The sequence below is a fragment of the Aphelocoma coerulescens genome, chromosome 29 (genome assembly GCF_041296385.1).
Source record: "Aphelocoma coerulescens isolate FSJ_1873_10779 chromosome 29, UR_Acoe_1.0, whole genome shotgun sequence".
Lineage (NCBI taxonomy): Eukaryota > Metazoa > Chordata > Aves > Passeriformes > Corvidae > Aphelocoma > Aphelocoma coerulescens.
Window position 1 is genome coordinate 688,431 of NC_091042.1, and position 71,890 is coordinate 760,320.

A 71,890-nucleotide genomic window follows, 5' to 3' on the forward strand; every position below is an offset into this window, starting at 1 on the left:
CTGTTGCAGATGGAAGCTGCTGGTGCCATTGTCAGCTTGAAGCCCTCTTTTGATGCAAGCAGATGTTGCCAGGTGTGTTCAGCAGCTGTTGCTCAATGCTTATGCCAAGCTATTGTGTTCCTCATGGAACCAAGGAGCCATTGTGACACTGCAGGGGCTGATGGCATCAAGGAGGCAATTGTGACAGTACAGAACCTCCTAGAAACAAGGCTCCATTGTGACACCGTGGGGAATCATGGAATCAAGGAGCCCATTGTGACACGGCTGCATGGAACCAATGGTCCATGGTTACACTGCGGATTCAAGAAGAGCACGGTGACACCACGCAACATCATGGAACCGTACGTCCATTGTGACACAGCAAGGCCGCATGGAAACAAGGGGACCATTGTGGCAAAGCAGGGCCTAATGGAAGCCTGGAGAGCATTGTGACATTGTGGGGAATCATGGAAACATGGAGAGCATTGTGACACTAAGGAAACTCCTGGAACCAAGATGACCACTGGCACATAATGGAACCTCATGGAAGCAAGCATCCATGATGACTTTGGAGGGCCTCAGGGACCACAGGACCCATTGTGACACAGCAGGACCTGGTGGAACCAAGGAGCCTTTGTGATACTCCAGATCCACATGGAAGCCAGGGTGCACTGAGACACAGTGGGGCCTTGTTGGAACCAAAGACACCTCTGCAAAAAGCAGGCTAGCTCATAGAAGCAAGGAGTCCATTGTTACAACGTAAAAGCTATGCAACCAAGGGACCATTGTGACACTGCGGGGCCTCATGGAACCAATTGTCCATGATGACAGTGCGGATCAAAGGAGACCATGGTGACACTGCGGAACCTGATGGAACCAAGGAGCCATTGTGACACAGTGGGGCCTCATGGAATCAAGGAGACCATTGTGACCCAGGTGTTGCATGGGAAGGCAAGGAGCCATTGTGACACTTTGGGCTTCTTCCCTTGAGCTCTGCAGCTGGCTGTCCCAGCCCAGCGCACCATGTGCCACCTGCTCTCCTCAGGGCTCTGCCTGCACACAGCCCCAGGAGAAGTTTTCCTGTTTGCAAGGAAAGAATGGAAAAGCCGGAGCAGGTTTCCTAAACAACAAACCCCACTCAGGAGCCACATGCTCAGTACAGGCTGCCTGGAACGATGTCCCCTTTCTACAAGGGTCAGTGTGAGCAGGAATGATCTCTGGGAGCAGAATTCTCGGAGTCTTTCCACTGAATTCTCTGTCCCTGTGTCTTGGGGTGACTTTATCATGTGTATCCCCCTATTGCTGCTCTATGCCCAGAAGTGAACTTTGTGCATTTCTGTGCCTTTCAACTGAGCCTGAGAGGGGGGAGAGGAAAAAAAACCGGACAAACTTCTCAGAGCGTTTGTTCAAGGACACACATACACACTCCTCTGCATCCTGCTTGCAGCAAGAGCAGAGGAAGCAACTTTGTTTCTTTTTAGCCAGTTTTCAGCTCCTTTTCTCTGGAGGGAGATGGAGAGTTGAACTTTGTTTTCCTGGGACTTCGGGGGTTTTTTTTCCCTTCTTCTCTTCTTGACTCTTTCAACATCAGAGCACATTGGGAGAATTTTCTCCCGAGGTGGGGGCCCTGAATGTGGGCCCATGAGCCAGCTGCAAGGAGGAGGAGAGAGACTGCACCTACGGAAGTGTTGGGGTTCCTCCCCCCTGCCATGAGGTCATGGGAGAGGGGACCCTGGGGTAGAGGCATGGCCTGGGCACGGGGTCTCCCTGCTCCCTGCTCACATGTGCCCTAATCCTGTTCAGCACTGCTTATTTTGTGTTGCCCTGTGCGAGGAGGGCCCTGGTTGTGCTGTGATTGCTCAGTTCTTTGGCAGTGCCCCGCCCATGTGGCTGGAGAAGAAAGAGCTCTGCAACTTCTCTCAAGAATCGCTCCCTGTTTCTTTGCACGGGCCTCGCTGTCTATGGATGTTTCAGGAGACCCCACCGAAACACAGAAGGACTCTCAAATTATCCCAGCTTTCTCTGCACAGCGAGAGCTTTTAATATTTAGCATTGTTATCCTTTTCCTGTGTGTTTGTTAGAAAAATAGGTTTTATCTCTTTCACTTTCTTCCCAGGAAAGTTCTTTTTTCCAAAAACCTGGTGGGGGAGGGCTGGGTGTAACCTGCCTTCTATAAGAGGATATTTTCCTCCACATTTGTCCAAACCGGCACAGCCTGTCCTTTCCTGGGTCTCTGTTGCAGATGGAAGCTGCTGGTGCCATTGTCAGCTTGAAGCCCTCTTTTGATGCAAGCAGATGTTGCCAGGTGTGTTCAGCAGCTGTTGCTCAATGCTTATGCCAAGCTATTGTGTTCCTCATGGAACCAAGGAGCCATTGTGACACTGCAGGGGCTGATGGCATCAAGGAGACAATTGTGAGAGTACAGAACCTCCTAGAAACAAGGCTCCATTGTGACACCGTGGGGAATCATGGAATCAAGGAGCCCATTGTGACACGGCTGCATGGAACCAATGGTCCATGGTTACACGGCGGATTCAAGAAGAGCACGGTGACACCACGCAACATCACGGAACCATAGGTCCATTGTGACACAGCGGGGCCTCATGGAAACAAGGGGACCATTGTGGCAAAGCAGGGCCTAATGGAAGCATGGAGAGCATTGTGACACTAAGGAAACTCCTGGAACCAAGATGACCACTGGCACATAATGGAACCTCATGGAAGCAAGCATCCATGATGACTTTGGAGGGCCTCAGGGACCACAGGACCCATTGTGACACAGCAGGACCTGGTGGAACCAAGGAGCCTTTGTGATACTCCACATCCACATGGAAGCCAGGGTGCACTGAGACACAGCGGGGCCTTGTTGGAACCAAAGACACCTCTGCAAAAAGCAGGCTAGCTCATAGAAGCAAGGAGTCCTTTGTTACAACATCAAACCTATGGAAGCAAGGGACCATTGTGACACTGCGGGGCCTCATGGAACCAATTGTCCATGATGACAGTGCGGATCAAAAGAGACCATGGTGACACTGCGGAACCTGATGGAACCAAGGAGCCATTGTGACACAGTGGGGCCTCATGGAATCAAAGAGACCATTGTGACCCAGGTGTTGCATGTGAAGGCAAGGAGCCATTGTGACACTTTGGGCTTCTTCCCTTGAGCTCTGCAGCTGGCTGTCCCAGCCCAGCGCACCATGTGCCACCTGCTCTCCTCAGGGCTCTGCCTGCACACAGCCCCAGGAGAAGTTTTCCTGTTTGCAAGGAAAGAATGGAAAAGCCGGAGCAGGTTTCCTAAACAACAAACCCCACTCAGGAGCCACATGCTCAGTACAGGCTGCCGGGAACGATGTCCCCTTTCTACAAGGGTCAGTGTGAGCAGGAATGAATGATCTCTGGGAGCAGAATTCTCGGAGTCTTTCCACTGAATTCTCTCTCCCTGTGTCTTGGGGTGACTTTATCATGTGTATCCCCCTATTGCTGCTCTATGCCCAGAAGTGAACTTTGTGCATTTCTGTGCCTTTCAACTGAGCCTGAGAGGGGGGAGAGGAAAAAAAAGCCAGACAAACTTCTCAGAGCGTTTGTTCAAGGACACACATACACACTCCTCTGCATCCTGCTTGCAGCAAGAGCAGAGGAAGCAACTTTGTTTCTTTTTAGCCAGTTTTCAGCTCCTTTTCTCTGGGGGGAGATGGAGAGTTGAACTTTGTTTTCCTGGGACTTCGGGGTTTTTTTTTCCCTTCTTCTCTTCTTGACTCTTTCAACATCAGAGCACATTGGGAGAATTTTCTCCCGAGGTGGGGGCCCTGAATGTGGGCCCATGAGCCAGCTGCAAGGAGGAGGAGAGAGACTACACCTACGGAAGTGTTGGGGTTCCTCCCCCCTGCCATGAGGTCATGGGAGAGGGGACCCTGGGGTAGAGGCATGGCCTGGGCACGGGGTCTCCCTGCTCCCTGCTCACATGTGCCCTAATCCTGTTCAGCACTGCTTATTTTGTGTTGCCCTGTGCCAGGAGGGCCCTGGTTGTGCCGTGATTGCTCAGTTCTTTGGCAGTGCCCCGCCCATGTGGCTGGAGAAGAAAGAGCTCTGAAACTTCTCTCAAGAATCGCTCCCTGTTTCTTTGCACGGGCCTCGCTGTCTATGGATGTTTCAGGAGACCCCACCGAAACACGGAAGGACTCTCAAATTATCCCAGCTTTCTCTGCACAGCGAGAGGTTTTAATATTTAGCATTGTTATCCTTTTCCTGTGTGTTTGTTAAAAAAGTAGTTTTTATCTCTTTCACTTTCTTCCCAGGAAAGTTCTTTTTTCCAAAAACCTGGTGGGGGAGGGCTGGGTGTAACCTGCCTTCTATCAGAGGATATTTTCCTCCACATTTGTCCAAACCGGCACAGCCTGTCCTTTCCCTGGGTGTCTGTTGCAGATGGAAGCTGCTGGTGCCATTGTCAGCTTGAAGCCCTCTTTTGATGCAAGCAGATGTTGCCAGGTGTGTTCAGCAGCTGTTGCTCAATGCTTATGCCAAGCTATTGTGTTCCTCATGGAACCAAGGAGCCATTGTGACACTGCAGGGGCTGATGGCATCAAGGAGGCAATTGTGACAGTACAGAACCTCCTAGAAACAAGGCTCCATTGTGACACCGTGGGGAATCATGGAATCAAGGAGCCCATTGTGACACGGCTGCATGGAACCAATGGTCCATGGTTACACGGCGGATTCAAGAAGAGCACGGTGACACCACGCAACATCATGGAACCGTACGTCCATTGTGACACAGCAAGGCCGCATGGAAACAAGGGGACCATTGTGGCAAAGCAGGGCCTAATGGAAGCCTGGAGAGCATTGTGACATTGTGGGGAATCATGGAAACATGGAGAGCATTGTGACACTAAGGAAACTCCTGGAACCAAGATGACCACTGGCACATAATGGAACCTCATGGAAGCAAGCATCCATGATGACTTTGGAGGGCCTCAGGGACCACAGGACCCATTGTGACACAGCAGGACCTGGTGGAACCAAGGAGCCTTTGTGATACTCCAGATCCACATGGAAGCCAGGGTGCACTGAGACACAGTGGGGCCTTGTTGGAACCAAAGACACCTCTGCAAAAAGCAGGCTAGCTCATAGAAGCAAGGAGTCCATTGTTACAACGTAAAAGCTATGCAACCAAGGGACCATTGTGACACTGCGGGGCCTCATGGAACCAATTGTCCATGATGACAGTGCGGATCAAAGGAGACCATGGTGACACTGCGGAACCTGATGGAACCAAGGAGCCATTGTGACACAGTGGGGCCTCATGGAATCAAGGAGACCATTGTGACCCAGGTGTTGCATGGGAAGGCAAGGAGCCATTGTGACACTTTGGGCTTCTTCCCTTGAGCTCTGCAGCTGGCTGTCCCAGCCCAGCGCACCATGTGCCACCTGCTCTCCTCAGGGCTCTGCCTGCACACAGCCCCAGGAGAAGTTTTCCTGTTTGCAAGGAAAGAATGGAAAAGCCGGAGCAGGTTTCCTAAACAACAAACCCCACTCAGGAGCCACATGCTCAGTACAGGCTGCCTGGAACGATGTCCCCTTTCTACAAGGGTCAGTGTGAGCAGGAATGATCTCTGGGAGCAGAATTCTCGGAGTCTTTCCACTGAATTCTCTCTCCCTGTGTCTTGGGGTGACTTTATCATGTGTATCCCCTATTGCTGCTCTATGCCCAGAAGTGAACTTTGTGCATTTCTGTGCCTTTCAACTGAGCCTGAGAGGGGGGAGAGGAAAAAAAAGCCAGACAAACTTCTCAGAGCGTTTGTTCAAGGACACACATACACACTCCTCTGCATCCTGCTTGCAGCAAGAGCAGAGGGAAGCAACTTTGTTTCTTTTTAGCCAGTTTTCAGCTCCTTTTCTCTGGGGGGAGATGGAGAGTTGAACTTTGTTTTCCTGGGACTTCGGGGGTTTTTTTTCCCTTCTTCTCTTCTTGACTCTTTCAACATCAGAGCACATTGGGAGAATTTTCTCCCGAGGTGGGGGCCCTGAATGTGGGCCCATGAGCCAGCTGCAAGGAGGAGGAGAGAGACTACACCTACGGAAGTGTTGGGGTTCCTCCCCCCTGCCATGAGGTCATGGGAGAGGGGACCCTGGGGTAGAGGCATGGCCTGGGCACGGGGTCTCCCTGCTCCCTGCTCACATGTGCCCTAATCCTGTTCAGCACTGCTTATTTTGTGTTGCCCTGTGCCAGGAGGGCCCTGGTTGTGCCGTGATTGCTCAGTTCTTTGGCAGTGCCCCGCCCATGTGGCTGGAGAAGAAAGAGCTCTGCAACTTCTCTCAAGAATCGCTCCCTGTTTCTTTGCACGGGCCTCGCTGTCTATGGATGTTTCAGGAGACCCCACCGAAACACAGAAGGACTCTCAAATTATCCCAGCTTTCTCTGCACAGCGAGAGGTTTTAATATTTAGCATTGTTATCCTTTTCCTGTGTGTTTGTTAAAAAAATAGGTTTTATCTCTTTCACTTTCTTCCCAGGAAAGTTCTTTTTTCCAAAAACCTGGTGGGGGAGGGCTGGGTGTAACCTGCCTTCTATCAGAGGATATTTTCCTCCACATTTGTCCAAACCGGCACAGCCTGTCCTTTCCTGGGTCTCTGTTGCAGATGGAAGCTGCTGGTGCCATTGTCAGCTTGAAGCCCTCTTTTGATGCAAGCAGATGTTGCCAGGTGTGTTCAGCAGCTGTTGCTCAATGCTTATGCCAAGCTCTTGTGTTCCTCATGGAACCAAGGAGCCATTGTGACACTGCAGGGGCTGATGGCATCAAGGAGGCAATTGTGACAGTACAGAACCTCCTAGAAACAAGGCTCCATTGTGACACCGTGGGGAATCATGGAATCAAGGAGCCCATTGTGACACGGCTGCATGGAACCAATGGTCCATGGTTACACGGCGGATTCAAGAAGAGCACGGTGACACCACGCAACATCACGGAACCATAGGTCCATTGTGACACAGCGGGGCCTCATGGAAACAAGGGGACCATTGTGGCAAAGCAGGGCCTAATGGAAGCATGGAGAGCATTGTGACACTAAGGAAACTCCTGGAACCAAGATGACCACTGGCACATAATGGAACCTCATGGAAGCAAGCCTCCACGATGGTTTTGGAGGGCCTCAGGGACCACAGGACCCATTGTGACACAGCAGGACCTGGTGGAACCAAGGAGCCTTTGTGATACTCCAGATCCACATGGAAGCCAGGGTGCACTGAGACACAGTGGGGCCTTGTGGGAAACAAAGACACCTCTGCAAAAAGCAGGCTAGCTCATAGAAGCAAGGAGTCCTTTGTTACAACATCAAACCTATGGAAGCAAGGGACCATTGTGACACTGCGGGGCCTCATGGAACCAATTGTCCATGATGACAGTGCGGATCAAAGGAGACCATGGTGACACTGCGGAACCTGATGGAACCAAGGAGCCATTGTGACACAGTGGGGCCTCATGGAATCAAGGAGACCATTGTGACCCAGGTGTTGCATGGGAAGGCAAGGAGCCATTGTGACACTTTGGGCTTCTTCCCTTGAGCTCTGCAGCTGGCTGTCCCAGCCCAGCGCACCATGTGCCACCTGCTCTCCTCAGGGCTCTGCCTGCACACAGCCCCAGGAGAAGTTTTCCTGTTTGCAAGGAAAGAATGGAAAAGCCGGAGCAGGTTTCCTAAACAACAAACCCTACTCAGGAGCCACATGCTCAGTACAGGCTGCCTGGAACGATGTCCCCTTTCTACAAGGGTCAGTGTGAGCAGGAATGATCTCTGGGAGCAGAATTCTCGGAGTCTTTCCACTGAATTCTCTGTCCCTGTGTCTTGGGGTGACTTTATCATGTGTATCCCCCTATTGCTGCTCTATGCCCAGAAGTGAACTTTGTGCATTTCTGTGCCTTTCAACTGAGCCTGAGAGGGGGGAGAGGAAAAAAAACCGGACAAACTTCTCAGAGCGTTTGTTCAAGGACACACATACACACTCCTCTGCATCCTGCTTGCAGCAAGAGCAGAGGAAGCAACTTTGTTTCTTTTTAGCCAGTTTTCAGCTCCTTTTCTCTGGAGGGAGATGGAGAGTTGAACTTTGTTTTCCTGGGACTTCGGGGGTTTTTTTTCCCTTCTTCTCTTCTTGACTCTTTCAACATCAGAGCACATTGGGAGAATTTTCTCCCGAGGTGGGAGCCCTGAATGTGGGCCCATGAGCCAGCTGCAAGGAGGAGGAGAGAGACTGCACCTATGGAAGTGTTGGGGTTCCTCCCCCCTGCCATGAGGTCATGGGAGAGGGGACCCTGGGGTAGAGGCATGGCCTGGGCACGGGGTCTCCCTGCTCCCTGCTCACATGTGCCCTAATCCTGTTCAGCACTGCTTATTTTGTGTTGCCCTGTGCCAGGAGGGCCCTGGTTGTGCCGTGATTGCTCAGTTCTTTGGCAGTGCCCCGCCCATGTGGCTGGAGAAGAAAGAGCTCTGCAACTTCTCTCAAGAATCGCTCCCTGTTTCTTTGCACGGGCCTCGCTGTCTATGGATGTTTCAGGAGACCCCACCGAAACACAGAAGGACTCTCAAATTATCCCAGCTTTCTCTGCACAGCGAGAGGTTTTAATATTTAGCATTGTTATCCTTTTCCTGTGTGTTTGTTAGAAAAATAGGTTTTATCTCTTTCACTTTCTTCCCAGGAAAGTTCTTTTTTCCAAAAACCTGGTGGGGGAGGGCTGGGTGTAACCTGCCTTCTATAAGAGGATATTTTCCTCCACATTTGTCCAAACCGGCACAGCCTGTCCTTTCCTGGGTCTCTGTTGCAGATGGAAGCTGCTGGTGCCATTGTCAGCTTGAAGCCCTCTTTTGATGCAAGCAGATGTTGCCAGGTGTGTTCAGCAGCTGTTGCTCAATGCTTATGCCAAGCTATTGTGTTCCTCATGGAACCAAGGAGCCATTGTGACACTGCAGGGGCTGATGGCATCAAGGAGGCAATTGTGACAGTACAGAACCTCCTAGAAACAAGGCTCCATTGTGACACCGTGGGGAATCATGGAATCAAGGAGCCCATTGTGACACGGCTGCATGGAACCAATGGTCCATGGTTACACGGCGGATTCAAGAAGAGCACGGTGACACCACGCAACATCACGGAACCGTACGTCCATTGTGACACAGCAAGGCCGCATGGAAACAAGGGGACCATTGTGGCAAAGCAGGGCCTAATGGAAGCCTGGAGAGCATTGTGACACTAAGGAAACTCCTGGAACCAAGATGACCACTGGCACATAATGGAACCTCATGGAAGCAAGCCTCCACGATGGTTTTGGAGGGCCTCAGGGACCACAGGACCCATTGTGACACAGCAGGACCTGGTGGAACCAAGGAGCCTTTGTGATACTCCACATCCACATGGAAGCCAGGGTGCACTGAGACACAACGGGGCCTTGTTGGAACCAAAGACACCTCTGCAAAAAGCAGGCTAGCTCATAGAAGCAAGGAGTCCTTTGTTACAACATCAAACCTATGGAAGCAAGGGACCATTGTGACACTGCGGGGCCTCATGGAACCAATTGTCCATGATGACAATGCGGATCAAAAGAGACCATGGTGACACTGCGGAACCTGATGGAACCAAGGAGCCATTGTGACACAGTGGGGCCTCATGGAATCAAGGAGACCATTGTGACCCAGGTGTTGCATGGGAAGGCAAGGAGCCATTGTGACACTTTGGGCTTCTTCCCTTGAGCTCTGCAGCTGGCTGTCCCAGCCCAGCGCACCATGTGCCACCTGCTCTCCTCAGGGCTCTGCCTGCACACAGCCCCAGGAGAAGTTTTCCTGTTTGCAAGGAAAGAATGGAAAAGCCGGAGCAGGTTTCCTAAACAACAAACCCCACTCAGGAGCCACATGCTCAGTACAGGCTGCCGGGAACGATGTCCCCTTTCTACAAGGGTCAGTGTGAGCAGGAATGAATGATCTCTGGGAGCAGAATTCTCGGAGTCTTTCCACTGAATTCTCTGTCCCTGTGTCTTGGGGTGACTTTATCATGTGTATCCCCCTATTGCTGCTCTATGCCCAGAAGTGAACTTTGTGCATTTCTGTGCCTTTCAACTGAGCCTGAGAGGGGGGAGAGGAAAAAAAAGCCAGACAAACTTCTCAGAGCGTTTGTTCAAGGACACACATACACACTCCTCTGCATCCTGCTTGCAGCAAGAGCAGAGGAAGCAACTTTGTTTCTTTTTAGCCAGTTTTCAGCTCCTTTTCTCTGGAGGGAGATGGAGAGTTGAACTTTGTTTTCCTGGGACTTCGGGGGTTTTTTTTCCCTTCTTCTCTTCTTGACTCTTTCAACATCAGAGCACATTGGGAGAATTTTCTCCCGAGGTGGGGGCCCTGAATGTGGGCCCATGAGCCAGCTGCAAGGAGGAGGAGAGAGACTGCACCTACGGAAGTGTTGGGGTTCCTCCCCCCTGCCATGAGGTCATGGGAGAGGGGACCCTGGGGTAGAGGCATGGCCTGGGCACGGGGGTCTCCCTGCTCCCTGCTCACATGTGCCCTAATCCTGTTCAGCACTGCTTATTTTGTGTTGCCCTGTGCGAGGAGGGCCCTGGTTGTGCCGTGATTGCTCAGTTCTTTGGCAGTGCCCCGCCCATGTGGCTGGAGAAGAAAGAGCTCTGAAACTTCTCTCAAGAATCGCTCCCTGTTTCTTTGCACGGGCCTCGCTGTCTATGGATGTTTCAGGAGACCCCACCGAAACACGGAAGGACTCTCAAATTATCCCAGCTTTCTCTGCACAGCGAGAGGTTTTAATATTTAGCATTGTTATCCTTTTCCTGTGTGTTTGTTAAAAAAGTAGTTTTTATCTCTTTCACTTTCTTCCCAGGAAATTTCTTTTTTCCCGAAGCTGGTGGGGGAGGGCTGGGTGTAACCTGCCTTCTATCAGAGGATATTTTCCTCCACATTTGTCCAAACCGGCACAGCCTGTCCTTTCCCTGGGTGTCTGTTGCAGATGGAAGCTGCTGGTGCCATTGTCAGCTTGAAGCCCTCTTTTGATGCAAGCAGATGTTGCCAGGTGTGTTCAGCAGCTGTTGCTCAATGCTTATGCCAAGCTATTGTGTTCCTCATGGAACCAAGGAGCCATTGTGACACTGCAGGGGCTGATGGCATCAAGGAGGCAATTGTGACAGTACAGAACCTCCTAGAAACAAGGCTCCATTGTGACACCGTGGGGAATCATGGAATCAAGGAGCCCATTGTGACACGGCTGCATGGAAACAATGGTCCATGGTTACACGGCGGATTCAAGAAGAGCACGGTGACACCACGCAACATCACGGAACCATAGGTCCATTGTGACACAGCGGGGCCTCATGGAAACAAGGGGACCATTGTGGCAAAGCAGGGCCTAATGGAAGCATGGAGAGCATTGTGACACTAAGGAAACTCCTGGAACCAAGATGACCACTGGCACATAATGGAACCTCATGGAAGCAAGCCTCCACGATGGTTTTGGAGGGCCTCAGGGACCACAGGACCCATTGTGACACAGCAGGACCTGGTGGAACCAAGGAGCCTTTGTGATACTCCAGATCCACATGGAAGCCAGGGTGCACTGAGACACAGCGGGGCCTTGTTGGAACCAAAGACACCTCTGCAAAAAGCAGGCTAGCTCATAGAAGCAAGGAGTCCTTTGTTACAACATCAAAGCTATGGAAGCAAGGGACCATTGTGACACTGCGGGGCCTCATGGAACCAATTGTCCATGATGACAGTGCGGATCAAAGGAGACCATGGTGACACTGCGGAACCTGATGGAACCAAGGAGCCATTGTGACACAGTGGGGCCTCATGGAATCAAGGAGACCATTGTGACCCAGGTGTTGCATGGGAAGGCAAGGAGCCATTGTGACACTTTGGGCTTCTTCCCTTGAGCTCTGCAGCTGGCTGTCCCAGCCCAGCGCACCATGTGCCACCTGCTCTCCTCAGGGCTCTGCCTGCACACAGCCCCAGGAGAAGTTTTCCTGTTTGCAAGGAAAGAATGGAAAAGCCGGAGCAGGTTTCCTAAACAACAAACCCCACTCAGGAGCCACATGCTCAGTACAGGCTGCCTGGAACGATGTCCCCTTTCTACAAGGGTCAGTGTGAGCAGGAATGATCTCTGGGAGCAGAATTCTCGGAGTCTTTCCACTGAATTCTCTGTCCCTGTGTCTTGGGGTGACTTTATCATGTGTATCCCCCTATTGCTGCTCTATGCCCAGAAGTGAACTTTGTGCATTTCTGTGCCTTTCAACTGAGCCTGAGAGGGGGGAGAGGAAAAAAAACCGGACAAACTTCTCAGAGCGTTTGTTCAAGGACACACATACACACTCCTCTGCATCCTGCTTGCAGCAAGAGCAGAGGAAGCAACTTTGTTTCTTTTTAGCCAGTTTTCAGCTCCTTTTCTCTGGAGGGAGATGGAGAGTTGAACTTTGTTTTCCTGGGACTTCGGGGGTTTTTTTTCCCTTCTTCTCTTCTTGACTCTTTCAACATCAGAGCACATTGGGAGAATTTTCTCCCGAGGTGGGGGCCCTGAATGTGGGCCCATGAGCCAGCTGCAAGGAGGAGGAGAGAGACTGCACCTACGGAAGTGTTGGGGTTCCTCCCCCCTGCCATGAGGTCATGGGAGAGGGGACCCTGGGGTAGAGGCATGGCCTGGGCACGGGGTCTCCCTGCTCCCTGCTCACATGTGCCCTAATCCTGTTCAGCACTGCTTATTTTGTGTTGCCCTGTGCGAGGAGGGCCCTGGTTGTGCTGTGATTGCTCAGTTCTTTGGCAGTGCCCCGCCCATGTGGCTGGAGAAGAAAGAGCTCTGCAACTTCTCTCAAGAATCGCTCCCTGTTTCTTTGCACGGGCCTCGCTGTCTATGGATGTTTCAGGAGACCCCACCGAAACACAGAAGGACTCTCAAATTATCCCAGCTTTCTCTGCACAGCGAGAGCTTTTAATATTTAGCATTGTTATCCTTTTCCTGTGTGTTTGTTAGAAAAATAGGTTTTATCTCTTTCACTTTCTTCCCAGGAAAGTTCTTTTTTCCAAAAACCTGGTGGGGGAGGGCTGGGTGTAACCTGCCTTCTATAAGAGGATATTTTCCTCCACATTTGTCCAAACCGGCACAGCCTGTCCTTTCCTGGGTCTCTGTTGCAGATGGAAGCTGCTGGTGCCATTGTCAGCTTGAAGCCCTCTTTTGATGCAAGCAGATGTTGCCAGGTGTGTTCAGCAGCTGTTGCTCAATGCTTATGCCAAGCTATTGTGTTCCTCATGGAACCAAGGAGCCATTGTGACACTGCAGGGGCTGATGGCATCAAGGAGACAATTGTGAGAGTACAGAACCTCCTAGAAACAAGGCTCCATTGTGACACCGTGGGGAATCATGGAATCAAGGAGCCCATTGTGACACGGCTGCATGGAACCAATGGTCCATGGTTACACGGCGGATTCAAGAAGAGCACGGTGACACCACGCAACATCACGGAACCATAGGTCCATTGTGACACAGCGGGGCCTCATGGAAACAAGGGGACCATTGTGGCAAAGCAGGGCCTAATGGAAGCATGGAGAGCATTGTGACACTAAGGAAACTCCTGGAACCAAGATGACCACTGGCACATAATGGAACCTCATGGAAGCAAGCATCCATGATGACTTTGGAGGGCCTCAGGGACCACAGGACCCATTGTGACACAGCAGGACCTGGTGGAACCAAGGAGCCTTTGTGATACTCCACATCCACATGGAAGCCAGGGTGCACTGAGACACAGCGGGGCCTTGTTGGAACCAAAGACACCTCTGCAAAAAGCAGGCTAGCTCATAGAAGCAAGGAGTCCTTTGTTACAACATCAAACCTATGGAAGCAAGGGACCATTGTGACACTGCGGGGCCTCATGGAACCAATTGTCCATGATGACAGTGCGGATCAAAAGAGACCATGGTGACACTGCGGAACCTGATGGAACCAAGGAGCCATTGTGACACAGTGGGGCCTCATGGAATCAAAGAGACCATTGTGACCCAGGTGTTGCATGTGAAGGCAAGGAGCCATTGTGACACTTTGGGCTTCTTCCCTTGAGCTCTGCAGCTGGCTGTCCCAGCCCAGCGCACCATGTGCCACCTGCTCTCCTCAGGGCTCTGCCTGCACACAGCCCCAGGAGAAGTTTTCCTGTTTGCAAGGAAAGAATGGAAAAGCCGGAGCAGGTTTCCTAAACAACAAACCCCACTCAGGAGCCACATGCTCAGTACAGGCTGCCGGGAACGATGTCCCCTTTCTACAAGGGTCAGTGTGAGCAGGAATGAATGATCTCTGGGAGCAGAATTCTCGGAGTCTTTCCACTGAATTCTCTCTCCCTGTGTCTTGGGGTGACTTTATCATGTGTATCCCCCTATTGCTGCTCTATGCCCAGAAGTGAACTTTGTGCATTTCTGTGCCTTTCAACTGAGCCTGAGAGGGGGGAGAGGAAAAAAAAGCCAGACAAACTTCTCAGAGCGTTTGTTCAAGGACACACATACACACTCCTCTGCATCCTGCTTGCAGCAAGAGCAGAGGAAGCAACTTTGTTTCTTTTTAGCCAGTTTTCAGCTCCTTTTCTCTGGGGGGAGATGGAGAGTTGAACTTTGTTTTCCTGGGACTTCGGGGTTTTTTTTTCCCTTCTTCTCTTCTTGACTCTTTCAACATCAGAGCACATTGGGAGAATTTTCTCCCGAGGTGGGGGCCCTGAATGTGGGCCCATGAGCCAGCTGCAAGGAGGAGGAGAGAGACTACACCTACGGAAGTGTTGGGGTTCCTCCCCCCTGCCATGAGGTCATGGGAGAGGGGACCCTGGGGTAGAGGCATGGCCTGGGCACGGGGTCTCCCTGCTCCCTGCTCACATGTGCCCTAATCCTGTTCAGCACTGCTTATTTTGTGTTGCCCTGTGCCAGGAGGGCCCTGGTTGTGCCGTGATTGCTCAGTTCTTTGGCAGTGCCCCGCCCATGTGGCTGGAGAAGAAAGAGCTCTGAAACTTCTCTCAAGAATCGCTCCCTGTTTCTTTGCACGGGCCTCGCTGTCTATGGATGTTTCAGGAGACCCCACCGAAACACGGAAGGACTCTCAAATTATCCCAGCTTTCTCTGCACAGCGAGAGGTTTTAATATTTAGCATTGTTATCCTTTTCCTGTGTGTTTGTTAAAAAAGTAGTTTTTATCTCTTTCACTTTCTTCCCAGGAAAGTTCTTTTTTCCAAAAACCTGGTGGGGGAGGGCTGGGTGTAACCTGCCTTCTATCAGAGGATATTTTCCTCCACATTTGTCCAAACCGGCACAGCCTGTCCTTTCCCTGGGTGTCTGTTGCAGATGGAAGCTGCTGGTGCCATTGTCAGCTTGAAGCCCTCTTTTGATGCAAGCAGATGTTGCCAGGTGTGTTCAGCAGCTGTTGCTCAATGCTTATGCCAAGCTATTGTGTTCCTCATGGAACCAAGGAGCCATTGTGACACTGCAGGGGCTGATGGCATCAAGGAGGCAATTGTGACAGTACAGAACCTCCTAGAAACAAGGCTCCATTGTGACACCGTGGGGAATCATGGAATCAAGGAGCCCATTGTGACACGGCTGCATGGAACCAATGGTCCATGGTTACACGGCGGATTCAAGAAGAGCACGGTGACACCACGCAACATCATGGAACCGTACGTCCATTGTGACACAGCAAGGCCGCATGGAAACAAGGGGACCATTGTGGCAAAGCAGGGCCTAATGGAAGCCTGGAGAGCATTGTGACATTGTGGGGAATCATGGAAACATGGAGAGCATTGTGACACTAAGGAAACTCCTGGAACCAAGATGACCACTGGCACATAATGGAACCTCATGGAAGCAAGCATCCATGATGACTTTGGAGGGCCTCAGGGACCACAGGACCCATTGTGACACAGCAGGACCTGGTGGAACCAAGGAGCCTTTGTGATACTCCAGATCCACATGGAAGCCAGGGTGCACTGAGACACAGTGGGGCCTTGTTGGAACCAAAGACACCTCTGCAAAAAGCAGGCTAGCTCATAGAAGCAAGGAGTCCATTGTTACAACGTAAAAGCTATGCAACCAAGGGACCATTGTGACACTGCGGGGCCTCATGGAACCAATTGTCCATGATGACAGTGCGGATCAAAGGAGACCATGGTGACACTGCGGAACCTGATGGAACCAAGGAGCCATTGTGACACAGTGGGGCCTCATGGAATCAAGGAGACCATTGTGACCCAGGTGTTGCATGGGAAGGCAAGGAGCCATTGTGACACTTTGGGCTTCTTCCCTTGAGCTCTGCAGCTGGCTGTCCCAGCCCAGCGCACCATGTGCCACCTGCTCTCCTCAGGGCTCTGCCTGCACACAGCCCCAGGAGAAGTTTTCCTGTTTGCAAGGAAAGAATGGAAAAGCCGGAGCAGGTTTCCTAAACAACAAACCCCACTCAGGAGCCACATGCTCAGTACAGGCTGCCTGGAACGATGTCCCCTTTCTACAAGGGTCAGTGTGAGCAGGAATGATCTCTGGGAGCAGAATTCTCGGAGTCTTTCCACTGAATTCTCTCTCCCTGTGTCTTGGGGTGACTTTATCATGTGTATCCCCTATTGCTGCTCTATGCCCAGAAGTGAACTTTGTGCATTTCTGTGCCTTTCAACTGAGCCTGAGAGGGGGGAGAGGAAAAAAAAGCCAGACAAACTTCTCAGAGCGTTTGTTCAAGGACACACATACACACTCCTCTGCATCCTGCTTGCAGCAAGAGCAGAGGGAAGCAACTTTGTTTCTTTTTAGCCAGTTTTCAGCTCCTTTTCTCTGGGGGGAGATGGAGAGTTGAACTTTGTTTTCCTGGGACTTCGGGGGTTTTTTTTCCCTTCTTCTCTTCTTGACTCTTTCAACATCAGAGCACATTGGGAGAATTTTCTCCCGAGGTGGGGGCCCTGAATGTGGGCCCATGAGCCAGCTGCAAGGAGGAGGAGAGAGACTACACCTACGGAAGTGTTGGGGTTCCTCCCCCCTGCCATGAGGTCATGGGAGAGGGGACCCTGGGGTAGAGGCATGGCCTGGGCACGGGGTCTCCCTGCTCCCTGCTCACATGTGCCCTAATCCTGTTCAGCACTGCTTATTTTGTGTTGCCCTGTGCCAGGAGGGCCCTGGTTGTGCCGTGATTGCTCAGTTCTTTGGCAGTGCCCCGCCCATGTGGCTGGAGAAGAAAGAGCTCTGCAACTTCTCTCAAGAATCGCTCCCTGTTTCTTTGCACGGGCCTCGCTGTCTATGGATGTTTCAGGAGACCCCACCGAAACACAGAAGGACTCTCAAATTATCCCAGCTTTCTCTGCACAGCGAGAGGTTTTAATATTTAGCATTGTTATCCTTTTCCTGTGTGTTTGTTAAAAAAATAGGTTTTATCTCTTTCACTTTCTTCCCAGGAAAGTTCTTTTTTCCAAAAACCTGGTGGGGGAGGGCTGGGTGTAACCTGCCTTCTATCAGAGGATATTTTCCTCCACATTTGTCCAAACCGGCACAGCCTGTCCTTTCCTGGGTCTCTGTTGCAGATGGAAGCTGCTGGTGCCATTGTCAGCTTGAAGCCCTCTTTTGATGCAAGCAGATGTTGCCAGGTGTGTTCAGCAGCTGTTGCTCAATGCTTATGCCAAGCTCTTGTGTTCCTCATGGAACCAAGGAGCCATTGTGACACTGCAGGGGCTGATGGCATCAAGGAGGCAATTGTGACAGTACAGAACCTCCTAGAAACAAGGCTCCATTGTGACACCGTGGGGAATCATGGAATCAAGGAGCCCATTGTGACACGGCTGCATGGAACCAATGGTCCATGGTTACACGGCGGATTCAAGAAGAGCACGGTGACACCACGCAACATCACGGAACCATAGGTCCATTGTGACACAGCGGGGCCTCATGGAAACAAGGGGACCATTGTGGCAAAGCAGGGCCTAATGGAAGCATGGAGAGCATTGTGACACTAAGGAAACTCCTGGAACCAAGATGACCACTGGCACATAATGGAACCTCATGGAAGCAAGCCTCCACGATGGTTTTGGAGGGCCTCAGGGACCACAGGACCCATTGTGACACAGCAGGACCTGGTGGAACCAAGGAGCCTTTGTGATACTCCACATCCACATGGAAGCCAGGGTGCACTGAGACACAGTGGGGCCTTGTGGGAAACAAAGACACCTCTGCAAAAAGCAGGCTAGCTCATAGAAGCAAGGAGTCCTTTGTTACAACATCAAACCTATGGAAGCAAGGGACCATTGTGACACTGCGGGGCCTCATGGAACCAATTGTCCATGATGACAGTGCGGATCAAAGGAGACCATGGTGACACTGCGGAACCTGATGGAACCAAGGAGCCATTGTGACACAGTGGGGCCTCATGGAATCAAGGAGACCATTGTGACCCAGGTGTTGCATGGGAAGGCAAGGAGCCATTGTGACACTTTGGGCTTCTTCCCTTGAGCTCTGCAGCTGGCTGTCCCAGCCCAGCGCACCATGTGCCACCTGCTCTCCTCAGGGCTCTGCCTGCACACAGCCCCAGGAGAAGTTTTCCTGTTTGCAAGGAAAGAATGGAAAAGCCGGAGCAGGTTTCCTAAACAACAAACCCCACTCAGGAGCCACATGCTCAGTACAGGCTGCCGGGAACGATGTCCCCTTTCTACAAGGGTCAGTGTGAGCAGGAATGAATGATCTCTGGGAGCAGAATTCTCGGAGTCTTTCCACTGAATTCTCTCTCCCTGTGTCTTGGGGTGACTTTATCATGTGTATCCCCCTATTGCTGCTCTATGCCCAGAAGTGAACTTTGTGCATTTCTGTGCCTTTCAACTGAGCCTGAGAGGGGGGAGAGGAAAAAAAAGCCAGACAAACTTCTCAGAGCGTTTGTTCAAGGACACACATACACACTCCTCTGCATCCTGCTTGCAGCAAGAGCAGAGGAAGCAACTTGGTTTCTTTTTAGCCAGTTTTCAGCTCCTTTTCTCTGGAGGGAGATGGAGAGTTGAACTTTGTTTTCCTGGGACTTCGGGGGTTTTTTTTCCCTTCTTCTCTTCTTGACTCTTTCAACATCAGAGCACATTGGGAGAATTTTCTCCCGAGGTGGGGGCCCTGAATGTGGGCCCATGAGCCAGCTGCAAGGAGGAGGAGAGAGACTACACCTACGGAAGTGTTGGGGTTCCTCCCCCCTGCCATGAGGTCATGGGAGAGGGGACCCTGGGGTAGAGGCATGGCCTGGGCACGGGGTCTCCCTGCTCCCTGCTCACATGTGCCCTAATCCTGTTCAGCACTGCTTATTTTGTGTTGCCCTGTGCCAGGAGGGCCCTGGTTGTGCCGTGATTGCTCAGTTCTTTGGCAGTGCCCCGCCCATGTGGCTGGAGAAGAAAGAGCTCTGCAACTTCTCTCAAGAATCGCTCCCTGTTTCTTTGCACGGGCCTCGCTGTCTATGGATGTTTCAGGAGACCCCACCGAAACACAGAAGGACTCTCAAATTATCCCAGCTTTCTCTGCACAGCGAGAGGTTTTAATATTTAGCATTGTTATCCTTTTCCTGTGTGTTTGTTAGAAAAATAGGTTTTATCTCTTTCACTTTCTTCCCAGGAAAGTTCTTTTTTCCAAAACCTGGTGGGGGAGGGCTGGGTGTAACCTGCCTTCTATAAGAGGATATTTTCCTCCACATTTGTCCAAACCGGCACAGCCTGTCCTTTCCTGGGTCTCTGTTGCAGATGGAAGCTGCTGGTGCCATTGTCAGCTTGAAGCCCTCTTTTGATGCAAGCAGATGTTGCCAGGTGTGTTCAGCAGCTGTTGCTCAATGCTTATGCCAAGCTATTGTGTTCCTCATGGAACCAAGGAGCCATTGTGACACTGCAGGGGCTGATGGCATCAAGGAGGCAATTGTGACAGTACAGAACCTCCTAGAAACAAGGCTCCATTGTGACACCGTGGGGAATCATGGAATCAAGGAGCCCATTGTGACACGGCTGCATGGAACCAATGGTCCATGGTTACACGGCGGATTCAAGAAGAGCACGGTGACACCACGCAACATCACGGAACCATAGGTCCATTGTGACACAGCGGGGCCTCATGGAAACAAGGGGACCATTGTGGCAAAGCAGGGCCTAATGGAAGCCTGGAGAGCATTGTGACACTAAGGAAACTCCTGGAACCAAGATGACCACTGGCACATAATGGAACCTCATGGAAGCAAGCCTCCACGATGGTTTTGGAGGGCCTCAGGGACCACAGGACCCATTGTGACACAGCAGGACCTGGTGGAACCAAGGAGCCTTTGTGATACTCCACATCCACATGGAAGCCAGGGTGCACTGAGACACAGCGGGGCCTTGTTGGAACCAAAGACACCTCTGCAAAAAGCAGGCTAGCTCATAGAAGCAAGGAGTCCATTGTTACAACATCAAACCTATGGAAGCAAGGGACCATTGTGACACTGCGGGGCCTCATGGAACCAATTGTCCATGATGACAGTGCGGATCAAAAGAGACCATGGTGACACTGCGGAACCTGATGGAACCAAGGAGCCATTGTGACACAGTGGGGCCTCATGGAATCAAGGAGACCATTGTGACCCAGGTGTTGCATGGGAAGGCAAGGAGCCATTGTGACACTTTGGGCTTCTTCCCTTGAGCTCTGCAGCTGGCTGTCCCAGCCCAGCGCACCATGTGCCACCTGCTCTCCTCAGGGCTCTGCCTGCACACAGCCCCAGGAGAAGTTTTCCTGTTTGCAAGGAAAGAATGGAAAAGCCGGAGCAGGTTTCCTAAACAACAAACCCCACTCAGGAGCCACATGCTCAGTACAGGCTGCCGGGAACGATGTCCCCTTTCTACAAGGGTCAGTGTGAGCAGGAATGAATGATCTCTGGGAGCAGAATTCTCGGAGTCTTTCCACTGAATTCTCTGTCCCTGTGTCTTGGGGTGACTTTATCATGTGTATCCCCCTATTGCTGCTCTATGCCCAGAAGTGAACTTTGTGCATTTCTGTGCCTTTCAACTGAGCCTGAGAGGGGGGAGAGGAAAAAAAAGCCAGACAAACTTCTCAGAGCGTTTGTTCAAGGACACACATACACACTCCTCTGCATCCTGCTTGCAGCAAGAGCAGAGGAAGCAACTTGGTTTCTTTTTAGCCAGTTTTCAGCTCCTTTTCTCTGGAGGGAGATGGAGAGTTGAACTTTGTTTTCCTGGGACTTCGGGGGTTTTTTTTCCCTTCTTCTCTTCTTGACTCTTTCAACATCAGAGCACATTGGGAGAATTTTCTCCCGAGGTGGGGGCCCTGAATGTGGGCCCATGAGCCAGCTGCAAGGAGGAGGAGAGAGACTACACCTACGGAAGTGTTGGGGTTCCTCCCCCCTGCCATGAGGTCATGGGAGAGGGGACCCTGGGGTAGAGGCATGGCCTGGGCACGGGGTCTCCCTGCTCCCTGCTCACATGTGCCCTAATCCTGTTCAGCACTGCTTATTTTGTGTTGCCCTGTGCCAGGAGGGCCCTGGTTGTGCCGTGATTGCTCAGTTCTTTGGCAGTGCCCCGCCCATGTGGCTGGAGAAGAAAGAGCTCTGAAACTTCTCTCAAGAATCGCTCCCTGTTTCTTTGCACGGGCCTCGCTGTCTATGGATGTTTCAGGAGACCCCACCGAAACACGGAAGGACTCTCAAATTATCCCAGCTTTCTCTGCACAGCGAGAGGTTTTAATATTTAGCATTGTTATCCTTTTCCTGTGTGTTTGTTAAAAAAGTAGTTTTTATCTCTTTCACTTTCTTCCCAGGAAAGTTCTTTTTTCCCGAAGCTGGTGGGGGAGGGCTGGGTGTAACCTGCCTTCTATCAGAGGATATTTTCCTCCACATTTGTCCAAACCGGCACAGCCTGTCCTTTCCCTGGGTGTCTGTTGCAGATGGAAGCTGCTGGTGCCATTGTCAGCTTGAAGCCCTCTTTTGATGCAAGCAGATGTTGCCAGGTGTGTTCAGCAGCTGTTGCTCAATGCTTATGCCAAGCTATTGTGTTCCTCATGGAACCAAGGAGCCATTGTGACACTGCAGGGGCTGATGGCATCAAGGAGGCAATTGTGACAGTACAGAACCTCCTAGAAACAAGGCTCCATTGTGACACCGTGGGGAATCATGGAATCAAGGAGCCCATTGTGACACGGCTGCATGGAACCAATGGTCCATTGTTACACGGCGGATTCAAGAAGAGCACGGTGACACCACGCAACATCATGGAACCGTACGTCCATTGTGACACAGCAAGGCCGCATGGAAACAAGGGGACCATTGTGGCAAAGCAGGGCCTAATGGAAGCCTGGAGAGCATTGTGACATTGTGGGGAATCATGGAAACATGGAGAGCATTGTGTCACTAAGGAAACTCCTGGAACCAAGATGACCACTGGCACATAATGGAACCTCATGGAAGCAAGCATCCATGATGACTTTGGAGGGCCTCAGGGACCACAGGACCCATTGTGACACAGCAGGACCTGGTGGAACCAAGGAGCCTTTGTGATACTCCAGATCCACATGGAAGCCAGGGTGCACTGAGACACAGTGGGGCCTTGTTGGAACCAAAGACACCTCTGCAAAAAGCAGGCTAGCTCATAGAAGCAAGGAGTCCATTGTTACAACGTAAAAGCTATGCAACCAAGGGACCATTGTGACACTGCGGGGCCTCATGGAACCAATTGTCCATGATGACAGTGCGGATCAAAGGAGACCATGGTGACACTGCGGAACCTGATGGAACCAAGGAGCCATTGTGACACAGTGGGGCCTCATGGAATCAAGGAGACCATTGTGACCCAGGTGTTGCATGGGAAGGCAAGGAGCCATTGTGACACTTTGGGCTTCTTCCCTTGAGCTCTGCAGCTGGCTGTCCCAGCCCAGCGCACCATGTGCCACCTGCTCTCCTCAGGGCTCTGCCTGCACACAGCCCCAGGAGAAGTTTTCCTGTTTGCAAGGAAAGAATGGAAAAGCCGGAGCAGGTTTCCTAAACAACAAACCCCACTCAGGAGCCACATGCTCAGTACAGGCTGCCTGGAACGATGTCCCCTTTCTACAAGGGTCAGTGTGAGCAGGAATGAATGATCTCTGGGAGCAGAATTCTCGGAGTCTTTCCACTGAATTCTCTCTCCCTGTGTCTTGGGGTGACTTTATCATGTGTATCCCCTATTGCTGCTCTATGCCCAGAAGTGAACTTTGTGCATTTCTGTGCCTTTCAACTGAGCCTGAGAGGGGGGAGAGGAAAAAAAAGCCAGACAAACTTCTCAGAGCGTTTGTTCAAGGACACACATACACACTCCTCTGCATCCTGCTTGCAGCAAGAGCAGAGGGAAGCAACTTTGTTTCTTTTTAGCCAGTTTTCAGCTCCTTTTCTCTGGGGGGAGATGGAGAGTTGAACTTTGTTTTCCTGGGACTTCGGGGGTTTTTTTTCCCTTCTTCTCTTCTTGACTCTTTCAACATCAGAGCACATTGGGAGAATTTTCTCCCGAGGTGGGGGCCCTGAATGTGGGCCCATGAGCCAGCTGCAAGGAGGAGGAGAGAGACTACACCTACGGAAGTGTTGGGGTTCCTCCCCCCTGCCATGAGGTCATGGGAGAGGGGACCCTGGGGTAGAGGCATGGCCTGGGCACGGGGTCTCCCTGCTCCCTGCTCACATGTGCCCTAATCCTGTTCAGCACTGCTTATTTTGTGTTGCCCTGTGCCAGGAGGGCCCTGGTTGTGCCGTGATTGCTCAGTTCTTTGGCAGTGCCCCGCCCATGTGGCTGGAGAAGAAAGAGCTCTGCAACTTCTCTCAAGAATCGCTCCCTGTTTCTTTGCACGGGCCTCGCTGTCTATGGATGTTTCAGGAGACCCCACCGAAACACAGAAGGACTCTCAAATTATCCCAGCTTTCTCTGCACAGCGAGAGGTTTTAATATTTAGCATTGTTATCCTTTTCCTGTGTGTTTGTTAAAAAAATAGGTTTTATCTCTTTCACTTTCTTCCCAGGAAAGTTCTTTTTTCCAAAAACCTGGTGGGGGAGGGCTGGGTGTAACCTGCCTTCTATCAGAGGATATTTTCCTCCACATTTGTCCAAACCGGCACAGCCTGTCCTTTCCTGGGTCTCTGTTGCAGATGGAAGCTGCTGGTGCCATTGTCAGCTTGAAGCCCTCTTTTGATGCAAGCAGATGTTGCCAGGTGTGTTCAGCAGCTGTTGCTCAATGCTTATGCCAAGCTCTTGTGTTCCTCATGGAACCAAGGAGCCATTGTGACACTGCAGGGGCTGATGGCATCAAGGAGGCAATTGTGACAGTACAGAACCTCCTAGAAACAAGGCTCCATTGTGACACCGTGGGGAATCATGGAATCAAGGAGCCCATTGTGACACGGCTGCATGGAACCAATGGTCCATGGTTACACGGCGGATTCAAGAAGAGCACGGTGACACCACGCAACATCACGGAACCATAGGTCCATTGTGACACAGCGGGGCCTCATGGAAACAAGGGGACCATTGTGGCAAAGCAGGGCCTAATGGAAGCATGGAGAGCATTGTGACACTAAGGAAACTCCTGGAACCAAGATGACCACTGGCACATAATGGAACCTCATGGAAGCAAGCCTCCACGATGGTTTTGGAGGGCCTCAGGGACCACAGGACCCATTGTGACACAGCAGGACCTGGTGGAACCAAGGAGCCTTTGTGATACTCCAGATCCACATGGAAGCCAGGGTGCACTGAGACACAGTGGGGCCTTGTGGGAAACAAAGACACCTCTGCAAAAAGCAGGCTAGCTCATAGAAGCAAGGAGTCCTTTGTTACAACATCAAACCTATGGAAGCAAGGGACCATTGTGACACTGCGGGGCCTCATGGAACCAATTGTCCATGATGACAGTGCGGATCAAAGGAGACCATGGTGACACTGCGGAACCTGATGGAACCAAGGAGCCATTGTGACACAGTGGGGCCTCATGGAATCAAGGAGACCATTGTGACCCAGGTGTTGCATGGGAAGGCAAGGAGCCATTGTGACACTTTGGGCTTCTTCCCTTGAGCTCTGCAGCTGGCTGTCCCAGCCCAGCGCACCATGTGCCACCTGCTCTCCTCAGGGCTCTGCCTGCACACAGCCCCAGGAGAAGTTTTCCTGTTTGCAAGGAAAGAATGGAAAAGCCGGAGCAGGTTTCCTAAACAACAAACCCCACTCAGGAGCCACATGCTCAGTACAGGCTGCCGGGAACGATGTCCCCTTTCTACAAGGGTCAGTGTGAGCAGGAATGAATGATCTCTGGGAGCAGAATTCTCGGAGTCTTTCCACTGAATTCTCTCTCCCTGTGTCTTGGGGTGACTTTATCATGTGTATCCCCCTATTGCTGCTCTATGCCCAGAAGTGAACTTTGTGCATTTCTGTGCCTTTCAACTGAGCCTGAGAGGGGGGAGAGGAAAAAAAAGCCAGACAAACTTCTCAGAGCGTTTGTTCAAGGACACACATACACACTCCTCTGCATCCTGCTTGCAGCAAGAGCAGAGGAAGCAACTTGGTTTCTTTTTAGCCAGTTTTCAGCTCCTTTTCTCTGGAGGGAGATGGAGAGTTGAACTTTGTTTTCCTGGGACTTCGGGGGTTTTTTTTCCCTTCTTCTCTTCTTGACTCTTTCAACATCAGAGCACATTGGGAGAATTTTCTCCCGAGGTGGGGGCCCTGAATGTGGGCCCATGAGCCAGCTGCAAGGAGGAGGAGAGAGACTACACCTACGGAAGTGTTGGGGTTCCTCCCCCCTGCCATGAGGTCATGGGAGAGGGGACCCTGGGGTAGAGGCATGGCCTGGGCACGGGGTCTCCCTGCTCCCTGCTCACATGTGCCCTAATCCTGTTCAGCACTGCTTATTTTGTGTTGCCCTGTGCCAGGAGGGCCCTGGTTGTGCCGTGATTGCTCAGTTCTTTGGCAGTGCCCCGCCCATGTGGCTGGAGAAGAAAGAGCTCTGCAACTTCTCTCAAGAATCGCTCCCTGTTTCTTTGCACGGGCCTCGCTGTCTATGGATGTTTCAGGAGACCCCACCGAAACACAGAAGGACTCTCAAATTATCCCAGCTTTCTCTGCACAGCGAGAGGTTTTAATATTTAGCATTGTTATCCTTTTCCTGTGTGTTTGTTAGAAAAATAGGTTTTATCTCTTTCACTTTCTTCCCAGGAAAGTTCTTTTTTCCAAAACCTGGTGGGGGAGGGCTGGGTGTAACCTGCCTTCTATAAGAGGATATTTTCCTCCACATTTGTCCAAACCGGCACAGCCTGTCCTTTCCTGGGTCTCTGTTGCAGATGGAAGCTGCTGGTGCCATTGTCAGCTTGAAGCCCTCTTTTGATGCAAGCAGATGTTGCCAGGTGTGTTCAGCAGCTGTTGCTCAATGCTTATGCCAAGCTATTGTGTTCCTCATGGAACCAAGGAGCCATTGTGACACTGCAGGGGCTGATGGCATCAAGGAGGCAATTGTGACAGTACAGAACCTCCTAGAAACAAGGCTCCATTGTGACACCGTGGGGAATCATGGAATCAAGGAGCCCATTGTGACACGGCTGCATGGAACCAATGGTCCATGGTTACACGGCGGATTCAAGAAGAGCACGGTGACACCACGCAACATCACGGAACCATAGGTCCATTGTGACACAGCGGGGCCTCATGGAAACAAGGGGACCATTGTGGCAAAGCAGGGCCTAATGGAAGCCTGGAGAGCATTGTGACACTAAGGAAACTCCTGGAACCAAGATGACCACTGGCACATAATGGAACCTCATGGAAGCAAGCCTCCACGATGGTTTTGGAGGGCCTCAGGGACCACAGGACCCATTGTGACACAGCAGGACCTGGTGGAACCAAGGAGCCTTTGTGATACTCCACATCCACATGGAAGCCAGGGTGCACTGAGACACAGCGGGGCCTTGTTGGAACCAAAGACACCTCTGCAAAAAGCAGGCTAGCTCATAGAAGCAAGGAGTCCATTGTTACAACATCAAACCTATGGAAGCAAGGGACCATTGTGACACTGCGGGGCCTCATGGAACCAATTGTCCATGATGACAGTGCGGATCAAAAGAGACCATGGTGACACTGCGGAACCTGATGGAACCAAGGAGCCATTGTGACACAGTGGGGCCTCATGGAATCAAGGAGACCATTGTGACCCAGGTGTTGCATGGGAAGGCAAGGAGCCATTGTGACACTTTGGGCTTCTTCCCTTGAGCTCTGCAGCTGGCTGTCCCAGCCCAGCGCACCATGTGCCACCTGCTCTCCTCAGGGCTCTGCCTGCACACAGCCCCAGGAGAAGTTTTCCTGTTTGCAAGGAAAGAATGGAAAAGCCGGAGCAGGTTTCCTAAACAACAAACCCCACTCAGGAGCCACATGCTCAGTACAGGCTGCCGGGAACGATGTCCCCTTTCTACAAGGGTCAGTGTGAGCAGGAATGAATGATCTCTGGGAGCAGAATTCTCGGAGTCTTTCCACTGAATTCTCTGTCCCTGTGTCTTGGGGTGACTTTATCATGTGTATCCCCCTATTGCTGCTCTATGCCCAGAAGTGAACTTTGTGCATTTCTGTGCCTTTCAACTGAGCCTGAGAGGGGGGAGAGGAAAAAAAAGCCAGACAAACTTCTCAGAGCGTTTGTTCAAGGACACACATACACACTCCTCTGCATCCTGCTTGCAGCAAGAGCAGAGGAAGCAACTTGGTTTCTTTTTAGCCAGTTTTCAGCTCCTTTTCTCTGGAGGGAGATGGAGAGTTGAACTTTGTTTTCCTGGGACTTCGGGGGTTTTTTTTCCCTTCTTCTCTTCTTGACTCTTTCAACATCAGAGCACATTGGGAGAATTTTCTCCCGAGGTGGGGGCCCTGAATGTGGGCCCATGAGCCAGCTGCAAGGAGGAGGAGAGAGACTACACCTACGGAAGTGTTGGGGTTCCTCCCCCCTGCCATGAGGTCATGGGAGAGGGGACCCTGGGGTAGAGGCATGGCCTGGGCACGGGGTCTCCCTGCTCCCTGCTCACATGTGCCCTAATCCTGTTCAGCACTGCTTATTTTGTGTTGCCCTGTGCCAGGAGGGCCCTGGTTGTGCCGTGATTGCTCAGTTCTTTGGCAGTGCCCCGCCCATGTGGCTGGAGAAGAAAGAGCTCTGAAACTTCTCTCAAGAATCGCTCCCTGTTTCTTTGCACGGGCCTCGCTGTCTATGGATGTTTCAGGAGACCCCACCGAAACACGGAAGGACTCTCAAATTATCCCAGCTTTCTCTGCACAGCGAGAGGTTTTAATATTTAGCATTGTTATCCTTTTCCTGTGTGTTTGTTAAAAAAGTAGTTTTTATCTCTTTCACTTTCTTCCCAGGAAAGTTCTTTTTTCCCGAAGCTGGTGGGGGAGGGCTGGGTGTAACCTGCCTTCTATCAGAGGATATTTTCCTCCACATTTGTCCAAACCGGCACAGCCTGTCCTTTCCCTGGGTGTCTGTTGCAGATGGAAGCTGCTGGTGCCATTGTCAGCTTGAAGCCCTCTTTTGATGCAAGCAGATGTTGCCAGGTGTGTTCAGCAGCTGTTGCTCAATGCTTATGCCAAGCTATTGTGTTCCTCATGGAACCAAGGAGCCATTGTGACACTGCAGGGGCTGATGGCATCAAGGAGGCAATTGTGACAGTACAGAACCTCCTAGAAACAAGGCTCCATTGTGACACCGTGGGGAATCATGGAATCAAGGAGCCCATTGTGACACGGCTGCATGGAACCAATGGTCCATTGTTACACGGCGGATTCAAGAAGAGCACGGTGACACCACGCAACATCATGGAACCGTACGTCCATTGTGACACAGCAAGGCCGCATGGAAACAAGGGGACCATTGTGGCAAAGCAGGGCCTAATGGAAGCCTGGAGAGCATTGTGACATTGTGGGGAATCATGGAAACATGGAGAGCATTGTGTCACTAAGGAAACTCCTGGAACCAAGATGACCACTGGCACATAATGGAACCTCATGGAAGCAAGCATCCATGATGACTTTGGAGGGCCTCAGGGACCACAGGACCCATTGTGACACAGCAGGACCTGGTGGAACCAAGGAGCCTTTGTGATACTCCAGATCCACATGGAAGCCAGGGTGCACTGAGACACAGTGGGGCCTTGTTGGAACCAAAGACACCTCTGCAAAAAGCAGGCTAGCTCATAGAAGCAAGGAGTCCATTGTTACAACGTAAAAGCTATGCAACCAAGGGACCATTGTGACACTGCGGGGCCTCATGGAACCAATTGTCCATGATGACAGTGCGGATCAAAGGAGACCATGGTGACACTGCGGAACCTGATGGAACCAAGGAGCCATTGTGACACAGTGGGGCCTCATGGAATCAAGGAGACCATTGTGACCCAGGTGTTGCATGGGAAGGCAAGGAGCCATTGTGACACTTTGGGCTTCTTCCCTTGAGCTCTGCAGCTGGCTGTCCCAGCCCAGCGCACCATGTGCCACCTGCTCTCCTCAGGGCTCTGCCTGCACACAGCCCCAGGAGAAGTTTTCCTGTTTGCAAGGAAAGAATGGAAAAGCCGGAGCAGGTTTCCTAAACAACAAACCCTACTCAGGAGCCACATGCTCAGTACAGGCTGCCTGGAACGATGTCCCCTTTCTACAAGGGTCAGTGTGAGCAGGAATGATCTCTGGGAGCAGAATTCTCGGAGTCTTTCCACTGAATTCTCTGTCCCTGTGTCTTGGGGTGACTTTATCATGTGTATCCCCCTATTGCTGCTCTATGCCCAGAAGTGAACTTTGTGCATTTCTGTGCCTTTCAACTGAGCCTGAGAGGGGGGAGAGGAAAAAAAACCGGACAAACTTCTCAGAGCGTTTGTTCAAGGACACACATACACACTCCTCTGCATCCTGCTTGCAGCAAGAGCAGAGGAAGCAACTTGGTTTCTTTTTAGCCAGTTTTCAGCTCCTTTTCTCTGGAGGGAGATGGAGAGTTGAACTTTGTTTTCCTGGGACTTCGGGGGTTTTTTTTCCCTTCTTCTCTTCTTGACTCTTTCAACATCAGAGCACATTGGGAGAATTTTCTCCCGAGGTGGGGGCCCTGAATGTGGGCCCATGAGCCAGCTGCAAGGAGGAGGAGAGAGACTGCACCTACGGAAGTGTTGGGGTTCCTCCCCCCTGCCATGAGGTCATGGGAGAGGGGACCCTGGGGTAGAGGCATGGCCTGGGCACGGGGTCTCCCTGCTCCCTGCTCACATGTGCCCTAATCCTGTTCAGCACTGCTTATTTTGTGTTGCCCTGTGCCAGGAGGGCCCTGGTTGTGCTGTGATTGCTCAGTTCTTTGGCAGTGCCCCGCCCATGTGGCTGGAGAAGAAAGAGCTCTGCAACTTCTCTCAAGAATCGCTCCCTGTTTCTTTGCACGGGCCTCGCTGTCTATGGATGTTTCAGGAGACCCCACCGAAACACAGAAGGACTCTCAAATTATCCCAGCTTTCTCTGCACAGCGAGAGCTTTTAATATTTAGCATTGTTATCCTTTTCCTGTGTGTTTGTTAGAAAAATAGGTTTTATCTCTTTCACTTTCTTCCCAGGAAAGTTCTTTTTTCCAAAAACCTGGTGGGGGAGGGCTGGGTGTAACCTGCCTTCTATAAGAGGATATTTTCCTCCACATTTGTCCAAACCGGCACAGCCTGTCCTTTCCTGGGTCTCTGTTGCAGATGGAAGCTGCTGGTGCCATTGTCAGCTTGAAGCCCTCTTTTGATGCAAGCAGATGTTGCCAGGTGTGTTCAGCAGCTGTTGCTCAATGCTTATGCCAAGCTATTGTGTTCCTCATGGAACCAAGGAGCCATTGTGACACTGCAGGGGCTGATGGCATCAAGGAGGCAATTGTGACAGTACAGAACCTCCTAGAAACAAGGCTCCATTGTGACACCGTGGGGAATCATGGAATCAAGGAGCCCATTGTGACACGGCTGCATGGAACCAATGGTCCATGGTTACACGGCGGATTCAAGAAGAGCACGGTGACACCACGCAACATCACGGAACCATAGGTCCATTGTGACACAGCGGGGCCTCATGGAAACAAGGGGACCATTGTGGCAAAGCAGGGCCTAATGGAAGCCTGGAGAGCATTGTGACACTAAGGAAACTCCTGGAACCAAGATGACCACTGGCACATAATGGAACCTCATGGAAGCAAGCCTCCACGATGGTTTTGGAGGGCCTCAGGGACCACAGGACCCATTGTGACACAGCAGGACCTGGTGGAACCAAGGAGCCTTTGTGATACTCCACATCCACATGGAAGCCAGGGTGCACTGAGACACAGCGGGGCCTTGTTGGAACCAAAGACACCTCTGCAAAAAGCAGGCTAGCTCATAGAAGCAAGGAGTCCTTTGTTACAACATCAAACCTATGGAAGCAAGGGACCATTGTGACACTGCGGGGCCTCATGGAACCAATTGTCCATGATGACAGTGCGGATCAAAAGAGACCATGGTGACACTGCGGAACCTGATGGAACCAAGGAGCCATTGTGACACAGTGGGGCCTCATGGAATCAAGGAGACCATTGTGACCCAGGTGTTGCATGGGAAGGCAAGGAGCCATTGTGACACTTTGGGCTTCTTCCCTTGAGCTCTGCAGCTGGCTGTCCCAGCCCAGCGCACCATGTGCCACCTGCTCTCCTCAGGGCTCTGCCTGCACACAGCCCCAGGAGAAGTTTTCCTGTTTGCAAGGAAAGAATGGAAAAGCCGGAGCAGGTTTCCTAAACAACAAACCCCACTCAGGAGCCACATGCTCAGTACAGGCTGCCGGGAACGATGTCCCCTTTCTACAAGGGTCAGTGTGAGCAGGAATGAATGATCTCTGGGAGCAGAATTCTCGGAGTCTTTCCACTGAATTCTCTCTCCCTGTGTCTTGGGGTGACTTTATCATGTGTATCCCCCTATTGCTGCTCTATGCCCAGAAGTGAACTTTGTGCATTTCTGTGCCTTTCAACTGAGCCTGAGAGGGGGGAGAGGAAAAAAAAGCCAGACAAACTTCTCAGAGCGTTTGTTCAAGGACACACATACACACTCCTCTGCATCCTGCTTGCAGCAAGAGCAGAGGAAGCAACTTTGTTTCTTTTTAGCCAGTTTTCAGCTCCTTTTCTCTGGAGGGAGATGGAGAGTTGAACTTTGTTTTCCTGGGACTTCGGGGGTTTTTTTTCCCTTCTTCTCTTCTTGACTCTTTCAACATCAGAGCACATTGGGAGAATTTTCTCCCGAGGTGGGGGCCCTGAATGTGGGCCCATGAGCCAGCTGCAAGGAGGAGGAGAGAGACTACACCTACGGAAGTGTTGGGGTTCCTCCCCCCTGCCATGAGGTCATGGGAGAGGGGACCCTGGGGTAGAGGCATGGCCTGGGCACGGGGTCTCCCTGCTCCCTGCTCACATGTGCCCTAATCCTGTTCAGCACTGCTTATTTTGTGTTGCCCTGTGCCAGGAGGGCCCTGGTTGTGCCGTGATTGCTCAGTTCTTTGGCAGTGCCCCGCCCATGTGGCTGGAGAAGAAAGAGCTCTGCAACTTCTCTCAAGAATCGCTCCCTGTTTCTTTGCACGGGCCTCGCTGTCTATGGATGTTTCAGGAGACCCCACCGAAACACGGAAGGACTCTCAAATTATCCCAGCTTTCTCTGCACAGCGAGAGGTTTTAATATTTAGCATTGTTATCCTTTTCCTGTGTGTTTGTTAGAAAAATAGGTTTTATCTCTTTCACTTTCTTCCCAGGAAAGTTCTTTTTTCCAAAAACCTGGTGGGGGAGGGCTGGGTGTAACCTGCCTTCTATAAGAGGATATTTTCCTCCACATTTGTCCAAACCGGCACAGCCTGTCCTTTCCTGGGTCTCTGTTGCAGATGGAAGCTGCTGGTGCCATTGTCAGCTTGAAGCCCTCTTTTGATGCAAGCAGATGTTGCCAGGTGTGTTCAGCAGCTGTTGCTCAATGCTTATGCCAAGCTATTGTGTTCCTCATGGAACCAAGGAGCCATTGTGACACTGCAGGGGCTGATGGCATCAAGGAGACAATTGTGAGAGTACAGAACCTCCTAGAAACAAGGCTCCATTGTGACACCGTGGGGAATCATGGAATCAAGGAGCCCATTGTGACACGGCTGCATGGAACCAATGGTCCATGGTTACACGGCGGATTCAAGAAGAGCACGGTGACACCACGCAACATCACGGAACCATAGGTCCATTGTGACACAGCGGGGCCTCATGGAAACAAGGGGACCATTGTGGCAAAGCAGGGCCTAATGGAAGCATGGAGAGCATTGTGACACTAAGGAAACTCCTGGAACCAAGATGACCACTGGCACATAATGGAACCTCATGGAAGCAAGCCTCCACGATGGTTTTGGAGGGCCTCAGGGACCACAGGACCCATTGTGACACAGCAGGACCTGGTGGAACCAAGGAGCCTTTGTGATACTCCACATCCACATGGAAGCCAGGGTGCACTGAGACACAGCGGGGCCTTGTTGGAACCAAAGACACCTCTGCAAAAAGCAGGCTAGCTCATAGAAGCAAGGAGTCCTTTGTTACAACATCAAACCTATGGAAGCAAGGGACCATTGTGACACTGCGGGGCCTCATGGAACCAATTGTCCATGATGACAGTGCGGATCAAAAGAGACCATGGTGACACTGCGGAACCTGATGGAACCAAGGAGCCATTGTGACACAGTGGGGCCTCATGGAATCAAAGAGACCATTGTGACCCAGGTGTTGCATGTGAAGGCAAGGAGCCATTGTGACACTTTGGGCTTCTTCCCTTGAGCTCTGCAGCTGGCTGTCCCAGCCCAGCGCACCATGTGCCACCTGCTCTCCTCAGGGCTCTGCCTGCACACAGCCCCAGGAGAAGTTTTCCTGTTTGCAAGGAAAGAATGGAAAAGCCGGAGCAGGTTTCCTAAACAACAAACCCCACTCAGGAGCCACATGCTCAGTACAGGCTGCCGGGAACGATGTCCCCTTTCTACAAGGGTCAGTGTGAGCAGGAATGAATGATCTCTGGGAGCAGAATTCTCGGAGTCTTTCCACTGAATTCTCTGTCCCTGTGTCTTGGGGTGACTTTATCATGTGTATCCCCTATTGCTGCTCTATGCCCAGAAGTGAACTTTGTGCATTTCTGGGCCTTTCAACTGAGCCTGAGAGGGGGGAGAGGAAAAAAAACCGGACAAACTTCTCAGAGCGTTTGTTCAAGGACACACATACACACTCCTCTGCATCCTGCTTGCAGCAAGAGCAGAGGGAAGCAACTTTGTTTCTTTTTAGCCAGTATTCAGCTCCTTTTCTCTGGGGGGAGATGGAGAGTTGAACTTTGTTTTCCTGGGACTTCGGGGGTTTTTTTTCCCTTCTTCTCTTCTTGACTCTTTCAACATCAGAGCACATTGGGAGAATTTTCTCCCGAGGTGGGGGCCCTGAATGTGGGCCCATGAGCCAGCTGCAAGGAGGAGGAGAGAGACTACACCTACGGAAGTGTTGGGGTTCCTCCCTCCTGCATTGCGGTCATGGGAGAGGGGACCCTGGGGTAGAGGCATGGCCTGGGCACGGGGGTCTCCCTGCTCCCTGCTCACATGTGCCCTAATCCTGTTCAGCACTGCTTATTTTGTGTTGCCCTGTGCCAGGAGGGCCCTGGTTGTGCCGTGATTGCTCAGTTCTTTGGCAGTGCCCCGCCCATGTGGCTGGAGAAGAAAGAGCTCTGAAACTTCTCTCAAGAATCGCTCCCTGTTTCTTTGCACGGGCCTCGCTGTCTATGGATGTTTCAGGAGACCCCACCGAAACATAGAAGGACTCTCAAATTATCCCAGCTTTCTCTGCACAGCGAGAGGTTTTAATATTTAGCATTGTTATCCTTTTCCTGTGTGTTTGTTAGAAAAATAGGTTTTATCTCTTTCACTTTCTTCCCAGGAAAGTTCTTTTTTCCAAAACCTGGTGGGGGAGGGCTGGGTGTAACCTGCCTTCTATAAGAGGATATTTTCCTCCACATTTGTCCAAACCGGCACAGCCTGTCCTTTCCTGGGTCTCTGTTGCAGATGGAAGCTGCTGGTGCCATTGTCAGCTTGAAGCCCTCTTTTGATGCAAGCAGATGTTGCCAGGTGTGTTCAGCAGCTGTTGCTCAATGCTTATGCCAAGCTCTTGTGTTCCTCATGGAACCAAGGAGCCATTGTGACACTGCAGGGGCTGATGGCATCAAGGAGGCAATTGTGACAGTACAGAACCTCCTAGAAACAAGGCTCCATTGTGACACCGTGGGGAATCATGGAATCAAGGAGCCCATTGTGACACGGCTGCATGGAACCAATGGTCCATGGTTACACGGCGGATTCAAGAAGAGCACGGTGACACCACGCAACATCACGGAACCATAGGTCCATTGTGACACAGCGGGGCCTCATGGAAACAAGGGGACCATTGTGGCAAAGCAGGGCCTAATGGAAGCCTGGAGAGCATTGTGACACTAAGGAAACTCCTGGAACCAAGATGACCACTGGCACATAATGGAACCTCATGGAAGCAAGCCTCCACGATGGTTTTGGAGGGCCTCAGGGACCACAGGACCCATTGTGACACAGCAGGACCTGGTGGAACCAAGGAGCCTTTGTGATACTCCACATCCACATGGAAGCCAGGGTGCACTGAGACACAGCGGGGCCTTGTTGGAACCAAAGACACCTCTGCAAAAAGCAGGCTAGCTCATAGAAGCAAGGAGTCCTTTGTTACAACATCAAACCTATGGAAGCAAGGGACCATTGTGACACTGCGGGGCCTCATGGAACCAATTGTCCATGATGACAGTGCGGATCAAAGGAGACCATGGTGACACTGCGGAACCTGATGGAACCAAGGAGCCATTGTGACACAGTGGGGCCTCATGGAATCAAGGAGACCATTGTGACCCAGGTGTTGCATGGGAAGGCAAGGAGCCATTGTGACACTTTGGGCTTCTTCCCTTGAGCTCTGCAGCTGGCTGTCCCAGCCCAGCGCACCATGTGCCACCTGCTCTCCTCAGGGCTCTGCCTGCACACAGCCCCAGGAGAAGTTTTCCTGTTTGCAAGGAAAGAATGGAAAAGCCGGAGCAGGTTTCCTAAACAACAAACCCCACTCAGGAGCCACATGCTCAGTACAGGCTGCCTGGAACGATGTCCCCTTTCTACAAGGGTCAGTGTGAGCAGGAATGAATGATCTCTGGGAGCAGAATTCTCGGAGTCTTTCCACTGAATTCTCTGTCCCTGTGTCTTGGGGTGACTTTATCATGTGTATCCCCCTATTGCTGCTCTATGCCCAGAAGTGAACTTTGTGCATTTCTGTGCCTTTCAACTGAGCCTGAGAGGGGGGAGAGGAAAAAAAAGCCAGACAAACTTCTCAGAGCGTTTGTTCAAGGACACACATACACACTCCTCTGCATCCTGCTTGCAGCAAGAGCAGAGGGAAGCAACTTTGTTTCTTTTTAGCCAGTTTTCAGCTCCTTTTCTCTGGAGGGAGATGGAGAGTTGAACTTTGTTTTCCTGGGACTTCAGGGGTTTTTTTTCCCTTCTTCTCTTCTTGACTCTTTCAACATCAGAGCACATTGGGAGAATTTTCTCCCGAGGTGGGGGCCCTGAATGTGGGCCCATGAGCCAGCTGCAAGGAGGAGGAGAGAGACTACACCTACGGAAGTGTTGGGGTTCCTCCCCCCTGCCATGAGGTCATGGGAGAGGGGACCCTGGGGTAGAGGCATGGCCTGGGCACGGGGTCTCCCTGCTCCCTGCTCACATGTGCCCTAATCCTGTTCAGCACTGCTTATTTTGTGTTGCCCTGTGCCAGGAGGGCCCTGGTTGTGCCGTGATTGCTCAGTTCTTTGGCAGTGCCCCGCCCATGTGGCTGGAGAAGAAAGAGCTCTGAAACTTCTCTCAAGAATCGCTCCCTGTTTCTTTGCACGGGCCTCGCTGTCTATGGATGTTTCAGGAGACCCCACCGAAACACGGAAGGACTCTCAAATTATCCCAGCTTTCTCTGCACAGCGAGAGGTTTTAATATTTAGCATTGTTATCCTTTTCCTGTGTGTTTGTTAAAAAAGTAGTTTTTATCTCTTTCACTTTCTTCCCAGGAAAATTCTTTTTTCCCGAAGCTGGTGGGGGAGGGCTGGGTGTAACCTGCCTTCTATCAGAGGATATTTTCCTCCACATTTGTCCAAACCGGCACAGCCTGTCCTTTCCCTGGGTGTCTGTTGCAGATGGAAGCTGCTGGTGCCATTGTCAGCTTGAAGCCCTCTTTTGATGCAAGCAGATGTTGCCAGGTGTGTTCAGCAGCTGTTGCTCAATGCTTATGCCAAGCTATTGTGTTCCTCATGGAACCAAGGAGCCATTGTGACACTGCAGGGGCTGATGGCATCAAGGAGGCAATTGTGACAGTACAGAACCTCCTAGAAACAAGACTCCATTGTGACACCGTGGGGAATCATGGAATCAAGGAGCCCATTGTGACACGGCTGCATGGAACCAATGGTCCATGGTTACACGGCGGATTCAAGAAGAGCACGGTGACACCACGCAACATCATGGAACCGTACGTCCATTGTGACACAGCAAGGCCGCATGGAAACAAGGGGACCATTGTGGCAAAGCAGGGCCTAATGGAAGCCTGGAGAGCATTGTGACATTGTGGGGAATCATGGAAACATGGAGAGCATTGTGACACTAAGGAAACTCCTGGAACCAAGATGACCACTGGCACATAATGGAACCTCATGGAAGCAAGCATCCATGATGACTTTGGAGGGCCTCAGGGACCACAGGACCCATTGTGACACAGCAGGACCTGGTGGAACCAAGGAGCCTTTGTGATACTCCAGATCCACATGGAAGCCAGGGTGCACTGAGACACAGTGGGGCCTTGTTGGAACCAAAGACACCTCTGCAAAAAGCAGGCTAGCTCATAGAAGCAAGGAGTCCATTGTTACAACGTAAAAGCTATGCAACCAAGGGACCATTGTGACACTGCGGGGCCTCATGGAACCAATTGTCCATGATGACAGTGCGGATCAAAGGAGACCATGGTGACACTGCGGAACCTGATGGAACCAAGGAGCCATTGTGACACAGTGGGGCCTCATGGAATCAAGGAGACCATTGTGACCCAGGTGTTGCATGGGAAGGCAAGGAGCCATTGTGACACTTTGGGCTTCTTCCCTTGAGCTCTGCAGCTGGCTGTCCCAGCCCAGCGCACCATGTGCCACCTGCTCTCCTCAGGGCTCTGCCTGCACACAGCCCCAGGAGAAGTTTTCCTGTTTGCAAGGAAAGAATGGAAAAGCCGGAGCAGGTTTCCTAAACAACAAACCCCACTCAGGAGCCACATGCTCAGTACAGGCTGCCGGGAACGATGTCCCCTTTCTACAAGGGTCAGGGTGAGCAGGAATGAATGATCTCTGGGAGCAGAATTCTCGGAGTCTTTCCACTGAATTCTCTGTCCCTGTGTCTTGGGGTGACTTTATCATGTGTATCCCCTATTGCTGCTCTATGCCCAGAAGTGAACTTTGTGCATTTCTGGGCCTTTCAACTGAGCCTGAGAGGGGGGAGAGGAAAAAAAACCGGACAAACTTCTCAGAGCGTTTGTTCAAGGACACACATACACACTCCTCTGCATCCTGCTTGCAGCAAGAGCAGAGGGAAGCAACTTTGTTTCTTTTTAGCCAGTTTTCAGCTCCTTTTCTCTGGGGGGAGATGGAGAGTTGAACTTTGTTTTCCTGGGACTTCGGGGGTTTTTTTTCCCTTCTTCTCTTCTTGACTCTTTCAACATCAGAGCACATTGGGAGAATTTTCTCCCGAGGTGGGGGCCCTGAATGTGGGCCCATGAGCCAGCTGCAAGGAGGAGGAGAGAGACTGCACCTACGGAAGTGTTGGGGTTCCTCCCCCCTGCCATGAGGTCATGGGAGAGGGGACCCTGGGGTAGAGGCATGGCCTGGGCACGGGGTCTCCCTGCTCCCTGCTCACATGTGCCCTAATCCTGTTCAGCACTGCTTATTTTGTGTTGCCCTGTGCCAGGAGGGCCCTGGTTGTGCCGTGATTGCTCAGTTCTTTGGCAGTGCCCCGCCCATGTGGCTGGAGAAGAAAGAGCTCTGAAACTTCTCTCAAGAATCGCTCCCTGTTTCTTTGCACGGGCCTCGCTGTCTATGGATGTTTCAGGAGACCCCACCGAAACATAGAAGGACTCTCAAATTATCCCAGCTTTCTCTGCACAGCGAGAGGTTTTAATATTTAGCATTGTTATCCTTTTCCTGTGTGTTTGTTAGAAAAATAGGTTTTATCTCTTTCACTTTCTTCCCAGGAAAGTTCTTTTTTCCAAAACCTGGTGGGGGAGGGCTGGGTGTAACCTGCCTTCTATAAGAGGATATTTTCCTCCACATTTGTCCAAACCGGCACAGCCTGTCCTTTCCTGGGTGTCTGTTGCAGATGGAAGCTGCTGCTGCCATTCTCAGCTTGACCCCCCCTTTTTTGATGCAAGCAGATGTTGCCAGGTGTGTTCAGCAGCTGTTGCTCAATGCTTATGCCAAGCTCTTGTGTTCCTCATGGAACCAAGGAGCCATTGTGACACTGCAGGGGCTGATGGCATCAATGAGGCAATTGTGACAGTACAGAACCTCCTAGAAACAAGGCTCCATTGTGACACCGTGGGGAATCATGGAATCAAGGAGCCCATTGTGACACGGCTGCATGGAACCAATGGTCCATGGTTACACGGCGGATTCAAGAAGAGCACGGTGACACCACGCAACATCACGGAACCATAGGTCCATTGTGACACAGCGGGGCCTCATGGAAACAAGGGGACCATTGTGGCAAAGCAGGGCCTAATGGAAGCATGGAGAGCATTGTGACACTAAGGAAACCCCTGGAACCAAGATGACCACTGGCACATAATGGAACCTCATGGAAGCAAGCATCCATGATGACTTTGGAGGGCCTCAGGGACCACAGGACCCATTGTGACACAGCAGGACCTGGTGGAACCAAGGAGCCTTTGTGATACTCCAGATCCACATGGAAGCCAGGGTGCACTGAGACACAGTGGGGCCTTGTTGGAACCAAAGACACCTCTGCAAAAAGCAGGCTAGCTCATAGAAGCAAGGAGTCCATTGTTACAACGTAAAAGCTATGCAACCAAGGGACCATTGTGACACTGCGGGGCCTCATGGAACCAATTGTCCATGATGACAGTGCGGATCAAAGGAGACCATGGTGACACTGCGGAACCTGATGGAACCAAGGAGCCATTGTGACACAGTGGGGCCTCATGGAATCAAGGAGACCATTGTGACCCAGGTGTTGCATGGGAAGGCAAGGAGCCATTGTGACACTTTGGGCTTCTTCCCTTGAGCTCTGCAGCTGGCTGTCCCAGCCCAGCGCACCATGTGCCACCTGCTCTCCTCAGGGCTCTGCCTGCACACAGCCCCAGGAGAAGTTTTCCTGTTTGCAAGGAAAGAATGGAAAAGCCGGAGCAGGTTTCCTAAACAACAAACCCCACTCAGGAGCCACATGCTCAGTACAGGCTGCCTGGAACGATGTCCCCTTTCTACAAGGGTCAGTGTGAGCAGGAATGAATGATCTCTGGGAGCAGAATTCTCGGAGTCTTTCCACTGAATTCTCTGTCCCTGTGTCTTGGGGTGACTTTATTGTGTGTATCCCCTATTGCTGCTCTATGCCCAGAAGTGAACTTTGTGCATTTCTGTGCCTTTCAACTGAGCCTGAGAGGGGGGAGAGGAAAAAAAACCGGACAAACTTCTCAGAGCGTTTGTTCAAGGACACACATACACACTCCTCTGCATCCTGCTTGCAGCAAGAGCAGAGGAAGCAACTTGGTTTCTTTTTAGCCAGTTTTCAGCTCCTTTTCTCTGGGGGGAGATGGAGAGTTGAACTTTGTTTTCCTGGGACTTCGGGGGTTTTTTTTCCCTTCTTCTCTTCTTGACTCTTTCAACATCAGAGCACATTGGGAGAATTTTCTCCCGAGGTGGGGGCCCTGAATGTGGGCCCATGAGCCAGCTGCAAGGAGGAGGAGAGAGACTACACCTACGGAAGTGTTGGGGTTCCTCCCCCCTGCCATGCGGTCATGGGAGAGGGGACCCTGGGGTAGAGGCATGGCCTGGGCACGGGGTCTCCCTGCTCCCTGCTCACATGTGCCCTAATCCTGTTCAGCACTGCTTATTTTGTGTTGCCCTGTGCCAGGAGGGCCCTGGTTGTGCCGTGATTGCTCAGTTCTTTGGCAGTGCCCCGCCCATGTGGCTGGAGAAGAAAGAGCTCTGCAACTTCTCTCAAGAATCGCTCCCTGTTTCTTTGCACGGGCCTCGCTGTCTATGGATGTTTCAGGAGACCCCACCGAAACACAGAAGGACTCTCAAATTATCCCAGCTTTCTCTGCACAGCGAGAGCTTTTAATATTTAGCATTGTTATCCTTTTCCTGTGTGTTTGTTAAAAAAGTAGTTTTTATCTCTTTCTCTTTCTTCCCAGGAAAGTTCTTTTTTCCCGAACCTGGTGGGGGAGGGCTGGGTGTAACCTGCCTTCTATCAGAGGATATTTTCCTCCACATTTGTCCAAACCGGCACAGCCTGTCCTTTCCTGGGTCTCTGTTGCAGATGGAAGCTGCTGGTGCCATTGTCAGCTTGAAGCCCTCTTTTGATGCAAGCAGATGTTGCCAGGTGTGTTCAGCAGCTGTTGCTCAATGCTTATGCCAAGCTATTGTGTTCCTCATGGAACCAAGGAGCCATTGTGACACTGCAGGGGCTGATGGCATCAAGGAGGCAATTGTGACAGTACAGAACCTCCTAGAAACAAGGCTCCATTGTGACACCGTGGGGAATCATGGAATCAAGGAGCCCATTGTGACACGGCTGCATGGAACCAATGGTCCATGGTTACACGGCGGATTCAAGAAGAGCACGGTGACACCACGCAACATCACGGAACCATAGGTCCATTGTGACACAGCGGGGCCTGATGGAAACAAGGGGACCATTGTGGCAAAGCAGGGCCTAATGGAAGCCTGGAGAGCATTGTGACATTGTGGGGAATCATGGAAGCATGGAGAGCATTGTGACACTAAGGAAACTCCTGGAACCAAGATGACCACTGGCACATAATGGAACCTCATGGAAGCAAGCCTCCATGATGACTTTGGAGGGCCTCGGGGACCACAGGACCCATTGTGACACAGCAGGACCTGGTGGAACCAAGGAGCCTTTGTGATACTCCAGATCCGCATGGAAGCCAGGGTGCACTGAGACACAGCGGGGCCTTGTGGGAACCAAAGACACCTCTGCAAAAAGCAGGCTAGCTCATAGAAGCAAGGAGTCCATTGTTACAACATCAAACCTATGGAAGCAAGGGACCATTGTCACACTGCGGGGCCTCATGGAACCAATTGTCCATGATGACAGTGCGGATCAAAGGAGACCATGGTGACACTGCGGAACCTGATGGAACCAAGGAGCCATTGTGACACAGTGGGGCCTCATGGAATCAAGGAGACCATTGTGACCCAGGTGTTGCATGGGAAGGCAAGGAGCCATTGTGACACTTTGGGCTTCTTCCCTTGAGCTCTGCAGCTGGCTGTCCCAGCCCAGCGCACCATGTGCCACCTGCTCTCCTCAGGGCTCTGCCTGCACACAGCCCCAGGAGAAGTTTTCCTGTTTGCAAGGAAAGAATGGAAAAGCCGGAGCAGGTTTCCTAAACAACAAACCCCACTCAGGAGCCACATGCTCAGTACAGGCTGCCTGGAACGATGTCCCCTTTCTACAAGGGTCAGTGTGAGCAGGAATGAATGATCTCTGGGAGCAGAATTCTCGGAGTCTTTCCACTGAATTCTCTGTCCCTGTGTCTTGGGGTGACTTTATTGTGTGTATCCCCTATTGCTGCTCTATGCCCAGAAGTGAACTTTGTGCATTTCTGTGCCTTTCAACTGAGCCTGAGAGGGGGGAGAGGAAAAAAAAACCGGACAAACTTCTCAGAGCGTTTGTTCAAGGACACACATACACACTCCTCTGCATCCTGCTTGCAGCAAGAGCAGAGGAAGCAACTTTGTTTCTTTTTAGCCAGTTTTCAGCTCCTTTTCTCTGGGGGGAGATGGAGAGTTGAACTTTGTTTTCCTGGGACTTCGGGGGTTTTTTTTCCCTTCTTCTCTTCTTGACTCTTTCAACATCAGAGCACATTGGGAGAATTTTCTCCCGAGGTGGGGGCCCTGAATGTGGGCCCATGAGCCAGCTGCAAGGAGGAGGAGAGAGACTGCACCTACGGAAGTGTTGGGGTTCCTCCCCCCTGCCATGAGGTCATGGGAGAGGGGACCCTGGGGTAGAGGCATGGCCTGGGCACGGGGTCTCCCTGCTCCCTGCTCACATGTGCCCTAACCCTGTTCAGCACTGCTTATTTTGTGTTGCCCTGTGCCAGGAGGGCCCTGGTTGTGCCGTGATTGCTCAGTTCTTTGGCAGTGCCCCGCCCATGTGGCTGGAGAAGAAAGAGCTCTGAAACTTCTCTCAAGAATCGCTCCCTGTTTCTTTGCACGGGCCTCGCTGTCTATGGATGTTTCAGGAGACCCCACCGAAACACGGAAGGACTCTCAAATTATCCCAGCTTTCTCTGCACAGCGAGAGCTTTTAATATTTAGCATTGCTATCCTTTTCCTGTGTGTTTGTTAAAAAAATAGTTTTTATCTCTTTCACTTTCTTCCCAGGAAAGTTCTTTTTTCCAAAAACCTGGTGGGGGAGGGCTGGGTGTAACCTGCCTTCTATCAGAGGATATTTTCCTCCACATTTGTCCAAACCGGCACAGCCTGTCCTTTCCTGGGTCTCTGTTGCAGATGGAAGCTGCTGGTGCCATTGTCAGCTTGAAGCCCTCTTTTGATGCAAGCAGATGTTGCCAGGTGTGTTCAGCAGCTGTTGCTCAATGCTTATGCCAAGCTATTGTGTTCCTCATGGAACCAAGGAGCCATTGTGACACTGCAGGGGCTGATGGCATCAAGGAGGCAATTGTGACAGTACAGAACCTCCTAGAAACAAGGCTCCATTGTGACACCGTGGGGAATCATGGAATCAAGGAGCCCATTGTGACACGGCCAGGCCGCATGGAACCAATGGTCCATGGTTACACTGCGGATTCAAGAAGAGCACGGTGACACCACGCAACATCATGGAACCATAGGTCCATTGTGACACAGCGGGGCCGCATGGAAAAAGGGGACCATTGTGGCAAAGCAGGGCCTAATGGAAGCCTGGAGAGCATTGTGACATTGTGGGGAATCATGGAAACATGGAGAGCATTGTGACACTAAGGAAACTCCTGGAACCAAGATGACCACTGGCACATAATGGAACCTCATGGAAGCAAGCATCCATGATGACTTTGGAGGGCCTCAGGGACCACAGGACCCATTGTGACACAGCAGGACCTGGTGGAACCAAGGAGCCTTTGTGATACTCCAGATCCACATGGAAGCCAGGGTGCACTGAGACACAGTGGGGCCTTGTTGGAACCAAAGACACCTCTGCAAAAAGCAGGCTAGCTCATAGAAGCAAGGAGTCCATTGTTACAACATCAAACCTATGGAAGCAAGGGACCATTGTCACACTGCGGGGCCTCATGGAACCAATTGTCCATGATGACAATGCGGATCAAAGGAGACCATGGTGACACTGCGGAACCTGATGGAACCAAGGAGCCATTGTGACACAGTGGGGCCTCATGGAATCAAGGAGACCATTGTGACCCAGGTGTTGCATGTGAAGGCAAGGAGCCATTGTGACACTTTGGGCTTCTTCCCTTGAGCTCTGCAGCTGGCTGTCCCAGCCCAGCGCACCATGTGCCACCTGCTCTCCTCAGGGCTCTGCCTGCACACAGCCCCAGGAGAAGTTTTCCTGTTTGCAAGGAAAGAATGGAAAAGCCGGAGCAGGTTTCCTAAACAACAAACCCCACTCAGGAGCCACATGCTCAGTACAGGCTGCCTGGAACGATGTCCCCTTTCTACAAGGGTCAGTGTGAGCAGGAATGAATGATCTCTGGGAGCAGAATTCTCGGAGTCTTTCCACTGAATTCTCTGTCCCTGTGTCTTGGGGTGACTTTATTGTGTGTATCCCCCTATTGCTGCTCTATGCCCAGAAGTGAACTTTGTGCATTTCTGTGCCTTTCAACTGAGCCTGAGAGGGGGGAGAGGAAAAAAAACCGGACAAACTTCTCAGAGCGTTTGTTCAAGGACACACATATACACTCCTCTGCATCCTGCTTGCAGCAAGAGCAGAGGAAGCAACTTTGTTTCTTTTTAGCCAGTTTTCAGCTCCTTTTCTCTGGGGGGAGATGGAGAGTTGAACTTTGTTTTCCTGGGACTTCGGGGGTTTTTTTTCCCTTCTTCTCTTCTTGACTCTTTCAACATCAGAGCACATTGGGAGAATTTTCTCCCGAGGTGGGGGCCCTGAATGTGGGCCCATGAGCCAGCTGCAAGGAGGAGGAGAGAGACTACACCTACGGAAGTGTTGGGGTTCCTCCCCCCTGCCATGAGGTCATGGGAGAGGGGACCCTGGGGTAGAGGCATGGCCTGGGCACGGGGTCTCCCTGCTCCCTGCTCACATGTGCCCTAACCCTGTTCAGCACTGCTTATTTTGTGTTGCCTTGTGCGAGGAGGGCCCTGGTTGTGCTGTGATTGCTCAGTTCTTTGGCAGTGCCCCGCCCATGTGGCTGGAGAAGAAAGAGCTCTGCAACTTCTCTCAAGAATGGCTCCCTATTTCTTTGCACGGGCCTCGCTGTCTATGGATGTTTCAGGAGACCCCACCGAAACACAGAAGGACTCTCAAATTATCTCAGCTTTCTCTGCACAGCGAGAGCTTTTAATATTTAGCATTGTTATCCTTTTCCTGTGTGTTTGTTAAAAAAATAGTTTTTATCTCTTTCACTTTCTTCCCAGGAAAGTTCTTTTTTCCAAAAACCTGGTGGGGGAGGGCTGGGTGTAACCTGCCTTCTATCAGAGGATATTTTCCTCCACATTTGTCCAAACCGGCACAGCCTGTCCTTTCCCTGGGTGTCTGTTGCAGATGGAAGCTGCTGGTGCCATTGTCAGCTTGAAGCCCTCTTTTGATGCAAGCAGATGTTGCCAGGTGTGTTCAGCAGCTGTTGCTCAATGCTTATGCCAAGCTCTTGTGTTCCTCATGGAACCAAGGAGCCATTGTGACACTGCAGGGGCTGATGGCATCAAGGAGACAATTGTGAGAGTACAGAACCTCCTAGAAACAAGGCTCCATTGTGACACCGTGGGGAATCATGGAATCAAGGAGCCCATTGTGACACGGCCAGGCCGCATGGAACCAATGGTCCATGGTTACACTGCGGATTCAAGAACAGCACGGTGACACCACGCAACATCATGGAACCATAGGTCCATTGTGACACAGCGGGGCCGCATGGAAACAAGGGGACCATTGTGGCAAAGCAGGGCCTAATGGAAGCCTGGAGAGCATTGTGACATTGTGGGGAATCATGGAAACATGGAGAGCATTGTGACACTAAGGAAACTCCTGGAACCAAGATGACCACTGGCACATAATGGAACCTCATGGAAGCAAGCATCCATGATGACTTTGGAGGGCCTCAGGGACCACAGGACCCATTGTGACACAGCAGGACCTGGTGGAACCAAGGAGCCTTTGTGATACTCCAGATCCACATGGAAGCCAGGGTGCACTGAGACACAGTGGGGCCTTGTTGGAACCAAAGACACCTCTGCAAAAAGCAGGCTAGCTCATAGAAGCAAGGAGTCCATTGTTACAACATCAAACCTATGGAAGCAAGGGACCATTGTCACACTGCGGGGCCTCATGGAACCAATTGTCCATGATGACAATGCGGATCAAAGGAGACCATGGTGACACTGCGGAACCTGATGGAACCAAGGAGCCATTGTGACACAGTGGGGCCTCATGGAATCAAGGAGACCATTGTGACCCAGGTGTTGCATGTGAAGGCAAGGAGCCATTGTGACACTTTGGGCTTCTTCCCTTGAGCTCTGCAGCTGGCTGTCCCAGCCCAGCGCACCATGTGCCACCTGCTCTCCTCAGGGCTCTGCCTGCACACAGCCCCAGGAGAAGTTTTCCTGTTTGCAAGGAAAGAATGGAAAAGCCGGAGCAGGTTTCCTAAACAACAAACCCCACTCAGGAGCCACATGCTCAGTACAGGCTGCCTGGAACGATGTCCCCTTTCTACAAGGGTCAGTGTGAGCAGGAATGAATGATCTCTGGGAGCAGAATTCTCGGAGTCTTTCCACTGAATTCTCTGTCCCTGTGTCTTGGGGTGACTTTATTGTGTGTATCCCCTATCGCTGCTCTATGCCCAGAAGTGAACTTTGTGCATTTCTGTGCCTTTCAACTGAGCCTGAGAGGGGGGAGAGGAAAAAAAACCGGACAAACTTCTCAGAGCGTTTGTTCAAGGACACACATACACACTCCTCTGCATCCTGCTTGCAGCAAGAGCAGAGGAAGCAACTTTGTTTCTTTTTAGCCAGTTTTCAGCTCCTTTTCTCTGGGGGGAGATGGAGAGTTGAACTTTGTTTTCCTGGGACTTCGGGGGTTTTTTTCCCTTCTTCTCTTCTTGACTCTTTCAACATCAGACCACATTGGGAGAATTTTCTCCCGAGGTGGGGGCCCTGAATGTGGGCCCATGAGCCAGCTGCAAGGAGGAGGAGAGAGACTACACCTACGGAAGTGTTGGGGTTCCTCCCCCCTGCCATGAGGTCATGGGAGAGGGGACCCTGGGGTAGAGGTATGGCCTGGGCACGGGGTCTCCCTGCTCCCTGCTCACATGTGCCCTAACCCTGTTCAGCACTGCTTATTTTGTGCTGCCTTGTGCGAGGAGGGCCCTGGTTGTGCTGTGATTGCTCAGTTCTTTGGCAGTGCCCCGCCCATGTGGCTGGAGAAGAAAGAGCTCTGCAACTTCTCTCAAGAATCGCTCCCTGTTTCTTTGCATGGGCCTCGCTGTCTATGGATGTTTCAGGAGACCCCACCGAAACACAGAAGGACTCTCAAATTATCTCAGCTTTCTCTGCACAGCGAGAGCTTTTAATATTTAGCATTGTTATCCTTTTCCTGTGTGTTTGTTAAAAAAATAGTTTTTATCTCTTTCACTTTCTTCCCAGGAAAGTTCTTTTTTCCAAAAACCTGGTGGGGGAGGGCTGGGTGTAACCTGCCTTCTATCAGAGGATATTTTCCTCCACATTTGTCCAAACCGGCACAGCCTGTCCTTTCCTGGGCCTCTGTTGCAGATGGAAGCTGCTGGTGCCATTGTCAGCTTGAAGCCCTCTTTTGATGCAAGCAGATGTTGCCAGGTGTGTTCAGCAGCTGTTGCTCAATGCTTATGCCAAGCTATTGTGTTCCTCATGGAACCAAGGAGCCATTGTGACACTGCAGGGGCTGATGGCATCAAGGAGGCAATTGTGACAGTACAGAACCTCCTAGAAACAAGGCTCCATTGTGACACCGTGGGGAATCATGGAATCAAGGAGCCCATTGTGACACGGCCAGGCCGCACGGAACCAATGGTCCATGGTTACACTGCGGATTCAAGAAGAGCACGGTGACACCACGCAACATCATGGAACCATAGGTCCATTGTGACACAGCGGGGCCTGATGGAAACAAGGGGACCATTGTGGCAAAGCAGGGCCTAATGGAAGCCTGGAGAGCATTGTGACATTGTGGGGAATCATGGAAACATGGAGAGCATTGTGACACTAAGGAAACTCCTGGAACCAAGATGACCACTGGCACATAATGGAACCTCATGGAAGCAAGCATCCATGATGACTTTGGAGGGCCTCAGGGACCACAGGACCCATTGTGACACAGCAGGACCTGGTGGAACCAAGGAGCCTTTGTGATACTCCAGATCCACATGGAAGCCAGGGTGCACTGAGACACAGTGGGGCCTTGTTGGAACCAAAGACACCTCTGCAAAAAGCAGGCTAGCTCATAGAAGCAAGGAGTCCATTGTTACAACGTAAAAGCTATGGAAGCAAGGGACCATTGTGACACTGCGGGGCCTCATGGAACCAATTGTCCATGATGACAATGCGGATCAAAGGAGACCATGGTGACACTGCGGAACCTGATGGAACCAAGGAGCCATTGTGACACAGTGGGGCCTCATGGAATCAAGGAGACCATTGTGAGCCAGGTGTTGCATGGGAAGGCAAGGAGCCATTGTGACACTTTGGGCTTCTTCCCTTGAGCTCTGCAGCTGGCTGTCCCAGCCCAGCGCACCATGTGCCACCTGCTCTCCTCAGGGCTCTGCCTGCACACAGCCCCAGGAGAAGTTTTCCTGTTTGCAAGGAAAGAATGGAAAAGCCGGAGCAGGTTTCCTAAACAACAAACCCCACTCAGGAGCCACATGCTCAGTACAGGCTGCCTGGAACGATGTCCCCTTTCTACAAGGGTCAGTGTGAGCAGGAATGAATGATCTCTGGGAGCAGAATTCTCGGAGTCTTTCCACTGAATTCTCTGTCGCTGTGTCTTGGGGTGACTTTATTGTGTGTATCCCCTATTGCTGCTCTATGCCCAGAAGTGAACTTTGTGCATTTCTGTGCCTTTCAACTGAGCCTGAGAGGGGGGAGAGGAAAAAAAACCGGACAAACTTCTCAGAGCGTTTGTTCAAGGACACACATACACACTCCTCTGCATCCTGCTTGCAGCAAGAGCAGAGGAAGCAACTTTGTTTCTTTTTAGCCAGTTTTCAGCTCCTTTTCTCTGGGGGGAGATGGAGAGTTGAACTTTGTTTTCCTGGGACTTCGGGGGTTTTTTTTCCCTTCTTCTCTTCTTGACTCTTTCAACATCAGAGCACATTGGGAGAATTTTCTCCCGAGGTGGGGGCCCTGAATGTGGGCCCATGAGCCAGCTGCAAGGAGGAGGAGAGAGACTGCACCTACGGAAGTGTTGGGGTTCCTCCCCCCTGCCATGAGGTCATGGGAGAGGGGACCCTGGGGTAGAGGCATGGCCTGGGCACGGGGTCTCCCTGCTCCCTGCTCACATGTGCCCTAATCCTGTTCAGCACTGCTTATTTTGTGTTGCCCTGTGCCAGGAGGGCCCTGGTTGTGCCGTGATTGCTCAGTTCTTTGGCAGTGCCCCGCCCATGTGGCTGGAGAAGAAAGAGCTCTGCAACTTCTCTCAAGAATGGCTCCCTGTTTCTTTGCACGGGCCTCGCTGTCTATGGATGTTTCAGGAGACCCCACCGAAACACAGAAGGACTCTCAAATTATCTCAGCTTTCTCTGCACAGCGAGAGCTTTTAATATTTAGCATTGCTATCCTTTTCCTGTGTGTTTGTTAAAAAAATAGTTTTTATCTCTTTCACTTTCTTCCCAGGAAAGTTCTTTTTTCCAAAAACCTGGTGGGGGAGGGCTGGGTGTAACCTGCCTTCTATCAGAGGATATTTTCCTCCAAATTTGTCCAAACCGGCACAGCCTGTCCTTTCCTGGGTCTCTGTTGCAGATGGAAGCTGCTGGTGCCATTGTCAGCTTGAAGCCCTCTTTTGATGCAAGCAGATGTTGCCAGGTGTGTTCAGCAGCTGTTGCTCAATGCTTATGCCAAGCTATTGTGTTCCTCATGGAACCAAGGAGCCATTGTGACACTGCAGGGGCTGATGGCATCAAGGAGACAATTGTGAGAGTACAGAACCTCCTAGAAACAAGGCTCCATTGTGACACCGTGGGGAATCATGGAATCAAGGAGCCCATTGTGACACGGCTGCATGGAACCAATGGTCCATGGTTACACTGCGGATTCAAGAACAGCACGGTGACACCACGCAACATCATGGAACCATAGGTCCATTGTGACACAGCGGGGCCTGATGGAAACAAGGGGACCATTGTGGCAAAGCAGGGCCTAATGGAAGCCTGGAGAGCATTGTGACATTGTGGGGAATCATGGAAACATGGAGAGCATTGTGACACTAAGGAAACTCCTGGAACCAAGATGACCACTGGCACATAATGGAACCTCATGGAAGCAAGCATCCATGATGACTTTGGAGGGCCTCAGGGACCACAGGACCCATTGTGACACAGCAGGACCTGGTGGAACCAAGGAGCCTTTGTGATACTCCAGATCCACATGGAAGCCAGGGTGCACTGAGACACAGCGGGGCCTTGTGGGAACCAAAGACACCTCTGCAAAAAGCAGGCTAGCTCATAGAAGCAAGGAGTCCATTGTTACAACATCAAACCTATGGAAGCAAGGGACCATTGTGACACTGCGGGGCCTCATGGAACCAATTGTCCATGATGACAGTGCGGATCAAAGGAGACCATGGTGACACTGCGGAACCTGATGGAACCAAGGAGCCATTGTGACACAGTGGGGCCTCATGGAATCAAGGAGACCATTGTGACCCAGGTGTTGCATGTGAAGGCAAGGAGCCATTGTGACACTTTGGGCTTCTTCCCTTGAGCTCTGCAGCTGGCTGTCCCAGCCCAGCGCACCATGTGCCACCTGCTCTCCTCAGGGCTCTGCCTGCACACAGCCCCAGGAGAAGTTTTCCTGTTTGCAAGGAAAGAATGGAAAAGCCGGAGCAGGTTTCCTAAACAACAAACCCCACTCAGGAGCCACATGCTCAGTACAGGCTGCCTGGAACGATGTCCCCTTTCTACAAGGGTCAGTGTGAGCAGGAATGAATGATCTCTGGGAGCAGAATTCTCGGAGTCTTTCCACTGAATTCTCTGTCGCTGTGTCTTGGGGTGACTTTATTGTGTGTATCCCCTATTGCTGCTCTATGCCCAGAAGTGAACTTTGTGCATTTCTGTGCCTTTCAACTGAGCCTGAGAGGGGGGAGAGGAAAAAAAACCGGACAAACTTCTCAGAGCGTTTGTTCAAGGACACACATACACACTCCTCTGCATCCTGCTTGCAGCAAGAGCAGAGGAAGCAACTTTGTTTCTTTTTAGCCAGTTTTCAGCTCCTTTTCTCTGGGGGGAGATGGAGAGTTGAACTTTGTTTTCCTGGGACTTCGGGGGTTTTTTTTCCCTTCTTCTCTTCTTGACTCTTTCAACATCAGAGCACATTGGGAGAATTTTCTCCCGAGGTGGGGGCCCTGAATGTGGGCCCATGAGCCAGCTGCAAGGAGGAGGAGAGAGACTGCACCTACGGAAGTGTTGGGGTTCCTCCCTCCTGCCATGCGGTCATGGGAGAGGGGACCCTGGGGTAGAGGCATGGCCTGGGCACGGGGTCTCCCTGCTCCCTGCTGACATGTGCCCTAATCCTGTTCAGCACTGCTTATTTTGTGTTGCCCTGTGCCAGGAGGGCCCTGGTTGTGCCGTGATTGCTCAGTTCTTTGGCAGTGCCCCGCCCATGTGGCTGGAGAAGAAAGAGCTCTGAAACTTCTCTCACGAATGGCTCCCTGTTTCTTTGCATGGGCCTCGCTGTCTATGGATGTTTCAGGAGACCCCACCGAAACACGGAAGGACTCTCAAATTATCCCAGCTTTCTCTGCACAGCGAGAGCTTTTAATATTTAGCATTGTTATCCTTTTCCTGTGTGTTTGTTAAAAAAATAGTTTTTATCTCTTTCACTTTCTTCCCAGGAAAGTTCTTTTTTCCAAAAACCTGGTGGGGGAGGGCTGGGTGTAACCTGCCTTCTATCAGAGGATATTTTCCTCCAAATTTGTCCAAACCGGCACAGCCTGTCCTTTCCTGGGTCTCTGTTGCAGATGGAAGCTGCTGGTGCCATTGTCAGCTTGAAGCCCTCTTTTGATGCAAGCAGATGTTGCCAGGTGTGTTCAGCAGCTGTTGCTCAATGCTTATGCCAAGCTATTGTGTTCCTCATGGAACCAAGGAGCCATTGTGACACTGCAGGGGCTGATGGCATCAAGGAGGCAATTGTGACAGTACAGAACCTCCTAGAAACAAGGCTCCATTGTGACACCGTGGGGAATCATGGAATCAAGGAGCCCATTGTGACACGGCCAGGCCGCACGGAACCAATGGTCCATGGTTACACTGCGGATTCAAGAAGAGCACGGTGACACCACGCAACATCATGGAACCATAGGTCCATTGTGACACAGCGGGGCCTGATGGAAACAAGGGGACCATTGTGGCAAAGCAGGGCCTAATGGAAGCCTGGAGAGCATTGTGACATTGTGGGGAATCATGGAAACATGGAGAGCATTGTGACACTAAGGAAACTCCTGGAACCAAGATGACCACTGGCACATAATGGAACCTCATGGAAGCAAGCATCCATGATGACTTTGGAGGGCCTCAGGGACCACAGGACCCATTGTGACACAGCAGGACCTGGTGGAACCAAGGAGCCTTTGTGATACTCCAGATCCACATGGAAGCCAGGGTGCACTGAGACACAGTGGGGCCTTGTTGGAACCAAAGACACCTCTGCAAAAAGCAGGCTAGCTCATAGAAGCAAGGAGTCCATTGTTACAACATCAAACCTATGGAAGCAAGGGACCATTGTCACACTGCGGGGCCTCATGGAACCAATTGTCCATGATGACAATGCGGATCAAAGGAGACCATGGTGACACTGCGGAACCTGATGGAACCAAGGAGCCATTGTGACACAGTGGGGCCTCATGGAATCAAGGAGACCATTGTGACCCAGGTGTTGCATGTGAAGGCAAGGAGCCATTGTGACACTTTGGGCTTCTTCCCTTGAGCTCTGCAGCTGGCTGTCCCAGCCCAGCGCACCATGTGCCACCTGCTCTCCTCAGGGCTCTGCCTGCACACAGCCCCAGGAGAAGTTTTCCTGTTTGCAAGGAAAGAATGGAAAAGCCGGAGCAGGTTTCCTAAACAACAAACCCCACTCAGGAGCCACATGCTCAGTACAGGCTGCCTGGAACGATGTCCCCTTTCTACAAGGGTCAGTGTGAGCAGGAATGAATGATCTCTGGGAGCAGAATTCTCGGAGTCTTTCCACTGAATTCTCTGTCCCTGTGTCTTGGGGTGACTTTATTGTGTGTATCCCCTATTGCTGCTCTATGCCCAGAAGTGAACTTTGTGCATTTCTGTGCCTTTCAACTGAGCCTGAGAGGGGGGAGAGGAAAAAAAACCGGACAAACTTCTCAGAGCGTTTGTTCAAGGACACACATACACACTCCTCTGCATCCTGCTTGCAGCAAGAGCAGAGGAAGCAACTTTGTTTCTTTTTAGCCAGTTTTCAGCTCCTTTTCTCTGGGGGGAGATGGAGAGTTGAACTTTGTTTTCCTGGGACTTCGGGGGTTTTTTTCCCTTCTTCTCTTCTTGACTCTTTCAACATCAGACCACATTGGGAGAATTTTCTCCCGAGGTGGGGGCCCTGAATGTGGGCCCATGAGCCAGCTGCAAGGAGGAGGAGAGAGACTACACCTACGGAAGTGTTGGGGTTCCTCCCCCCTGCCATGAGGTCATGGGAGAGGGGACCCTGGGGTAGAGGTATGGCCTGGGCACGGGGTCTCCCTGCTCCCTGCTCACATGTGCCCTAACCCTGTTCAGCACTGCTTATTTTGTGCTGCCTTGTGCGAGGAGGGCCCTGGTTGTGCTGTGATTGCTCAGTTCTTTGGCAGTGCCCCGCCCATGTGGCTGGAGAAGAAAGAGCTCTGCAACTTCTCTCAAGAATGGCTCCCTGTTTCTTTGCACGGGCCTCGCTGTCTATGGATGTTTCAGGAGACCCCACCGAAACACGGAAGGACTCTCAAATTATCTCAGCTTTCTCTGCACAGCGAGAGCTTTTAATATTTAGCATTGTTATCCTTTTCCTGTGTGTTTGTTAAAAAAATAGTTTTTATCTCTTTCACTTTCTTCCCAGGAAAGTTCTTTTTTCCAAAAACCTGGTGGGGGAGGGCTGGGTGTAACCTGCCTTCTATCAGAGGATATTTTCCTCCACATTTGTCCAAACCGGCACAGCCTGTCCTTTCCTGGGCCTCTGTTGCAGATGGAAGCTGCTGGTGCCATTGTCAGCTTGAAGCCCTCTTTTGATGCAAGCAGATGTTGCCAGGTGTGTTCAGCAGCTGTTGCTCAATGCTTATGCCAAGCTATTGTGTTCCTCATGGAACCAAGGAGCCATTGTGACACTGCAGGGGCTGATGGCATCAAGGAGGCAATTGTGACAGTACAGAACCTCCTAGAAACAAGGCTCCATTGTGACACCGTGGGGAATCATGGAATCAAGGAGCCCATTGTGACACGGCCAGGCCGCACGGAACCAATGGTCCATGGTTACACTGCGGATTCAAGAAGAGCACGGTGACACCACGCAACATCATGGAACCATAGGTCCATTGTGACACAGCGGGGCCTGATGGAAACAAGGGGACCATTGTGGCAAAGCAGGGCCTAATGGAAGCCTGGAGAGCATTGTGACATTGTGGGGAATCATGGAAACATGGAGAGCATTGTGACACTAAGGAAACTCCTGGAACCAAGATGACCACTGGCACATAATGGAACCTCATGGAAGCAAGCATCCATGATGACTTTGGAGGGCCTCAGGGACCACAGGACCCATTGTGACACAGCAGGACCTGGTGGAACCAAGGAGCCTTTGTGATACTCCAGATCCACATGGAAGCCAGGGTGCACTGAGACACAGTGGGGCCTTGTTGGAACCAAAGACACCTCTGCAAAAAGCAGGCTAGCTCATAGAAGCAAGGAGTCCATTGTTACAACGTAAAAGCTATGGAAGCAAGGGACCATTGTGACACTGCGGGGCCTCATGGAACCAATTGTCCATGATGACAATGCGGATCAAAGGAGACCATGGTGACACTGCGGAACCTGATGGAACCAAGGAGCCATTGTGACACAGTGGGGCCTCATGGAATCAAGGAGACCATTGTGAGCCAGGTGTTGCATGGGAAGGCAAGGAGCCATTGTGACACTTTGGGCTTCTTCCCTTGAGCTCTGCAGCTGGCTGTCCCAGCCCAGCGCACCATGTGCCACCTGCTCTCCTCAGGGCTCTGCCTGCACACAGCCCCAGGAGAAGTTTTCCTGTTTGCAAGGAAAGAATGGAAAAGCCGGAGCAGGTTTCCTAAACAACAAACCCCACTCAGGAGCCACATGCTCAGTACAGGCTGCCTGGAACGATGTCCCCTTTCTACAAGGGTCAGTGTGAGCAGGAATGAATGATCTCTGGGAGCAGAATTCTCGGAGTCTTTCCACTGAATTCTCTGTCGCTGTGTCTTGGGGTGACTTTATTGTGTGTATCCCCTATTGCTGCTCTATGCCCAGAAGTGAACTTTGTGCATTTCTGTGCCTTTCAACTGAGCCTGAGAGGGGGGAGAGGAAAAAAAACCGGACAAACTTCTCAGAGCGTTTGTTCAAGGACACACATACACACTCCTCTGCATCCTGCTTGCAGCAAGAGCAGAGGAAGCAACTTTGTTTCTTTTTAGCCAGTTTTCAGCTCCTTTTCTCTGGGGGGAGATGGAGAGTTGAACTTTGTTTTCCTGGGACTTCGGGGGTTTTTTTTCCCTTCTTCTCTTCTTGACTCTTTCAACATCAGAGCACATTGGGAGAATTTTCTCCCGAGGTGGGGGCCCTGAATGTGGGCCCATGAGCCAGCTGCAAGGAGGAGGAGAGAGACTGCACCTACGGAAGTGTTGGGGTTCCTCCCCCCTGCCATGAGGTCATGGGAGAGGGGACCCTGGGGTAGAGGCATGGCCTGGGCACGGGGTCTCCCTGCTCCCTGCTCACATGTGCCCTAATCCTGTTCAGCACTGCTTATTTTGTGTTGCCCTGTGCCAGGAGGGCCCTGGTTGTGCCGTGATTGCTCAGTTCTTTGGCAGTGCCCCGCCCATGTGGCTGGAGAAGAAAGAGCTCTGCAACTTCTCTCAAGAATGGCTCCCTGTTTCTTTGCACGGGCCTCGCTGTCTATGGATGTTTCAGGAGACCCCACCGAAACACGGAAGGACTCTCAAATTATCTCAGCTTTCTCTGCACAGCGAGAGCTTTTAATATTTAGCATTGCTATCCTTTTCCTGTGTGTTTGTTAAAAAAATAGTTTTTATCTCTTTCACTTTCTTCCCAGGAAAGTTCTTTTTTCCAAAAACCTGGTGGGGGAGGGCTGGGTGTAACCTGCCTTCTATCAGAGGATATTTTCCTCCAAATTTGTCCAAACCGGCACAGCCTGTCCTTTCCTGGGTCTCTGTTGCAGATGGAAGCTGCTGGTGCCATTGTCAGCTTGAAGCCCTCTTTTGATGCAAGCAGATGTTGCCAGGTGTGTTCAGCAGCTGTTGCTCAATGCTTATGCCAAGCTATTGTGTTCCTCATGGAACCAAGGAGCCATTGTGACACTGCAGGGGCTGATGGCATCAAGGAGACAATTGTGAGAGTACAGAACCTCCTAGAAACAAGGCTCCATTGTGACACCGTGGGGAATCATGGAATCAAGGAGCCCATTGTGACACGGCTGCATGGAACCAATGGTCCATGGTTACACTGCGGATTCAAGAAGAGCACGGTGACACCACGCAACATCATGGAACCATAGGTCCATTGTGACACAGCGGGGCCTGATGGAAACAAGGGGACCATTGTGGCAAAGCAGGGCCTAATGGAAGCCTGGAGAGCATTGTGACATTGTGGGGAATCATGGAAACATGGAGAGCATTGTGACACTAAGGAAACTCCTGGAACCAAGATGACCACTGGCACATAATGGAACCTCATGGAAGCAAGCATCCATGATGACTTTGGAGGGCCTCAGGGACCACAGGACCCATTGTGACACAGCAGGACCTGGTGGAACCAAGGAGCCTTTGTGATACTCCAGATCCACATGGAAGCCAGGGTGCACTGAGACACAGCGGGGCCTTGTGGGAACCAAAGACACCTCTGCAAAAAGCAGGCTAGCTCATAGAAGCAAGGAGTCCATTGTTACAACATCAAACCTATGGAAGCAAGGGACCATTGTGACACTGCGGGGCCTCATGGAACCAATTGTCCATGATGACAGTGCGGATCAAAGGAGACCATGGTGACACTGCGGAACCTGATGGAACCAAGGAGCCATTGTGACACAGTGGGGCCTCATGGAATCAAGGAGACCATTGTGACCCAGGTGTTGCATGTGAAGGCAAGGAGCCATTGTGACACTTTGGGCTTCTTCCCTTGAGCTCTGCAGCTGGCTGTCCCAGCCCAGCGCACCATGTGCCACCTGCTCTCCTCAGGGCTCTGCCTGCACACAGCCCCAGGAGAAGTTTTCCTGTTTGCAAGGAAAGAATGGAAAAGCCGGAGCAGGTTTCCTAAACAACAAACCCCACTCAGGAGCCACATGCTCAGTACAGGCTGCCGGGAACGATGTCCCCTTTCTACAAGGGTCAGTGTGAGCAGGAATGAATGATCTCTGGGAGCAGAATTCTCGGAGTCTTTCCACTGAATTCTCTGTCGCTGTGTCTTGGGGTGACTTTATTGTGTGTATCCCCTATTGCTGCTCTATGCCCAGAAGTGAACTTTGTGCATTTCTGTGCCTTTCAACTGAGCCTGAGAGGGGGGAGAGGAAAAAAAACCGGACAAACTTCTCAGAGCGTTTGTTCAAGGACACACATACACACTCCTCTGCATCCTGCTTGCAGCAAGAGCAGAGGAAGCAACTTTGTTTCTTTTTAGCCAGTTTTCAGCTCCTTTTCTCTGGGGGGAGATGGAGAGTTGAACTTTGTTTTCCTGGGACTTCGGGGGTTTTTTTTCCCTTCTTCTCTTCTTGACTCTTTCAACATCAGAGCACATTGGGAGAATTTTCTCCCGAGGTGGGGGCCCTGAATGTGGGCCCATGAGCCAGCTGCAAGGAGGAGGAGAGAGACTGCACCTACGGAAGTGTTGGGGTTCCTCCCTCCTGCCATGAGGTCATGGGAGAGGGGACCCTGGGGTAGAGGCATGGCCTGGGCACGGGGTCTCCCTGCTCCCTGCTGACATGTGCCCTAATCCTGTTCAGCACTGCTTATTTTGTGTTGCCCTGTGCCAGGAGGGCCCTGGTTGTGCCGTGATTGCTCAGTTCTTTGGCAGTGCCCCGCCCATGTGGCTGGAGAAGAAAGAGCTCTGAAACTTCTCTCACGAATGGCTCCCTGTTTCTTTGCATGGGCCTCGCTGTCTATGGATGTTTCAGGAGACCCCACCGAAACACGGAAGGACTCTCAAATTATCCCAGCTTTCTCTGCACAGCGAGAGCTTTTAATATTTAGCATTGTTATCCTTTTCCTGTGTGTTTGTTAAAAAAATAGTTTTTATCTCTTTCACTTTCTTCCCAGGAAAGTTCTTTTTTCCAAAAACCTGGTGGGGGAGGGCTGGGTGTAACCTGCCTTCTATCAGAGGATATTTTCCTCCAAATTTGTCCAAACCGGCACAGCCTGTCCTTTCCTGGGTCTCTGTTGCAGATGGAAGCTGCTGGTGCCATTGTCAGCTTGAAGCCCTCTTTTGATGCAAGCAGATGTTGCCAGGTGTGTTCAGCAGCTGTTGCTCAATGCTTATGCCAAGCTATTGTGTTCCTCATGGAACCAAGGAGCCATTGTGACACTGCAGGGGCTGATGGCATCAAGGAGGCAATTGTGACAGTACAGAACCTCCTAGAAACAAGGCTCCATTGTGACACCGTGGGGAATCATGGAATCAAGGAGCCCATTGTGACACGGCCAGGCCGCACGGAACCAATGGTCCATGGTTACACGGCGGATTCAAGAAGAGCACGGTGACACCACGCAACATCATGGAACCATAGGTCCATTGTGACACAGCGGGGCCTGATGGAAACAAGGGGACCATTGTGGCAAAGCAGGGCCTAATGGAAGCCTGGAGAGCATTGTGACATTGTGGGGAATCATGGAAGCATGGAGAGCATTGTGACACTAAGGAAACTCCTGGAACCAAGATGACCACTGGCACATAATGGAACCTCATGGAACCAAGCCTCCATGATGACTTTGGAGGGCCTCGGGGACCACAGGACCCATTGTGACACAGCAGGACCTGGTGGAACCAAGGAGCCTTTGTGATACTCCAGATCCGCATGGAAGCCAGGGTGCACTGAGACACAGTGGGGCCTTGTGGGAACCAAAGACACCTCTGCAAAAAGCAGGCTAGCTCATAGAAGCAAGGAGTCCATTGTTACAACATCAAACCTATGGAAGCAAGGGACCATTGTCACACTGCGGGGCCTCATGGAACCAATTGTCCATGATGACAGTGCGGATCAAAAGAGACCATGGTGACACTGCGGAACCTGATGGAACCAAGGAGCCATTGTGACACAGTGGGGCCTCATGGAATCAAGGAGACCATTGTGACCCAGGTGTTGCATGGGAAGGCAAGGAGCCATTGTGACACTTTGGGCTTCTTCCCTTGAGCTCTGCAGCTGGCTGTCCCAGCCCAGCGCACCATGTGCCACCTGCTCTCCTCAGGGCTCTGCCTGCACACAGCCCCAGGAGAAGTTTTCCTGTTTGGAAGGAAAGAATGGAAAAGCCGGAGCAGGTTTCCTAAACAACAAACCCCACTCAGGAGCCACATGCTCAGTACAGGCTGCCTGGAACGATGTCCCCTTTCTACAAGGGTCAGTGTGAGCAGGAATGAATGATCTCTGGGAGCAGAATTCTCGGAGTCTTTCCACTGAATTCTCTGTCCCTGTGTCTTGGGGTGACTTTATTGTGTGCATCCCCTATTGCTGCTCTATGCCCAGAAGTGAACTTTGTGCATTTCTGTGCCTTTCAACTGAGCCTGAGAGGGGGGAGAGGAAAAAAAACCGGACAAACTTCTCAGAGCGTTTGTTCAAGGACACACATACACACTCCTCTGCATCCTGCTTGCAGCAAGAGCAGAGGAAGCAACTTTGTTTCTTTTTAGCCAGTTTTCAGCTCCTTTTCTCTGGGGGGAGATGGAGAGTTGAACTTTGTTTTCCTGGGACTTCGGGGGTTTTTTTTCCCTTCTTCTCTTCTTGACTCTTTCAACATCAGAGCACATTGGGAGAATTTTCTCCCGAGGTGGGGGCCCTGAATGTGGGCCCATGAGCCAGCTGCAAGGAGGAGGAGAGAGACTGCACCTACGGAAGTGTTGGGGTTCCTCCCTCCTGCCATGCGGTCATGGGAGAGGGGACCCTGGGGTAGAGGCATGGCCTGGGCACGGGGTCTCCCTGCTCCCTGCTGACATGTGCCCTAATCCTGTTCAGCACTGCTTATTTTGTGTTGCCCTGTGCCAGGAGGGCCCTGGTTGTGCCGTGATTGCTCAGTTCTTTGGCAGTGCCCCGCCCATGTGGCTGGAGAAGAAAGAGCTCTGAAACTTCTCTCAAGAATGGCTCCCTGTTTCTTTGCATGGGCCTCGCTGTCTATGGATGTTTCAGGAGACCCCACCGAAACACGGAAGGACTCTCAAATTATCCCAGCTTTCTCTGCACAGCGAGAGCTTTTAATATTTAGCATTGTTATCCTTTTCCTGTGTGTTTGTTAAAAAAATAGTTTTTATCTCTTTCACTTTCTTCCCAGGAAAGTTCTTTTTTCCAAAAACCTGGTGGGGGAGGGCTGGGTGTAACCTGCCTTCTATCAGAGGATATTTTCCTCCAAATTTGTCCAAACCGGCACAGCCTGTCCTTTCCTGGGTCTCTGTTGCAGATGGAAGCTGCTGGTGCCATTGTCAGCTTGAAGCCCTCTTTTGATGCAAGCAGATGTTGCCAGGTGTGTTCAGCAGCTGTTGCTCAATGCTTATGCCAAGCTATTGTGTTCCTCATGGAACCAAGGAGCCATTGTGACACTGCAGGGGCTGATGGCATCAAGGAGGCAATTGTGACAGTACAGAACCTCCTAGAAACAAGGCTCCATTGTGACACCGTGGGGAATCATGGAATCAAGGAGCCCATTGTGACACGGCCAGGCCGCACGGAACCAATGGTCCATGGTTACACGGCGGATTCAAGAAGAGCACGGTGACACCACGCAACATCATGGAACCATAGGTCCATTGTGACACAGCGGGGCCTGATGGAAACAAGGGGACCATTGTGGCAAAGCAGGGCCTAATGGAAGCCTGGAGAGCATTGTGACATTGTGGGGAATCATGGAAGCATGGAGAGCATTGTGACACTAAGGAAACTCCTGGAACCAAGATGACCACTGGCACATAATGGAACCTCATGGAACCAAGCCTCCATGATGACTTTGGAGGGCCTCAGGGACCACAGGACCCATTGTGACACAGCAGGACCTGGTGGAACCAAGGAGCCTTTGTGATACTCCAGATCCGCATGGAAGCCAGGGTGCACTGAGACACAGTGGGGCCTTGTGGGAACCAAAGACACCTCTGCAAAAAGCAGGCTAGCTCATAGAAGCAAGGAGTCCATTGTTACAACATCAAACCTATGGAAGCAAGGGACCATTGTGACACTGCGGGGCCTCATGGAACCAATTGTCCATGATGACAGTGCGGATCAAAAGAGACCATGGTGACACTGCGGAACCTGATGGAACCAAGGAGCCATTGTGACACAGTGGGGCCTCATGGAATCAAGGAGACCATTGTGACCCAGGTGTTGCATGGGAAGGCAAGGAGCCATTGTGACACTTTGGGCTTCTTCCCTTGAGCTCTGCAGCTGGCTGTCCCAGCCCAGCGCACCATGTGCCACCTGCTCTCCTCAGGGCTCTGCCTGCACACAGCCCCAGGAGAAGTTTTCCTGTTTGGAAGGAAAGAATGGAAAAGCCGGAGCAGGTTTCCTAAACAACAAACCCCACTCAGGAGCCACATGCTCAGTACAGGCTGCCTGGAACGATGTCCCCTTTCTACAAGGGTCAGTGTGAGCAGGAATGAATGATCTCTGGGAGCAGAATTCTCGGAGTCTTTCCACTGAATTCTCTGTCCCTGTGTCTTGGGGTGACTTTATTGTGTGTATCCCCTATTGCTGCTCTATGCCCAGAAGTGAACTTTGTGCATTTCTGTGCCTTTCAACTGAGCCTGAGAGGGGGGAGAGGAAAAAAAACCGGACAAACTTCTCAGAGCGTTTGTTCAAGGACACACATACACACTCCTCTGCATCCTGCTTGCAGCAAGAGCAGAGGAAGCAACTTGGTTTCTTTTTAGCCAGTTTTCAGCTCCTTTTCTCTGGGGGGAGATGGAGAGTTGAACTTTGTTTTCCTGGGACTTCGGGGGTTTTTTTTCCCTTCTTCTCTTCTTGACTCTTTCAACATCAGAGCACATTGGGAGAATTTTCTCCCGAGGTGGGGGCCCTGAATGTGGGCCCATGAGCCAGCTGCAAGGAGGAGGAGAGAGACTACACCTACGGAAGTGTTGGGGTTCCTCCCCCCTGCCATGCGGTCATGGGAGAGGGGACCCTGGGGTAGAGGCATGGCCTGGGCACGGGGTCTCCCTGCTCCCTGCTCACATGTGCCCTAATCCTGTTCAGCACTGCTTATTTTGTGTTGCCCTGTGCCAGGAGGGCCCTGGTTGTGCCGTGATTGCTCAGTTCTTTGGCAGTGCCCCGCCCATGTGGCTGGAGAAGAAAGAGCTCTGAAACTTCTCTCAAGAATCGCTCCCTGTTTCTTTGCACGGGCCTCGCTGTCTATGGATGTTTCAGGAGACCCCACCGAAACATAGAAGGACTCTCAAATTATCCCAGCTTTCTCTGCACAGCGAGAGGTTTTAATATTTAGCATTGTTATCCTTTTCCTGTGTGTTTGTTAGAAAAATAGGTTTTATCTCTTTCACTTTCTTCCCAGGAAAGTTCTTTTTTCCAAAACCTGGTGGGGGAGGGCTGGGTGTAACCTGCCTTCTATAAGAGGATATTTTCCTCCACATTTGTCCAAACCGGCACAGCCTGTCCTTTCCTGGGTCTCTGTTGCAGATGGAAGCTGCTGGTGCCATTGTCAGCTTGAAGCCCTCTTTTGATGCAAGCAGATGTTGCCAGGTGTGTTCAGCAGCTGTTGCTCAATGCTTATGCCAAGCTCTTGTGTTCCTCATGGAACCAAGGAGCCATTGTGACACTGCAGGGGCTGATGGCATCAATGAGGCAATTGTGACAGTACAGAACCTCCTAGAAACAAGGCTCCATTGTGACACCGTGGGGAATCATGGAATCAAGGAGCCCATTGTGACACGGCTGCATGGAACCAATGGTCCATGGTTACACGGCGGATTCAAGAAGAGCACGGTGACACCACGCAACATCACGGAACCATAGGTCCATTGTGACACAGCGGGGCCTCATGGAAACAAGGGGACCATTGTGGCAAAGCAGGGCCTAATGGAAGCATGGAGAGCATTGTGACACTAAGGAAACTCCTGGAACCAAGATGACCACTGGCACATAATGGAACCTCATGGAAGCAAGCCTCCACGATGGTTTTGGAGGGCCTCAGGGACCACAGGACCCATTGTGACACAGCAGGACCTGGTGGAACCAAGGAGCCTTTGTGATACTCCACATCCACATGGAAGCCAGGGTGCACTGAGACACAGCGGGGCCTTGTTGGAACCAAAGACACCTCTGCAAAAAGCAGGCTAGCTCATAGAAGCAAGGAGTCCTTTGTTACAACATCAAACCTATGGAAGCAAGGGACCATTGTGACACTGCGGGGCCTCATGGAACCAATTGTCCATGATGACAGTGCGGATCAAAGGAGACCATGGTGACACTGCGGAACCTGATGGAACCAAGGAGCCATTGTGACACAGTGGGGCCTCATGGAATCAAGGAGACCATTGTGACCCAGGTGTTGCATGTGAAGGCAAGGAGCCATTGTGACACTTTGGGCTTCTTCCCTTGAGCTCTGCAGCTGGCTGTCCCAGCCCAGCGCACCATGTGCCACCTGCTCTCCTCAGGGCTCTGCCTGCACACAGCCCCAGGAGAAGTTTTCCTGTTTGCAAGGAAAGAATGGAAAAGCCGGAGCAGGTTTCCTAAACAACAAACCCCACTCAGGAGCCACATGCTCAGTACAGGCTGCCGGGAACGATGTCCCCTTTCTACAAGGGTCAGTGTGAGCAGGAATGAATGATCTCTGGGAGCAGAATTCTCGGAGTCTTTCCACTGAATTCTCTGTCCCTGTGTCTTGGGGTGACTTTATCATGTGTATCCCCCTATTGCTGCTCTATGCCCAGAAGTGAACTTTGTGCATTTCTGTGCCTTTCAACTGAGCCTGAGAGGGGGGAGAGGAAAAAAAAGCCAGACAAACTTCTCAGAGCGTTTGTTCAAGGACACACATACACACTCCTCTGCATCCTGCTTGCAGCAAGAGCAGAGGGAAGCAACTTTGTTTCTTTTTAGCCAGTTTTCAGCTCCTTTTCTCTGGAGGGAGATGGAGAGTTGAACTTTGTTTTCCTGGGACTTCGGGGGTTTTTTTTCCCTTCTTCTCTTCTTGACTCTTTCAACATCAGAGCACATTGGGAGAATTTTCTCCCGAGGTGGGGGCCCTGAATGTGGGCCCATGAGCCAGCTGCAAGGAGGAGGAGAGAGACTGCACCTACGGAAGTGTTGGGGTTCCTCCCCCCTGCCATGAGGTCATGGGAGAGGGGACCCTGGGGTAGAGGCATGGCCTGGGCACGGGGTCTCCCTGCTCCCTGCTCACATGTGCCCTAATCCTGTTCAGCACTGCTTATTTTGTGTTGCCCTGTGCCAGGAGGGCCCTGGTTGTGCCGTGATTGCTCAGTTCTTTGGCAGTGCCCCGCCCATGTGGCTGGAGAAGAAAGAGCTCTGAAACTTCTCTCAAGAATCGCTCCCTGTTTCTTTGCACGGGCCTCGCTGTCTATGGATGTTTCAGGAGACCCCACCGAAACACGGAAGGACTCTCAAATTATCCCAGCTTTCTCTGCACAGCGAGAGGTTTTAATATTTAGCATTGTTATCCTTTTCCTGTGTGTTTGTTAAAAAAGTAGTTTTTATCTCTTTCACTTTCTTCCCAGGAAAATTCTTTTTTCCCGAAGCTGGTGGGGGAGGGCTGGGTGTAACCTGCCTTCTATCAGAGGATATTTTCCTCCACATTTGTCCAAACCGGCACAACCTGTCCTTTCCCTGGGTGTCTGTTGCAGATGGAAGCTGCTGGTGCCATTGTCAGCTTGAAGCCCTCTTTTGATGCAAGCAGATGTTGCCAGGTGTGTTCAGCAGCTGTTGCTCAATGCTTATGCCAAGCTATTGTGTTCCTCATGGAACCAAGGAGCCATTGTGACACTGCAGGGGCTGATGGCATCAAGGAGGCAATTGTGACAGTACAGAACCTCCTAGAAACAAGGCTCCATTGTGACACCGTGGGGAATCATGGAATCAAGGAGCCCATTGTGACACGGCTGCATGGAACCAATGGTCCATGGTTACACGGCGGATTCAAGAAGAGCACGGTGACACCACGCAACATCATGGAACCGTACGTCCATTGTGACACAGCAAGGCCGCATGGAAACAAGGGGACCATTGTGGCAAAGCAGGGCCTAATGGAAGCCTGGAGAGCATTGTGACATTGTGGGGAATCATGGAAACATGGAGAGCATTGTGACACTAAGGAAACTCCTGGAACCAAGATGACCACTGGCACATAATGGAACCTCATGGAAGCAAGCATCCATGATGACTTTGGAGGGCCTCAGGGACCACAGGACCCATTGTGACACAGCAGGACCTGGTGGAACCAAGGAGCCTTTGTGATACTCCACATCCACATGGAAGCCAGGGTGCACTGAGACACAGTGGGGCCTTGTTGGAACCAAAGACACCTCTGCAAAAAGCAGGCTAGCTCATAGAAGCAAGGAGTCCATTGTTACAACGTAAAAGCTATGCAACCAAGGGACCATTGTGACACTGCGGGGCCTCATGGAACCAATTGTCCATGATGACAGTGCGGATCAAAGGAGACCATGGTGACACTGCGGAACCTGATGGAACCAAGGAGCCATTGTGACACAGTGGGGCCTCATGGAATCAAGGAGACCATTGTGAGCCAGGTGTTGCATGGGAAGGCAAGGAGCCATTGTGACACTTTGGGCTTCTTCCCTTGAGCTCTGCAGCTGGCTGTCCCAGCCCAGCGCACCATGTGCCACCTGCTCTCCTCAGGGCTCTGCCTGCACACAGCCCCAGGAGAAGTTTTCCTGTTTGCAAGGAAAGAATGGAAAAGCCGGAGCAGGTTTCCTAAACAACAAACCCCACTCAGGAGCCACATGCTCAGTACAGGCTGCCGGGAACGATGTCCCCTTTCTACAAGGGTCAGGGTGAGCAGGAATGAATGATCTCTGGGAGCAGAATTCTCGGAGTCTTTCCACTGAATTCTCTCTCCCTGTGTCTTGGGGTGACTTTATCGTGTGTATCCCCTATTGCTGCTCTATGCCCAGAAGTGAACTTTGTGCATTTCTGTGCCTTTCAACTGAGCCTGAGAGGGGGGAGAGGAAAAAAAACCGGACAAACTTCTCAGAGCGTTTGTTCAAGGACACACATACACACTCCTCTGCATCCTGCTTGCAGCAAGAGCAGAGGGAAGCAACTTTGTTTCTTTTTAGCCAGTTTTCAGCTCCTTTTCTCTGGGGGGAGATGGAGAGTTGAACTTTGTTTTCCTGGGACTTCGGGGGTTTTTTTTCCCTTCTTCTCTTCTTGACTCTTTCAACATCAGAGCACATTGGGAGAATTTTCTCCCGAGGTGGGGGCCCTGAATGTGGGCCCATGAGCCAGCTGCAAGGAGGAGGAGAGAGACTACACCTACGGAAGTGTTGGGGTTCCTCCCCCCTGCCATGAGGTCATGGGAGAGGGGACCCTGGGGTAGAGGCATGGCCTGGGCACGGGGTCTCCCTGCTCCCTGCTGACATGTGCCCTAATCCTGTTCAGCACTGCTTATTTTGTGTTGCCCTGTGCCAGGAGGGCCCTGGTTGTGCTGTGATTGCTCAGTTCTTTGGCAGTGCCCCGCCCATGTGGCTGGAGAAGAAAGAGCTCTGAAACTTCTCTCAAGAATCGCTCCCTGTTTCTTTGCACGGGCCTCGCTGTCTATGGATGTTTCAGGAGACCCCACCGAAACACAGAAGGACTCTCAAATTATCCCAGCTTTCTCTGCACAGCGAGAGCTTTTAATATTTAGCATTGTTATCCTTTTCCTGTGTGTTTGTTAAAAAAATAGTTTTTATCTCTTTCACTTTCTTCCCAGGAAAGTTCTTTTTTCCAAAAACCTGGTGGGGGAGGGCTGGGTGTAACCTGCCTTCTATCAGAGGATATTTTCCTCCACATTTGTCCAAACCGGCACAGCCTGTCCTTTCCTGGGTCTCTGTTGCAGATGGAAGCTGCTGGTGCCATTGTCAGCTTGAAGCCCTCTTTTGATGCAAGCAGATGTTGCCAGGTGTGTTCAGCAGCTGTTGCTCAATGCTTATGCCAAGCTATTGTGTTCCTCATGGAACCAAGGAGCCATTGTGACACTGCAGGGGCTGATGGCATCAAGGAGGCAATTGTGACAGTACAGAACCTCCTAGAAACAAGGCTCCATTGTGACACCGTGGGGAATCATGGAATCAAGGAGCCCATTGTGACACGGCTGCATGGAACCAATGGTCCATGGTTACACGGCGGATTCAAGAAGAGCACGGTGACACCACGCAACATCACGGAACCATAGGTCCATTGTGACACAGCGGGGCCTGATGGAAACAAGGGGACCATTGTGGCAAAGCAGGGCCTAATGGAAGCATGGAGAGCATTGTGACATTGTGGGGAATCATGGAAGCATGGAGAGCATTGTGACACTAAGGAAACTCCTGGAACCAAGATGACCACTGGCACATAATGGAACCTCATGGAACCAAGCCTCCATGATGACTTTGGAGGGCCTCGGGGACCACAGGACCCATTGTGACACAGCAGGACCTGGTGGAACCAAGGAGCCTTTGTGATACTCCAGATCCGCATGGAAGCCAGGGTGCACTGAGACACAGTGGGGCCTTGTGGGAACCAAAGACACCTCTGCAAAAAGCAGGCTAGCTCATAGAAGCAAGGAGTCCATTGTTACAACATCAAACCTATGGAAGCAAGGGACCATTGTCACACTGCGGGGCCTCATGGAACCAATTGTCCATGATGACAGTGCGGATCAAAAGAGACCATGGTGACACTGCGGAACCTGATGGAACCAAGGAGCCATTGTGACACAGTGGGGCCTCATGGAATCAAGGAGACCATTGTGACCCAGGTGTTGCATGGGAAGGCAAGGAGCCATTGTGACACTTTGGGCTTCTTCCCTTGAGCTCTGCAGCTGGCTGTCCCAGCCCAGCGCACCATGTGCCACCTGCTCTCCTCAGGGCTCTGCCTGCACACAGCCCCAGGAGAAGTTTTCCTGTTTGGAAGGAAAGAATGGAAAAGCCGGAGCAGGTTTCCTAAACAACAAACCCCACTCAGGAGCCACATGCTCAGTACAGGCTGCCTGGAACGATGTCCCCTTTCTACAAGGGTCAGTGTGAGCAGGAATGAATGATCTCTGGGAGCAGAATTCTCGGAGTCTTTCCACTGAATTCTCTGTCCCTGTGTCTTGGGGTGACTTTATTGTGTGCATCCCCTATTGCTGCTCTATGCCCAGAAGTGAACTTTGTGCATTTCTGTGCCTTTCAACTGAGCCTGAGAGGGGGGAGAGGAAAAAAAACCGGACAAACTTCTCAGAGCGTTTGTTCAAGGACACACATACACACTCCTCTGCATCCTGCTTGCAGCAAGAGCAGAGGAAGCAACTTTGTTTCTTTTTAGCCAGTTTTCAGCTCCTTTTCTCTGGGGGGAGATGGAGAGTTGAACTTTGTTTTCCTGGGACTTCGGGGGTTTTTTTTCCCTTCTTCTCTTCTTGACTCTTTCAACATCAGAGCACATTGGGAGAATTTTCTCCCGAGGTGGGGGCCCTGAATGTGGGCCCATGAGCCAGCTGCAAGGAGGAGGAGAGAGACTGCACCTACGGAAGTGTTGGGGTTCCTCCCTCCTGCCATGCGGTCATGGGAGAGGGGACCCTGGGGTAGAGGCATGGCCTGGGCACGGGGTCTCCCTGCTCCCTGCTGACATGTGCCCTAATCCTGTTCAGCACTGCTTATTTTGTGTTGCCCTGTGCCAGGAGGGCCCTGGTTGTGCCGTGATTGCTCAGTTCTTTGGCAGTGCCCCGCCCATGTGGCTGGAGAAGAAAGAGCTCTGAAACTTCTCTCAAGAATGGCTCCCTGTTTCTTTGCATGGGCCTCGCTGTCTATGGATGTTTCAGGAGACCCCACCGAAACACGGAAGGACTCTCAAATTATCCCAGCTTTCTCTGCACAGCGAGAGCTTTTAATATTTAGCATTGTTATCCTTTTCCTGTGTGTTTGTTAAAAAAATAGTTTTTATCTCTTTCACTTTCTTCCCAGGAAAGTTCTTTTTTCCAAAAACCTGGTGGGGGAGGGCTGGGTGTAACCTGCCTTCTATCAGAGGATATTTTCCTCCAAATTTGTCCAAACCGGCACAGCCTGTCCTTTCCTGGGTCTCTGTTGCAGATGGAAGCTGCTGGTGCCATTGTCAGCTTGAAGCCCTCTTTTGATGCAAGCAGATGTTGCCAGGTGTGTTCAGCAGCTGTTGCTCAATGCTTATGCCAAGCTATTGTGTTCCTCATGGAACCAAGGAGCCATTGTGACACTGCAGGGGCTGATGGCATCAAGGAGGCAATTGTGACAGTACAGAACCTCCTAGAAACAAGGCTCCATTGTGACACCGTGGGGAATCATGGAATCAAGGAGCCCATTGTGACACGGCCAGGCCGCACGGAACCAATGGTCCATGGTTACACGGCGGATTCAAGAAGAGCACGGTGACACCACGCAACATCATGGAACCATAGGTCCATTGTGACACAGCGGGGCCTGATGGAAACAAGGGGACCATTGTGGCAAAGCAGGGCCTAATGGAAGCCTGGAGAGCATTGTGACATTGTGGGGAATCATGGAAGCATGGAGAGCATTGTGACACTAAGGAAACTCCTGGAACCAAGATGACCACTGGCACATAATGGAACCTCATGGAACCAAGCCTCCATGATGACTTTGGAGGGCCTCAGGGACCACAGGACCCATTGTGACACAGCAGGACCTGGTGGAACCAAGGAGCCTTTGTGATACTCCAGATCCGCATGGAAGCCAGGGTGCACTGAGACACAGTGGGGCCTTGTGGGAACCAAAGACACCTCTGCAAAAAGCAGGCTAGCTCATAGAAGCAAGGAGTCCATTGTTACAACATCAAACCTATGGAAGCAAGGGACCATTGTGACACTGCGGGGCCTCATGGAACCAATTGTCCATGATGACAGTGCGGATCAAAAGAGACCATGGTGACACTGCGGAACCTGATGGAACCAAGGAGCCATTGTGACACAGTGGGGCCTCATGGAATCAAGGAGACCATTGTGACCCAGGTGTTGCATGGGAAGGCAAGGAGCCATTGTGACACTTTGGGCTTCTTCCCTTGAGCTCTGCAGCTGGCTGTCCCAGCCCAGCGCACCATGTGCCACCTGCTCTCCTCAGGGCTCTGCCTGCACACAGCCCCAGGAGAAGTTTTCCTGTTTGGAAGGAAAGAATGGAAAAGCCGGAGCAGGTTTCCTAAACAACAAACCCCACTCAGGAGCCACATGCTCAGTACAGGCTGCCTGGAACGATGTCCCCTTTCTACAAGGGTCAGTGTGAGCAGGAATGAATGATCTCTGGGAGCAGAATTCTCGGAGTCTTTCCACTGAATTCTCTGTCCCTGTGTCTTGGGGTGACTTTATTGTGTGTATCCCCTATTGCTGCTCTATGCCCAGAAGTGAACTTTGTGCATTTCTGTGCCTTTCAACTGAGCCTGAGAGGGGGGAGAGGAAAAAAAACCGGACAAACTTCTCAGAGCGTTTGTTCAAGGACACACATACACACTCCTCTGCATCCTGCTTGCAGCAAGAGCAGAGGAAGCAACTTGGTTTCTTTTTAGCCAGTTTTCAGCTCCTTTTCTCTGGGGG